Here is a 72,089-nt window from a genome sequence, read left to right as displayed (position 1 = left end):
GTCCATTTGTCAATGTCAGAGATCTGCAGAGGCTGGGAGCAGTCACGCAGCGATGGCTGCTATCTCTCCTTGGGAGCAGCAAGCTGTATTCAACACCTTCACACATATTGCAAACCTATTATAGACAAACTATAGGAAGTCTCAGATATTTAATATTGCATGTCTCTTGTCTCATACAGTAAGGTTTTCTTCTTATTTACCGGTTGTCATAAACATCATTTTTAGGTTTTAACAGTTTATAGAATTGGGAAGAGGGGTAGGAGGTTTGATTAATTTAGCCATTGCAGATTTGAACTGCACTCAATACAGCTTCTACTGCATGGAGCATGTGAAGTAATTGCAGCATCCACAGTTGGGTCACGTCAGTCTTTTCATTCTGGCCTTCCACGTAGTTTGAAAGTTGAAAGGAGCAGGAAGGAGGATAAACAAAAGAAAGGTTTCAAAGTGTGAAAACATAGATCAGGTTTCAAGTCAGTAAATGCAAAGAGAACCTGAGGTAAAAGGGCACTGGGCGCCCTTAAACTGATTCCAAGTTTTTCGTTTCCATTAAACCTGTGTTGTTTTTAATGCACTTAGGTTCACAGTTTGGCTCGGAGTTAATATCAATAAAGCAACCTCTAACAGTTGAGTAATTTTATCGCTGCAATGTTAATGTTTGTCACAGAGTCAGAACGCAAAACAAATTAACGTAGGGAGACGGGGATTTTCCCAGATCTGTTATTAGTCTAGGATTATGAAGGCAAATATGATGACAGATGGCTGAGGATTCACACAATTGCTTCTGGGGTTCAGAAATGTAGAGATTTTCATTCTTGTTCCCTGGCAGGTCAGATCGTATAAGCTGGAGGCAGAACATAGCAGCCCAAACTGCATCTAATCTGAGGGAAGTAGCTACCTCAGTAAGCTGGATCTGCTCTGGCTGCAAAGCTTACGTTCTTAAGCCATAGAGGGCGGAGCAACGAAGTTTCACTATATTGATTGTTGGGATGAAAAGGTTATGTAAACCGTGGAGCGGAGTCAACTCCCCCTTGGCCCATTTATTCCCTACACCCACTTGATCCTGACCGTCACGTGGGACTAAGTCCTCTTAATTCAGGCTCAGGCTGGGTGTTTGCGATATCGGGTTACAGGAGAGCCACCCTCCACTTAATCCACAGGCTACAGTTAATGGCTTAGTACAAAGAGGAGGAAACTCAGTCCTTTCTTTAACTATCAATTTACTTTATTCACGTTGCTGTACAATGTAAGAATAAGGCTTATACACTTAGTTAGACAAAAGCATGCAACTCAAACTGAGTTATACAGTTAATAACAAAGCTAGCTTGAATTGATAAGCACACCCACTAGGTTCCTCTGACCTTTCCCTGACCTAAAAACAGAAAACAAAGGATAATACCCGAAAAAGGGGAGAGTTGACGCTGGCCAGGTGTTCCATTCTCTCTCTCTTTTACGTCGTCGCCGCGTTGCTCACGCAGGGTCTTGCACTTCCACGATTAGAGATACAGCACTGAAACAGGCCCTTCGGCCCACCAAGTCTGTGTCGAACATCAACCACCCATTTATACTAATCCTACACTAATCCCATATTCCTACCAAACATCCCCACCTGTTCCTATATTTCCCTACCACCTACCTATACTAGTGACAATTTATAATGGCCAATTTACCTATCAACCTGCAAGTCTTTTGGCTTGTGGGAGGAAACCGGAGCACCCGGAGAAAACCCACGCAGACACAGGGAGAACTTGCAAACTCCACACAGGCAGTACCCAGAATCGAACCCGGGTCCCTGGAGCTGTGAGGCTGCGGTGCTAACCACTGTGCCACTGTGCCGCCCATCAATGGCCGATGGTTGACCTCCGGAGTTTATCACTGGCTCTATGCCCGAAAAGCTCTATTCTTATTCTCCTTCTCATCTCTCCAGAACTGAGCTGTCTCTTTCCGGTTGGTTTAGGCCTGCTCACCTCGTTCGTATCTTCTCCTAATTGGCCCAGGCCCAAAGACCCCGGTATCACACCGTGTCCAAATAAGGCTCTTTTCCTGTGATCGCTCCTTTGTCTTGTCACGTAAAGTAATTCATTCAAACTGGTTTTTACCAGCACAGGCCAGTGGCTGAGCTCCAGGTTACTACAGGTCGCAAACAATTCCAGCAGTTTGTAACTGATTCGGTATTTCTTGCAGTCCCTGGCCAACATCTCCCCCCTCATGATCCAAAGATACTTATCTTCTCTGTGAACCATTCCTGAGAATGTCATTGTCCCCCAATGGGTGTGCAATACTGTTACATATAAAAAGATACATTTATAAAACATAGTATATACAGTTGTTTTTTTTTACAGTTTTTGTTTACATTGATAACCATTCCTTCTGTTTCATTACAGCCCCATCATCCAATCGTCGCAAAATTTCATTTTTCCACCTTCTAAGCTGATATACATTGAATACAACAATTATTAGCGCACATAGAATCACTATGACAGCAATATGTGGTACAATTCTGACCCATGGATGTATTTGAACATTAGATCCCCAATTCCAAAACATACTCCAAAACCCTGGGTCACGCAACAGTTCATTTGCCTTGTCGGCATGAGTTCTAATTGTTTTAGTGTGTTTATTCCATTGATGAATTATCTCTTTTGCCTCTTCTGCTATTTGTGCCCAATCTGCTGTCAGGTGTGGGATGGGTGGTAATTCGGTGGCAATATATTCCCGTACCTCTTGATCTGTATCAGTACGTTGGACCGTGAGATTTTCCTTTATCACTATCCTCGTTACTGGCTGAGGCAGGACTTGTCCACCAACGACCAAGTCCGAGGTTACATTGTGAATGGCTACATTGTGTCCCCCCAGAGGGCATTGTTTCCATCCCTTGTTGAAATCCATAGCAGCCGTGGCTATGTAATACGTTTGCCCCACAAGGGCATATTGTAAAAAGGTCTGTTTATTAACAGGCAAAATAGACAATGAACAATTTTCATAGGTGCTGAGCCCGCAATTTGTAAGTTTCTGTCCCGTTATCTCTTCTGGACAGGCTCAGTGATTCCCCCCCCTTGATGACATTTTGACAAATCTACCCCTTTCTCAACACCGTCCATTACAATGGCATGAGATGGTGGGTTACTTAAAGATATCCAAATACCCTCCTGGTACTTGCCCACGTTATGGACTCTTTTTAAAGGGTAGGTCAAATTGCTCCCGTGTCGGGGAATATGAAACATTGCCCCAACATAATATCTTCCTCTATCCTCGTCACAGGTACCTAACACTCTGTTCGTTAAGGTCAAACTTCTGTTCCCTCTGGTATACCCAATGTTCTTCCCGCGCACGCCAACACATCCACTCCCGCATAATACAAATTTAAATCTTCTCGCTCTCCTTTGTTGGTTCGAACTATCTTGATCTGCGGAGCAAAGTTGTTTCTGGCCACGGGATAGTCTTCCCACGTCGACACTGCTTCAGGCACGTTCATTCGTCGTGATAGCTCCGATGCGGGTTCACCCATGGTCCCAAATATGGTCAATCCAATTACAATGAAATGTATCACCCTCTTCATTGTGGGCTGGACCTGTAATATACAAGTGTAATTTCTGCTCGTATTTACAGTTTCTTTCTTATCCTATTTTAAGTCCAGTCTCTCCGTACACTGAGCCAGACTGTCTATATCTTGTTCCCAATTTGTTTCTGATTCTAACCGTCCATTTCTTCTAGTCCACTTACTTCCCCTGTTTTCTTTATTTTTCTTGCGTTTTTTTTCCCTCGCTTTCTCTCTGTATGTGGACGGACAACATCAGGTTGTCTTTCAAACACTTCCGCTTGGATCCGCAGTTGATCCTGCTCTTGATGTCCCTGACCTTCAGTCGGAACATCGGTAGCATCAAGCATCACATGCCAACTGTGATTATCTTGTTTTTCTCCTACTAACTTTAACTGATTAATGTGATACCAGCCACTATTATCTGGTGCCGTCAATACTTTGTATACAGATGGACTAGCTTTATCTACTATCTCATAGGGACCGGTGAACTTTGGACTCAAGAATGAGTTGGGCTGGTATATTCTGATCATTACCCTTTGTCCGGGGCTCAACTCTATCGGGCTGGCTTTCGCATCGAAATAAGCCTTGCTTTGCTGTCTCTTCTTTCCTTGTTGGTGAGCTACCAACCACTCCATTCCTCTCACGTCCCTTCGTGTCATGAGTTTATAGGGAGTATAACCTGTTGATGAAGTTACGATATTCCTGATTACCATCAACACATAGGGCAGAACGACCTGCCAGGTTGTCTTGTGCTGCTGTACCATTTTAGCTATCATGTTTTTCAATGTCTGATTCATCCTTTCCACAATTCCACTAGACTGTGGTCTATAGGGTATGTGGAATTTCTGTTTAACCCCAAAGAGGGTCATTCCATTTTGCATTACTTGGGCTGTAAAATGTGTTCCCTGATTTGATTCTATGCTTTGGGGTAAACCCCACCGAGTGAATACCCTTTGTAACAGAATTTTTGCGGTGATTTGGCTGTATTTGTTCTGGTTGGGGAAGCTTCCACCCATTTGGTAAACGTATCTACTATTACTAGAATGTATTTAAACCCTCCTGGAGTGGGGGGTAAGGGTCCTACATAGTCTATCTGTAAATTAGTCCAAGGCCCTTCTACTGGTCTAGTATGTCGGAGGGCCCCTTTCTTGACATTCCTATCGGAGTTGTGTTGTGCACAGATCAACCAATTCTTGACGTAGTGTTCCACGTCACCTTTCATTCCAGGCCACCAGCACATCTCCTTTATCCTTTCCGGGGTACACTCTGTCCCTTTATGTCCCCATAAGTCATGGTACCAGTGGATCATTTGGTTTCGTCCCCACTCTGGCACTACGAATTTTCCTTCACATAAAACCACTCCATCCTGAATATAGACCCCCTTGTACTCTTTGTATGTGTCTGACTCTACTCCTTCTATCAGTTTTTTCAATTCTCCATCTTTCTTCTGCTCCTCTGTTAAATCCATTACCTTAACCAGTTTCCCTTTCTGTTCCCCAATGTCCTCTATCGGTGGCTGCCATTCCTGCCCACTAACAGCACCTTGTTTGGCTAGCTCATCCGCTTTCCTGTTCCCTTCCAGAGTAAGTTTTGAATGAGCGTTTACCGTCGTGATCCCATATCCTTTCTCCTGTGCTCCTTCAAAGATGTATCTTAATAATGGGGCCGATGGAAGGGGCTTCCCATCCGCTGAGACAAAACCTCTCGCCTCCCATAAGGGCAAATGTTCCGTGAGGCTATTACAGACATACATGCTATCAGAATATATAATTGATCCGGGCGGGAAGTATTCCGGGTGGCCAACCACATATGCGACGGCTGCTAATTCTGCCGCCTGCGCGCTCATGGTGTCAGGCAATTTTAAGGCTGCGCTAAACTTTTCCTGACCGTGTTCGTCTTCTGCATATATCCCGCACCCAGTCCTCCTCTCGCCATCCTGAACTGATGAGGAACCATCCACAAAAATATTTAAGTGGGGCTCTTCTTTTCCCTTTGCATCTTTACTTTCTGTCTCCGTTGCTTTCTCTAATCCACTCCTACCCCCTCCTTTTTGTTTTGATACAAATGGTCCCTCGGGATCATTTGCTATCATGACTTGACACTCATGTTTCTCTCCTTGATACACTAGGTTGTCTGCCAACATAGTGGTAGTTTTTACCCCTTTTACGCTTATGTTTCTTCCTTGCAATAATAGTGTCCACCTAGCAATTTGGTTCTGACTTGCTGACCTGTCTTTGATCCTACCGTCTAATAGTAACTGTACGGGGGTATGTTCTATCAGTATTGTAAGTGGGTTCAGTCCCACTATGTAAGTAAAATACTGTACTGCCCAAAAAACTGCTAACAAATGTTTCTCGCACATTGTAGACCCCTGCTCTACCGGTGAAAGCATACGCGTGGCATACTGGTCTCAATTTCCCGTGTGTCTCCTGTAACAGAACTGCCGAGAGGGTGGTGTCTGTGGTAGCTACCTCCAATGAAAATGGCTCAGTTGGATTTGGGGTTTTCAGAGCAGGCGCAGCAGCTAGTGCCTGCTTTAAATCTGAAATGGCCTGTGTGTGTTCAGTTTTCCACTCCCAGGCCACATTCTTTTTCAATAGCTCCATTAATGGGGCTGCTTTCGTAGCGAATCCATCAATGTGGTCCCTGCAATATCCCAACAAACCCAGGAAGGATCTCAACCCTTTTACATCCCTTGGGACAGGGAGTCTGCCAACCGCTACTACCCTTCGTTGGTCAATTTCTCTTTCCTGGTGTCAAGATCGTTCCCAAGTAAGTAACCTTCTGTTTCATAACCTGCGCTTTTTTAGGGTTTACTTTTAGTCCCAATTTGTGTAACAATTGTAGTAATTCACTTAGTAGCTGATAATGTTCCTGTTCCATTTCAGTTTGTAGCAGTAAGTTGTCTACATACTGCACCAGCCATTCAGGCTTTGAGAACCCTTTTAACCCTTCCCTTAGACGTTGGTGAAATATAGACGGGGAATTATGAAATCCCTGTGGCAGGGCGGTCCATGTATATTGTTGTCCTTGAAAGGTAGACGCAAATTTATACTGGCATTCTTTCTCCAGTGGAATAGACCAAAAACCGTTACTTATGTCTAAAACCGTGAACCACTGTGCGTCCTCATTTTGTTTAACTACCGTCTCTGGGCTAGTTGCTACGGTGGGGGTCGTTAACGGGGTTACCTTATTTAATTCTCGATAGTCTATTGTTAGTCGCCAGCTACCATCCGGTTTCCTCACCGGCCAAATAGGCGAGTTGTTAGTGGAGGCTACCGGTCTTAGTATCCCTTGTAGCAGCAAACTCTGTATCATGTTTCCTACCTCCTCTTCTGCCTGTTTTGGAAAACCATACTGCTTCTGTGGTTTGGGGTCTGGACCCTGTATACACACACTCCCGGTCATTTTCCCACAATCATGTTTATGTCGAGCAAATATTACTGAATTCCGTGTGATAATTTGTTGTACTTCACTATCGCTACTCATTTCTTCTGGTCTTGTCCACATTTCCCCAAACGTGCATATCCTATCCTGGTATTCCCCGACCGGGACGGATATATGATCTATACTACCCATGCCCAAGGGCATTTGCCAAATCGTACAATTAACAGGGTCAAAGCAGAGTCCCGCTTTAGCCATGTAATCACACCCTAATATATGTTCTTGTTCTCTGGGTAACTGAATGAGAACCACTGAGTGCTCTATTGCTATGTCCCCCACACTGACTTCCAACAGTACGCTCACATATCCCACATGGGAATGTCCTGTGAATCCGCTTAAAACAAGTTTACTTTGAATTTTCCAATCTACTTTACTAACATTGGTGGTGTTTACGGTGGTTCGGGATCCTCCAGTGTCCCAAAGGAACGTAACAGGGCGGCCTCCAACCCTACCATTCACTAGGGGTCTCCCTGTGTTATCCCACCGCGTGTCACACACCCATAACGGAGAGGCCTGCGACCGTCATTGTGGTTCGGGGTACGACCCCGAAGATGGTGCTATCTCTGGTACATCACATTGAGGATTTGACCTATTCGGTCCTTCCACGGGTAGGCTCTGGCGTTTATTCTGGCCTCCTCCCCGACCTACAATATCTCGTCTCGGGTTTGGGCATTCTCATTTGAAATGTCCCTCCTGGCCACAATTATAGCAGTGGGTCGACCCGCCCGGAGTTCTCCCTATTCCCGGGACGGATACTCTCCCAATGCCTCTACCCCTTCCTCCTGTCTGAAAGGCTGGGTGGGGTGCCCCTTGTGCAGTTCCCCTCCCTTCATTTCTCCAGATTATTGTCTGATCTTTTACAGGCATTGCCTTTCCCCCGGGGGCCTTGGAGAATTTTGTTGTTTCCTTCCCCCATGCTCTAACCAGCCTCCTGAGTACCCAAGCCTCGGTGTGCGTGTCATCAGAGGGATCAAATTGATCTAGTGTCCTTCTTGACTCCTCAGTGCCATGCGACACCAGCGTTCTCAGCCATCGGTTTCTAATCTCTGGCATTGGATTGGCTCTATCTAGGTTCGTGCCATATACCCCTTGAAACACCACCCAGATGCGGGCTGCGAACGCGACAGGGTGTTCACCTGGAGTAGGGGGTAAGGGTCCTACATAGTTTATCTGTAAATTAGTCCAAGGCCCTTCTACGGGTCTAGTATGTCGGAGGGCCCCTTTCTTGACATTCCTATCGGAGTTGTGTTGTGCACAGATCAACCAATTCTTGACGTAGTGTTCCATGTCACCTTTCATTCCAGGCCACCAGCACACCTCCTTTATCCTTTCCAGGGTACTCTCTGTCCCTTTATGTCCCCATAAGTCATGGTACCAGTGGATTATTTGGTTTCGTCCCCCCTCTGGCACTACGAATTTTCCTTCACATAAAACCACTCCATCCTCATTTGTGCCTCCACCGAGTTTTTACTCCTCCAGTAGGGCGGAGTGTATGTGTGGGTGTAGGCACATTATAATTAATTTTCTTTCTTCAGCATCATCTAAGCCGTGAATTCCTCTCTGTTGACTGACCGCTTGGAACAGCTCCCTAGGATCATCCCCGGGTGCGCACGTCCCAATATCTTTCGCAATATCCCTCAATTGCTGCACCCCCTTTGGAGTGGAATATGTCATACGCGGGCCAGCTGCCACCTGGCCATCTGCCCCTATCGCTGCCCTAGTGATGACAAGGGGGGCCATGGGGGCCGATGGCTCCTTTGGCTCTGGCTCATATGCTGGCGGAGGATCCTCGGGTAGAGGGTCTCCGTCATCATGGCCGTATCTAGCCGCTTCGTCTGCTAACTCATTCCAATCTATGCCCCCTTCACCGTTCTCCTCACTTCCTTCAGGTGCATAAGCACAGATTATACCTCTCTGCGTGGCTAACTGCTCTTGCAGTCTTGCTCTGTATATTTGACACTTTGTGTGATCACCTGAATTACTTCTCTTTTCCTGAGCTGCTCTCTGAATCACATTCATGGTAGTTTTTAAATCACTACATTGCTGTTTCCATCCTTCCACCTCAGCTTTAGCTGCTTGGGCTTCTCCCTCTCGCCTACTTTTTTCCATAACTAGTTTTTCACACTGTAACTGATATTGGTTCATATGCATCAAATCCGCACTTCTCTGTCCCTGCAAATCAGTTACTTTTTCACTAAGGCGGGCTGCCTCCTCACGGAGTTTTTTATTCTCTTCCTCTAGTCTGTTCTGCTCATTTTTAGCCTGCTGTTGGCATTCTATCCATTCCTCAAGTAAACAGCCGATAGCTACTGACTTCTGTATTTTTTAAAATTTCCTAGCTGACATCTTTGCTTGTGTAATCTTCCAAAGGGCTTCCCCTACGGGTTTTCCCTTGTCGCTAGTGTGACCAGCATATTCTCCGTATTGCGGCCACTCCCCTATTACATATTTTTGGAGGAATCCCTTCCAATCAAAACAATCCAAGTCTCCAGGGTTTGGAGATTCCCTTTGTTTCATCATCTTATGTTAGTAGCTATAAATAAACCCCTAAGTTCCAGTTCTCTCTGCACTTTGCCAATTCGGTTCGGCTTGAGTCTCCCGCTGATTCAACGGAGAGATTTATCCTCGAGCCCACCCAGGGACGCCAATTATGTAAACCGTGGAGCTGAGTCCCCCTTGGCCCATTTATTCCCTACACCCACTTGATCCTGGCCGTCACGTGGGACTAAGTCCTCTTAATTCAGGCTCAGGCTGGGTGTTTGCGATATCGGGTTACAGGAGAACCACCCTCCACTTAATCCACAGGCTACAGTTAATGGCTTGGTACAAAGAAGAGGAAACTCAGTCCTTTCTTTAACTATCAATTTACTTTATTCACGTTATTGTACAATGTAAGATAAGGCTTATACACTTAGTTAGACAAAAGCATGCAACTCAAACTGAGTTATACAGTTAATAACAAAGCTAGCTTGAATTGATAAGCACACCCACTAGGTTCCTCTGACCTTTCCCTGACCTAGTCACAGAAAACAAAGGATAATACCCGAAAAAGGGGAGAGTTGACACTGGCCAGGTGTTCCGTTCTCTCTCTCTTTTACGTCGTCGCCGCGTTGCTCACGCAGGGTCTTCCACTTCCACAGTGGTTGATCTCCGGAGTTTATCGCTGGTTCTATGCCCGAAAAGCTCTATTCTTATTCTCCTTCTCATCTCTCCAAAACTGAGCTGTCTCTTTCCGGTTGGTTTATGCCTGCTCGTTCGTATCTTCTCCTAATTGGCCCAGGCTCAAAGACCCCGGTATCACACCATGTCCAAATAAGGCTCTTTTCCTGTGATCGCTCCTTTGTCTTGTCACATAAAGTAATTCATTCAAACTGGTTTTTACCAGCACAGGCCAGTGTCTGAGCTCCAGGTTACTACAGGTCACAAACAATTCCAGCAGTTTGTAACTGATTCTGTATTTCTTGCAGCCCCTGGCCAACAGTCGTCCTATGAATAGAATGGGCCGAGATTCTCTGGAAATTAGAAGAATGAGAGGTGATCTCACTGAAATGTATAAAATTCTTAGAGGGATTGACAAGATAGTCTCAGGATAAAGGGTCAGCTATTTAGAACTGAGATGAGGAGAGGATTCTTCACTCAGAGACTTGCAAATCTTTGGAATTTTCTGGCCAGAGAGTTGTGAATGCTCAGTTGATGAGTATATTCAAGATTGAGATTAATAAATCTTTGGGCACTAAGGGGATCAAGGGATATGGGGAAAGCGTGGGAAATTGGAGTTGAGGTAGAACATCAGGCGAGATCTTATTGAATTGTAAAGCAGACTCAAGGAGTTGTATGGCCTATTCCTGCTCCTTTCTTATGTTCTTGGATAAGGTATGTTGTTCCTTTATAGAACATAGAACATAGAACATTACAGCGCAGTACAGGCCCTTCAGCCCTCGATGTTGCGCCGACCTGTGAAACCATCTGACCTGCACTATTCCATTTTCATCCATATGTCTATCCAATGACCACTTAAATGCCCTTAAAGTTGGCGAGTCTACTACTGTTGCAGGCAGGGCGTTCCACGCCCCTACTACTCTCTGTGTAAAGAAACTACCTCTGACATCTGTCCTATATCTATCACCCCTCAACTTAAAGCTATGTCCCCTCGTGTTTGCCATCACCATCCGAGTAAAAAGGCTCTCACTATCCACCCTGTCCAACCCTCTGATTATCTTATATGTCTCTATTAAGTCACCTCTTCTCCTCCTTCTCTCTAACGAAAACAACCTCAAGTCCCTCAGCCTTTCCTCATAAGACCTTCCCTCCATACCAGGCAACATCCTAGTAAATCTCCTCTGCACCTTTTCCAAAGCTTCCACATCCTTCCTATAATGCGGTGACCAGAACTGCACGCAATACTCCAGGTGCGGCCGCACCAGAGTTCTGTACAGCTGCAGCATGACCTCGTGGCTCCTAAACTCGATCCCCCTACTAATAAAAGCTAACACACCATATGCCTTCTTAACAGCTCTATTAACCTGGGTGGCAACTTTCAGGGATTTATGTACCTGGACACCAAGATCTCTCTGCTCATCGACACTACCAAGAATCTTCCCATTAGCCCAGTATTCTGCAATCCTGTTACTCCTTCCGAAGTGAATCACCTCACACTTTTCCGCATTAAACTCCATTTGCCATCTCTCAGCCCAGCTCTGCAGCCTATCTATGTCCCTCTGTAACCTACAACATCCTTCGGCACTGTCCACAACTCCACCGACCTCCGTGTCATCCGCAAATTTACTAACCCACCCTTCTACACCCTCATCCAGGTCATTTATAAAAATGACAAACAGCAGTGGCCCCAAAACAGATCCTTGCGGTACACCACTAGTAACTATACTCCAGGATGAACATTTACCATCAACCACCACCCTCTGTCTTCTTTCAGCTAGCCAATTTCTGATCCAAAGCACTAATTCACCTTCAATCCCATACTTCTGTATTTTCTGCAATAGCCTACCGTGGGGAACTTTATCAAACGCCTTACTGAAATCCATATAGACCACATCCACGGCTTTACCCTCATCCACCTGTTTGGTCACCTTGTCAAAAAACTCAATAAGGTTTGTGAGGCAAATAGTTAGGACTACGGGTAATAAATGGACTGGTTGGGTAAGGGGACAATTGATATCTAAGACAGCATCAGCCTGTGCTTGGGAGCACCTCACTTGTCCTGGCTAATGCCCAGGGCACTGGTGGAGAGTATGAAGTGAAATACCTTTCAGATGGGATGCAGGAGGTAAGACGAAATATAAAGACAGGACGAAAAGTCCCGGATGCTGAGATAGGAAGAAACAACTTCAAGTGAGCCCTCTGCCCAGCAACATTGGGTAATATTGCTTCTGTTGTATTCATTGTTTCACTTGCTGAAGTGCTCTCATAGGCAAGAATGATGCCTTGCTAGTTTAGTCAGCTTGTACAACTCTGTGACTGATGTGCATTCCTTTAAATCTGGTACTTTTAAATATTCTCGCGACACACCAGACTGGATTAATCTTCTTCTGAATCCTAGGAGCATAGCAACATTGGAATAGGAGGAGGCCATTTAGCCCCTCGAGCCTGTTTTGCCATTCAATGACATCTGATATGCGACCGCACTCCATACACCTGCCTTTGCCCCATATCCCTTAATACCTTTGGTTAACAAAAATTTATCAATCTCAGCTTTAAAATTAACAATTAATCCAGCATCAATTGCCATTTGCAAGAGTTCCAAACTTCTACCACCTTTTGTGTGTAGAAATGTTTCCCAATTTCACTCCTGAAAGGTCTGGCATCTAATTTTTGGGCCACACTCCCTAGTCCTAGACTCCCCAGTTACCGGAAATAGTTTCTCCCAATCTACCCTAGCTGTTCCCCTTAATATCTTGTCTCTCTCTATCGCTAAGCTTATTAAGAAGGTGTGGAAATCCTGGGCCTGTTTTCCGTCATCACCTGTCTGCCTGAAATCTGCCCAGAATTAAAAGCAAGGCTAAATAACCATTTTGTTGATGAAATAGAAACAAAAAGTGCTGGATATACTCAGCAGGTCTGGCAGCATCTGTGGAGAGAGAAGCAGAGTTAACATTTTAGGTCTATGACCTTTCATCAAACACCTGAAACGTTAACTCTGCTTCTCTCGTCCACAGATGCTGCCGGACCTGCTAAGTATTTCCAGCACTTTTTCTTTCTATTTCAGATTTCCAGCATCTGCAGTATTTTGCTTTTACTCTGTTGATGAGCTTGGATGCACAATTCTATTTCCTAAGACAAGAAATCAAAGGTTACTTTACAATTCTCAATTTTCTGCTAAAATTAGATGCAGCCTGAATGAGATAACAAGCTTTACTTCAAACCCTTTGGGTAAAAATTGATATAATTGAGATATCTTGTATCCCTCAGTTTCATTATCCAAGTCCAATGATCCCTTTCAGTGTTCCTGAATCATATTTTGACAAAATTAATATGCTTTTCAAATCCCTTTTGTGGAAAAATGAGAAAAGACGGATTAATATTATAAGGCTTCTAAAGTTCCGTCCTCAAGCTCCTTGATCCTTCAAAATACTGATTAGCCTCTCAGATCAAGCATTGAGTTTGCTGGTTACATTCTCGACAACATTCTGAGGAAAAGCAAAGGGACTCGGTCTGTTTCCACTGTGGGGTAAAAAAGCAAAAGAGGGACGGTAAGGTCAGGGGTCAGCAAGATTAATAACAAGAAGAGCCTTTAGTCAAAAACACAATATCTTGAGAGCCACAATGCCGTCACTCAAAGGCCAATAATAATGAAAAAACAAGATAGAGACACATTTTAACATTTTAAATGTTTTTACAGAAAAGTTGTGAATTGAACGATACTTTCTCACAAGTGCAATGAAAATGAAAAAAAATTTAAAAATGAAGCAAGCCATTGAATTACCATCAAAATGGATTCGATCAATCAAGGTTGGGAGCTGCACATGAGTCCTTAATGAGTTGATTACAACTCCAGAGCCATAGGTTGCAGACCCCTGGGCTTGGTCTGAATTTTTGAGGTTAAGAAGATGATTTACATAAGAACATAAGAAATGGGAGCAGGAGTAGGCCATTCAGCTTCTTGAGCCTGCTCTGTCATTCAATAATATCACGGCTGATCTGATTGTGGCCTTAACTCCACTTTCCTGCCTGGCCTCCCTAACCCTTGACTCCCTTGTAGATCAAAAGTCTGTCTAACTCAACCTTGAATATATTCAATGACCCATTCTCCACTGCTCTCTGGGGAAGAGAATTCCAATGATTAATGACAGAAGAAATTCCTCCTCATCGCTGTCTTAAATGGGATACCCTTTATTTTGAAACTGTGCCCCCTAGTTCTTGATTCCCCTATGTGGGAAAACATCTTCTCAGCATCTACCCTGTCAAGCCCCCTTAGAATCTTACATTTCAATAAGATCACCCCTCATTCTTCTAAACACTGATGAGTATAGGCTCAATCTGCTCAACCTTTCCTCATAAGACGACCCTTTCATCTCAGAAATCAGCCTAGTGAACCTTCTCTGAACTGTTTCCAGTGCAAGTATAACTGTATGCAGTACTTTAGGTGTGGTCTCACCAATGCCATGTACAGTTGTAGAAAGACGTCCCTACTTATATACTCCAACCCCCTTGCAATAAATACCAACATTCCATTTGCCTTCCGAATTACGTGCTTTACCTGCATGCTAACTTTTTGTGATTCATGTGTGAGGATACCCAGATCCTGCAGCATTCAGTAGTCTCTCGCCATTTAAATAATACTCTGCTTTTCTATTCTTCCTGCCAAAGTGGACAACCTCACATTTTCCCACATTATACTCCATCTGCCAAATTTTTGTCTGCTCACTTATCTATATCGGTTTGCAGACCCTTTGTGGCCTCACAACTTGCTTTCTTACCTATTTTCGTATTGTCAGCAAATTTGACTACAATACACTTGGTCCCTTCATCCAAATCATTAATATAGATTAAAAATAGTTGAGGCTCCAGCACTGATCCCTGTGGCAGTCCATTTTTCATTTCAGTAGATGTGGTTAAAAGGGCATTATAACACAGTGCACGGCCAAGGTTACAATGACTATAAGACAGTGATAAGTTTGAGTTTTCAAACTTGTACGTTAAAGGTGGGTAGGAAGGCTACAGGTCAGAGTTATTTTAGAAATTTGTTTCCAGGACTTGGAAACACTAGCAAGGTCACAGTTATCACTTAGCCCCTGTGGCTCTCAGAAGCCTTGCCTCTTTGAAACAACTGGCAAAATACGCAGATGCTGGAAATCTGAAATATAAACAGAAAATGCCGGGAACATTCAGCCGATCAGATAGCATCTGTGGAGAGAGAAACACGGAATTAGCGTTTCAGGTCATCAAACTGCAAAGTTTTGCTCATTTTAGGCAAAGTGAACTTTCCAGAGTCATAGAACATAGCATCAAATGATAACACCTTGAAAATGTTCATCTGATCAGAGAGAGACGGCGAGGATTTGTAAAAGGTAGTTCATGCCTGACAGACCAAATAGACTTTTTTGAAGAGGTGATTGAAGTAATGGATAGGGGAATGTCTATGAATGTTATTTATATGATTTATATGATTTCCAGAAAGTGTTTGATAAGGTCGCTCACAAGAGACTGTTAGCTAAAGCTGAAACTCATGGAATTGAAAACAAATTGTTGACCTGGTTAGGAAACTGGCTGAGCAACAGGGGACAGAGATAATGGGCAGCTAGTCTAATTGGCAGGATGTGACTAGTTGGGGCCTCAAATATTCAGCATATTTATTAACAACTAACGATGATGGGATAGAAAGCCACATATTCAAGGGTAAATTGGAAGAAACTATTTCTGCCAGTTGGGGAGTCTAGGACTAGGGCGCATAGTCTAAAAATTAGAGTCAGACCTTTCAGGAGTGTAATTAGGAATCATTTCTACACACAAAGGGTGTTGGAAGTTTGGAACTCTCTTCCACGAATGGCCATTGATGCTAGATCAATTGTTTGTTTTAAATCTGACATCTATAGATTTTTGTTAACCAAAGGTATGAAGGACAGGCTTATGGAGTCAGTTTGTAGATCGGCCATGATCTCATTGAATGATGGAACAGGCTCAAGGTACATGACTTCCTCCTGTTTCTAAGTTCTCAAGAGTTAACTATTTGCCTGAAAATGTCAAACCGGCAACAATTCTGCAGGAACATCTGACGTCTAAGCTCTTACCCAACTGGAGCAAGAAACATGGAGATTAGTGGCTCAGCAAAAGTGATGAATATTGACGGTGAGGTTGCATATGGTGAATCCCTGCAGCACAATCAGATGGTGTTTCCAGGGATACCAGGATGTGGACTTCAAGAGTCTAGTCTTGAAAAGAAAAGTTCTTAAGGCGCACATGCAATTGTATGAGATATTAGAAGGGCTATCAAGGAGTTGCCAAATCATAGTATCATAAAGCACAGAAGGAGACTATTCGGCCCATCATAATCTGTGAAAGAGCTATCCAATTAGTCCCACTCCTACCACACTTCCCCATATCCCGGAAAATCTTTTCCCTTCCAGTGTTTATCCAATTCCCTTTTGAAACTGCTTCCATCACCCTCTTGGAGAGTGCATTCCAGATGATAACTACTCAATGTGTAAAAGGATGTCTCCTCATTGCTAAATGTATGGAGGAGGCCACTTCCCAGCTTGAGTGTTGTTATCGTGTGGTATTTCCACTCTACAGTCCGCCATGCAGCATGTGGCCATTCCAGGGTCACTGCAGTCGGACACACACAATAAGCATCAGTGCCACCAGCCTTCGCAGCTTTGCTGGAAGCTCAAAGCAGTTATCATTCAGTCTCTTCGCCTCCAGCTTGGAAAGATTGGTGGAACACATGGATAGGGGCTTCCAGGGCATCACAGAAATCGCCAGGTCTACTCTCCCAGCAGATCAATGCATTTACATAGCGCTTTTCCTAACCTCAGGCTGTCCCAAAGGGCTCTAAAGCCAACAAAGTATTTATGAACAGTAGTCACTGTTGTAATGTAGGAAACGCGACAGCCAATTTGTGCACAGAAGGATCCCATAAACCTCAATAATGAGCTGGCGAACCGCTCTGCTAGATTACTGAAAATGTGCTCCACTGAATCCACGGCTTGCCCTCTCTCTCTCTCTGCTCAAGAACGAAACACATTTTGAAGTTATAATGTCCTATATTTACAATTCAAACACCAACTAGATACAAATCAGCCATGATCTAATTGAATGGTGGACCCGAATTGACCCGAAAGGAGTTAGGTTAGGAGCTAGGAAGTAGCTATTTTTGCAGAGAGTTGTTGATCTCTGGAACAGATTACCAAAATATGTGATGAGTACAGATTCCATTCAATCCTTCCAAAAGGGAGCTGAACAAAATCCTGAAAAGCGGAGAACGTTTCAAGTCATGAAAAGTAAGCTGTATGATAGCTGGGAACAGGGAGATGCTTAAATTATTGTGACCTCCTGGAGCTTTCTTGTGGGGTCAGAGAGCAATAACCCTAAATGACTCAGACATTATCTCCTTTTTTGCATCTCCCAGGAGACTGAGTGACTAAGTGCAAGGTGTTTGAGGCTGGAGCATGTCTGGATGAAGCAGGTCTCGATGAACCGGAGAATCTTTGTTCATCCTATTTTTATATATTTTCAACTCATCGCCGCAGAGTACTGAACTCTGGCCTCAAGCATTTCCCTTTGCCAGAATTTATGCTGAAAATTGGGGTCGCGGGAAGCAGTTGGCACTTTCATGAAGTTAATTCAAGTCGCTCGCAACAGATTTTTCTCCACTTGTTGTGCTTAACGATGTTCAAAGCAAACAATTTGCTCACAACACTTGCCCCTACATTTCAACAGGTGAGCAATGAGTACAGTCCATCCATGTAACAAAGGGCATAGTTCTCCTTCGCCTCTCTGATGTTGCATGGATATTTCCACGTGGTTGGTGCCAGTGAGGTGATGCCACAGCTAGCAGATATGGTTGGTGGGTATCTTAGTGGGTGCAGTCCACGGCAGCCAATGATGGCACCATCTGCTTTCAACTGGTGTGGCTGAAAAAAAAAAGGAATATTATGACTTAGTGCATCTGAAAGCATCGCTTAGCTGTGCTGGAAAAGTGTTCCAGAAATGAAGCTGTTTAGAATGAAAGAAAGATAGATGATCAAAGGCTGTATCTACTAATCATCCAACGCACCTCCATTACTAATGTCAAACCTGATGAGCAATGAGTCCCTTGTTAAGAATTAGAATATTTATAGGTTTAAACCCTGAACATATGACTCCCAATCTGCCGTCAGGTTTAGGCTGCTCGTCTGTTCTAAGGGAATTGCTTCTCTAATGATGGCAGACCACTCTCTCAGAAAATTGATGACTAAAGTAAAAATACGTTTCATTCATGACCTACGCTAACAGATGATTGAATCTGTTTGCACACTGGTTCAGAATGAGTGAGCATTGGTCTCCTGAATTATTAGCAGGCTGCCTAATGAGTCAGTGCTGATCAAACACAAATTGATCACTGCACAATTAATGCGAGAGGACAAAACACATTGGGTACAAATGCACACTCGAGTGAGCAGCATTTTTCTGATTGGCTGCACAAATCCTTTTCTCGTCCCCGTGCAACAGTTACCAAATCTAAATTGTGATTTCCAGGATATTTAGGGCGCTATAGTGAACAGAGTTAACAATGGATATAAAAATCACATTTCAGTTATAGTAGGTATCGCAAAGTAGTAACAGGCCCTTCGGCCCAACAGATCCATACTGATGTTTATTTTTTTTTATTCATTCATGGGATGTGGGCGTCGCTGGCCAGGCCAGCATTTATTGCCCTTCCCTAATTGCCCTTGAGAAGGTGGCGGTGAGCTGCCTTCTGGAACCGCTGCAATCCATTTGGGGTAGGTACACCTATAGTGCTGTTAGGAAGGCAGTTCCAGGATTTTGACCCAGCGACAGTGAAGGAACGGCGATATAGTTCCAAGTCAGGATGGTGTGTGACTTGGAGGGAACCCATGCATTTGCTGCCCTTGTCCTTCTAGTTGATAGAGGTTGCGTTTTCGGAAGGTGCTGTCTAAGGAGCCTTGGTGCGTTGCTGCAGTGCATCTTGTAGATGGTACACACTGCTGCCACTGTGCATCGGTGGTGGAGGGAGTGAATATTTGTAGATGGGGTGCCAATCAAGCGGGCTGCTTTGTCCTGGATGGTGTCGAGCTTCTTGAGTGTTGTTGGAGCTGCACCCATCCAGGCAAGTGGAGAGTATTCCATCACACTCCTGACTTGTGCCTTGTAGATGGTGGACAAGCTTTGGGGAGTCAGGAGGTGAGTTACGCGCCTCAGGACTCCTAGCCTCTGACCTGCTCTTGTAGCCACGGTATTTATATGGCTACTCCAGTTCAGTTTCTGGTCGCTGGTAGCCCCTAGGATGTTGATAGTGGGGGATTCAGCGATGGTAATGCCATTGAATGTCAAGGGGAGATGGTTATATTCTCTCTTGTTGGAGCTGGTCATAGCCTGGCACTTGTGTTTGATTTAGATTTGATTTAGAGATACAGCATTGAAACAGGCCCTTCGGCCCACTGAGTCTGTGCCGACCATTAACCACCCATTTATACTAATCCTACACTAATCCCATATTCCTACCACATCCTCACCTGTCCCTATATTCCCCTACCACCTACCTATACTAGGGGCAATTTATAATGGCCAATTTACCTATCAACCTGCAAGTCTTTTGGCTGTGGGAGGAAACCGGAGCACCCGGAGGAAACCCACGCAGACACAGGGAGAACTTGCAAACTCCACACAGGCAGTACCCAGAATTGAACCCGGGTCGCTGGAGCTGTGAGGCTGCGGTGCTAACTACTGCGCCACTGTGAAAGTTACGTGCCACTTATCAGCCCAAGCCTGGATATTGTCCAGGTCTTGATGCATTTCTACACAGACTGCTTCAGTATCTGAGGAGTCGTGAATGGTGCTGCACATTGTGCAATCATCAGCGAACATCCCCACTTCTGACCTTATGATTGAAGGAAGGTCATTGATGAAGCAGCTGGGGCCCAGGACTCTACCCTGAGGAACTCCTGCAGTGATGTCCTGGAGATCAGATGATTGACCTCCAACAACCACAACCATCTTCCTTTGCGCTAGGTATGACTCTAGCCAGCGGAGGGTTTTCCCCCTGATTCCCATTGACCTCAGTTTTGCTAGGGTTCCTTGATGCCATACTCGGTCAAATGCTGCCTTGATGTCAAGGGCAGTCACTCTCACCTCACCTCTTGAGTTCAACTCTTTTGTCCATGTTTGAACCAAGGCTGTAATAAGGTCAGGAGCTGATTGGCCCTGGCGGAACCCAAACTGAGCGTCACTGAGCAGGTTATTGCTAAGCAAGCGCTGCTTGATGGCACTGTTGATGACACCTTCCATCACTTTACTGATGATTGAGAGTAGGCTGATGGGGCGGTAATTGGCCGGGTTGGACTTGTCCTGCTTTTTGTATACAGGACATACCTGGGCAATTTTCCACATTGCCAGTGTTGTAGCTGTACTGGAACAGCTTGGCTAGGGGCGCGGCAAGTTCTGGAGCACAGGTCTTCAGTACTATTGCCGGAATATTGTCAGGGCCCATCGCCTTTGCAGTATCCAGTGCCTTCAGTCGTTTCTTGATATCATGCAGAGTGAATCGAATTGGCTGAAGTCTGGCATCTGTGATGCTGGGGACTTCAGGAGGGGGTGAGATAGATCATCAATTCGGCACTTCTGGCTGAAGATTGTTGCAAATGCTTCAGCCTTACCTTTCGCACTGATGTGCTGGGCTCCCCCATCATTGAGGATGGGGATATTTGTGGAGCTACCTCCTCCAGTTAGTTGTTTAATTGTCCACCACCATTCACGGCTGCATGTGGCAGGACTGCAGAACTTAGATCTGATCTGTTGGTTATGGGATCGCTTAGCTCTATCGCATGCTGCTTACGCAGTTTGGCACGCAGAGAGTCCTGTGTTGTAGCTCCACAAGAGCCTCCTCCCACTCTTAGAAACATAGAAACACAGAAAATAGGAGCAGGAGTAGGCCATTCGGCCCTTTGGGCCTGTTCCATCATTCAAAAAAGATCATGACTGATTGTCTAATTCAGTACCCTGTTCCCGCTTTCTCCCCATATCCCTTGATCCCTTTGGCATTAAGAAATATATCTATCTCCTTCTTGAATATATTTAATGACTTGGCCTCCACTGCATTCTGCAGTAGAGAATTCCACAGGTTCACCACCCTCTGAGTGAAGAAATTTCGCCTCATCTCGGTTCTAAATGGCATACCCTGTATCCTGAGACTGTGACCCCTGGTTCTCGACTCCCCAGCCATCGGGAACATCATCCCTGCATCCAGTCTGTCTGGTCCTGTTAGAATTTTATAGGTTTCTATGAGATCCCCTCTCATTCTTCTAAACGCTAATGAATATAGGCCTAGTCAACCCAATCTCTCCTCATACTTCAATCCTGCCAACCCAGGCATCAGCCTGGTAAATCTTCTTTGCACTCCCTCTATGGCAAGAACAACCTTCCTCAGATAAGGAAACCAAAACTGCACACAATACTCCAGATGTGGTCTCACCAAAGCCCTGTATAACTGCAGTAAAACATCCTTACTCCTGTACTCGAATCCTCTTGCAATAAAGGCCAACATACCATTCACCTTCCTAACTGCTTGCTGCACCTGAATGCTTGCTTTCAGCAACTGGTGTACAAGGACACCCAGGTCTCGTTGCACCTCCCCCTTTCCCTATCTATCACTATTCAGATAATAATCTGCCTTTCTGTTTTTACAACCAAAGTGGATAATCTCACATTTATCCATTTATACTGCATCTGCCATGCATTTGCCACTCACCCAACTTGTCCAAATCACATTGGAGCCTCTTTGTATCCTCTTCACAGCTCACATTCTCCCCCAGCTTTGTGTCGTCTGCAAACTTGGAAATGTTACATTTAGTTCCCTCACCCAAGTCATTAATATATATCGTGAATAGCTCGGGCCCAAACACTGTTCCCTGCAGTACCCCACTAGTCACTGCCTGCCACCCTGAAAAAGACCGGTTTATTCCTATTCTGTTTCCTGCCTGTCAACCAATTCTCAATCCATGCCAGTATATTACCCCCAATCCCATGTGCTTTAATTTTGCACACTAACCTCTTATGTGGGACCTTATCAAAAGCCTTCTGAAAATCCAAATCTAACCCCATCAAGATATCTTTCTATTCCTTTCTCCCTCAGCTCTTTATCTAGCTATCACAACTACTCCTTTTGGTAGCAAGTTCACAAATGATGAACAAGTGTAGTCTCCGGAATATTCCAGGACCTGCAATGTGGATTTGCTAAAGATTGAAAAGAGTAGGAGAGAAAACGGTACAGGGACAGTTGGAAACAAGGACGATGGCAGTCCAAAAAATCGCTTATCTCCCTGTTGAGGAGCAGCAAGTTGGGGAATGACAGCTAGGGGCTCTGAAGAGACCATATACAAGGAGGCCTGCTCTATAGGATCTAGAGTATTCGCTGCTCACAATGCAGTCTCCTCCATAGTGGGCATGTTGGTTGATCGCTTTGTGGAACACCTCCGCTCAGTCTGCGAGCATGACCCCAAGCTTCCGCTTGCTTGCCATTTTAATTCACCACCCTGCTCTCGTGCCCACATTTCTGTCCTCGGCCTGCTGCAATGTTGCAGTGAAGCTCAACACAAGAACAAAGAACAAAGAACAGTACAGCACAGGAACAGTCCATTCGGCCCTCCAAGCCTGCGCCGATCTTGTTGCCTGCCTAAACTGCAAGCTCGAGGAACAGCACCTCATTTTCTGATTAGGCACTCTACAGCCCTCTGGACGTAACGTTTTCAACGACTTCAGACCATGACAGCCATTTTTATTTTTTATTTTTAATGGGTGCCAGACATAAACTTGTTTTTCATGTTTTGCTTTTGGACAGAGCTGTTCATTATTCTGCGATTAACACTCTGTGGACAAAAGCTTTGTCTTTTACTACAGCTATTACTACTCCCTTTGCCTTATGTGCCATGACATCTTTGTCATTTAATCTCTCCTGCCCTCCGCCCTATCACAAACCTTCCCATTTGTTCTTCTTCCCCCGCCCCCACCCTTCACTTGCTCAAAACCTATTACATTTCTAAACTTTGCCAGTTCTGATGAAAGGTCACAGACCTGAAACATTAACTCTGCGTCTCTCTCCACAGATGCTGCCTGACCGGCTGTGTATTCCACTGCCGTTTATTTTTATTTCAGACTTCGAGCATCTGCAGTATTTTGCTTTTATCTGGTTGCTGTTTGTGGCTGAGTACATTTCCTACAGTACAACAGAGAAGCTTGTTTTTCAAAGAAAGTTCTTCATTGGCTATGAGCCATTTGCTGGAAACAGCATTAGGCCCCGTCACTATGTTAATGAAGGGCTGGAAGCCCGTCGAAGGACCTCTTTTCAAATTTAGAAAGAATCTGCAGCTTTGGGAACTCTGCCAGAGGATGTCGACAAACAACAGCAATCCTTCTATAAATAAAGCCAATGCAAGCAAAATCTCTCCTTGCTGAACCTCTGGAGATTTGTGAGCCTCTCCTGGCTGTGCACACTGCCGACAATTAAAGCTGGAAAACTGGACTCCGGACCTGCCTGATTACAGCAATTGCCTTTGGAAAAACAAGTCTTTGAGAAAACTTTGCAAAGTTCATAGATATTTGCTCTTTCACCGAACGGCCGAAGTTGCCGAGAAGACTTTGAAAGTTGAGAATGGAAACCGTGAGGCTTTTGTCGGGAATGGCGTCTTTCGGCTGGCTCGATCTACGGACCTTCCTGATATTCCTGGCAGTGTTTTTACTGGTAACAATAGTAATCCAAGCACGAAAGTCCAGCCACCTTCCACCAGGGCCATCTGCCTGGTCACTCACTGGAAATATCTTCAATCCTCGCACAGTTTCTCCCCATGTTTCCACAACTGAGGTAATGGCTGCTCCAGGGCAAGGGAGAGGTAGGGGAGGGGGGGAGGGGGGAGATGTCTTTTTGATTGCTTGCAATTTAATTTCCATTAAATGGAAATAATACTGCCTGAAGCTCACCCAAAGGGCTGGATTTTACCAACCCCCCCGACGTCGGGTTTCATGGCGGGAAGTGGGGGCAATGCCTCCTGGGGAGGGCCATCATGCACCCCAACACCAGGAGGGCCCGAACCAATATTACCAGCAGCGGCAAGGCCTCGTGGCGGGCCCCCCCCACCCCGGCCGCTTGGCGACAGGACCCTCATTTGAATATTTAAATAAATTAAAATGATTGATTTAATTAAGCTTATGGCGCTGCCTGATGTCCCACTGCGATCTTCAGCCCGGCAGCCAGTACTCCCACGCCTTCAGACCTTTGTCCAGGGAAAGGAGGCTCCACACTGGAAAGTGGGGAGGAGGTTAAGTTTCTCAGTGCAAGCAGGTTTGGGGACAGGGTCAACTTAACGTCATGAATGTAGGGGATGGTGGGAAGGGCTGTAGTTGAAAGTTTGTGCAGTTTTGGGGGTGGGGGGCAAGCAGATGGACAAGGTAAGAGTTTGGGAGGGGAAAGTGCAAATAATTAATTTAATTGTTATAGGGGGGTGGGAGTGGGGCAAAAGAGATGTATTCATTTATTTCAATTCAATTTATTTTTAAATATTTAAATATACCGATAGGGCTAACAGCCCTTTAAAAATGGTGTCAGCACCTGCACACAGGCAGACTGTCAACCAGGCCTCTTGGCGGGGGAACCGATCAGCGATGACACTGACACATTGAACTATACAGCGTGTACGGGGGATCCCAAACTGCAGGTTCCCCACAACTTTCTGACTGACCCACACACTGTGGGCAGGTCAGTAAAAATTCCCCCCATCGTTGCTGATGGAACTCACCCTTTTCGTCCCTCCTGTTCCAAAATAGCTCTCCAAGAAGTATGGGAACATTTTCACCGTCCATATACTGTGGATACCTATTATCATTCTGAATGGGTTTCAGACCATCCAAGAGGCTTTGATCCAACATGGCAGAGAATTTGCTGGGCGACCATACGTGCATATGACTGACTTATTGTCAAAAGGTCAAGGTAATAAGCTCTTGGAATATCATTTATTCTCATGTAGTGAACTAGAGTTAGTTATAGTTTCCTCATAGAATAAAGAAAGGTATTACTGAAAGAAGAGACATGCAGTCGAAACTTTTCATCTTGCACTCGTCAGGATAGACGCTGAACTTCAAAGGGAGCAACAATTTATCCTGCATGAGAAAAGGGTGCTGATTGGTTGGCAAGTCAATTCTGATTGGTCGAGGCATTGCCATGGAGAATGCCTCAGGGAACTATTGTCCCACATGCTTTTATTTAATCCAAAAAAGGTGCAAAGCCTGGACATGTTCCTTTTGTCCATAGAGGATAGGTCCCTGCCTATGAATATATGTAGTTTCTAGCAGCATTAAGTTAGCCACATAGCAAGCCAACCTGATAATCTTAAATTAGCTGTGAGTGTAATTCTTAGCATGCTCCAGTGTTAGGGTCTGAAGTTCTGTTAATGGATGATAAATACCTGGTAGTTCAAGATGAACAGGTGTTGGGTGTTAATTAGTTAATTGTATTCAAGTGTATATATATATATAAAGGAGAGCCAACCAGCACTAGTTGGTGGTGTTGTTTGGAGAGAAGTAAGCTCTGTGACAAGCAATAAACAATCTACACCAAAGCATCCTAGTCTCAGTGTCTTCTTCACAAACAGGCTTGGAGATTTCCCTAATGTTGCTTGCAGAGGATGGTTGCCTGAAAGTGAAGATTGGAGACTAAGATTTGTTTTGAGACAGGAGATTAGAATTGGAGTTTTTTTTTGAAGAAAGATGACTGAAACCAAGTGTAAGGTGTCGGTATATGATTTTCCACCGCTGTTTCGTGAAGCTGACCCTTACGATCAATGCAAGAATGACGTTAGAACATAGAACATTTTTTTTTAGGAATTTTTTTAGGAAGGCAAATGGTGTGTTAGATTTATTACAAAGGAATTAGAGTATAAAAGTAAAGATGTCTTGCTACAATTATAAAGGGCATTTGTGAGGCCACAGGTGGAGAACTGTGTGCAGTTTTGGTCTCTACATAAGGAAGGATGTACTTAGAACATAGAACATTACAGCGCAGTACAGGCCCTTCGGCCCTCAATGTTGCGCCGACCTGTGAAACCATCTGACCTACACTATTCCATTTTCATCCATATGTCTATCCAATGACCACTTAAATGCCCTTAAAGTTGGCGAGTCTACTACTGTTGCAGGCAGGGCGTTCCACGCCCCTACTACTCTCTGAGTTAAGAAACTACCTCTGACATCTGTCCTATATCTATTACCCCTCAACTTAAAGCTATGTCCCCTCGTGTTTACCATCATCATCCGAGGAAAAAGACTCTCACTATCCACCCTATCTAACCCTCTGATTATCTTATATGTCTCTATTAAGTCACCTCTCCTCCTCCTTCTCTCTAATGAAAACAACCTCAAGTCCCTCAGCCTTTCCTCGTAAGACCTTCCCTCCATACCAGGCAACATCCTAGTAAATCTCCTCTGCACCCTTTCCAAAGCTTCCACATCCTTCCTATAATGCGGTGACCAGAACTGCACGCAATACTCCAGGTGCGGCCGCACCAGAGTTTTGTACAGCTGCAGCATGACCTCGTGGCTCCTAAACTCGATCCCCCTACTAATAAAAGCTAACACACAGGGCGGCACAGTGGCGCAGTGGTTAGCACCGCAGCCTCACAGCTCCAGCGACCCGGGTTCAATTCCGGGTACTGCCTGTATGGAGTTTGCAAGTTCTCCCTGTGTCTGCGTGGGTTTCCTCCGGGTGCTCCGGTTTCCTCCCACACGCCAAAGACTTGCAGGTTGATAGGTAAATTGGCCATTAGCAATTGCCCCTAGTATAGGTAGGTGGTAGGGAAATATAAGGACAGGTGGGGATGTGGTAGGAATATGGAATTAGTGTAGGATTAGTATAAATGGGTGGTTGATGGTCGGCACAGAATCGGTGGGCCGAAGGGCCTGTTTCAGTGCTGTATCTCTAAAACTAAAAACACCATATGCCTTCTTAACAGCCCTATTAACCTGGGTGGCAACTTTCAGGGATTTATGTACCTGGACACCAAGATCTCAAGATATTAACGAAGTATTAATGGCATCCAGGTGTAGGGATTTAAAGGAGAAAAGGCAAATTATTTCAAAACTACATCGACAGACATCCATCTTGTCATAGGTTGAAGATTCTGTTAAAAGATACAGGGGTTGAAGTGATTTATGACTTTAACCCCTTATAGGGACTAAATCAAATCAGGATTACATCCCTATGAATCTCCTTTAATTAAGTTCAAACCAGACAAACTCTTATAGACACTTATTTAGGTCCAAATATTTCCCTCAAAGAAAGAAAACTAACAGAGAATATTACCATCTTTCAGATAGCCTATTTTTAATAATTATGGCTAAGCCATAAATATCCCAGATATTATAAGGGTTTGGGAAACTCTCCTCAATTCTTATCTCTCCACTTTAAGAGACACAAAGAGGGGGTTCTTTTAGTTGTATACAGAATACTACATGTGACGATTTATTAACTTTTATATATTAAAGAATTTAACATGCAATACACTTCTTAAGTGGATAAGTATATCACCATATCAAATATTACTGAGAGATGTAACAGATATAATTATTTCTAACATAGAATCCAAAAGTTTAACCTTGCTAATGTTTCAGCAAAATATCTTAGAATAGCCATCAAAATTTATAGTTAACCTTTACCTTAAATCCCCCAAGTAAGGCATGGGGTGAGAAATATTGTCTGAGGAATTCAACACTTACTATTTTCACTTCAGAACCTCTCATGTTTATACTGTTTCTAAGGTGTCATGTGACCTCTTAGCATATAGGTGCTACCTTTCTGTGTGTGTTTTTCTTGTTTTCAAAATTAATTAACTCTTCACTGAATGTTTTACTGGAAATCCCCTGTTTTTGAAGTTGTGAGCATTTATCTGGTCTAAATGTTTATAATTGTGTTTACTTTACCTTTTGTTCCTGTAAGTCCATTTTCATTTATTGTTTTATTATCTATAATTTCCTTTTTTATGGTACCTTAAAGCAACCTTTTGAGCCAATTTGTCTGCATCAACAACCCCATAAACTAATTAGTGTATTGCTACCTCTTGCTGATGTCACACAGGATATTTCAATGTGTGTGTTTATCTTCCAATTCCCTGGCAACAGAAATTCTATTCTAACAGGGACCTTGAAATATTTAACTCTACCTTCTTAAAGGGGAATTTCAGTGAGTCCTGAAAACTGACCATTTAGTCCATCTTTAATTCTAAAATGTATAATATATTAACTATATCTAAATGCTACCTAATTAAGCCTATTATACCTATATTCCATCACAGGGTAATAGATGATGACTACACTAAACTTATCGAAGATATCAGTGGAAAATGTGATATCTGTAAAAAATACAGGAGGACGCCATCACAATCCATAGTGAGTCTCCCATTAGCAAGGGACTTTAATGAAACTGTAGCCATGGACTTGAAGTATGGGATAAAGAAAAAACATTTTTATTCTACACTTTTTAGACATGGTGAACAGATTCAGTCTGTCAACGGCAATTTATAGTAAAGAAAAAAAAGTAACAGTGGATATGATAATGGAAAGGTGGATTAGAACAGGACTAGGAGCACCGGCTAAGCTTCTAACTGACAATGGAGGAGAATTTGCCAATGATGAGGTCAGGAGTATGTGTGAAAATATGAATATTGTAGACAGCTGAAAGTCCATTTAGTAATGGGATTTGTGAGAGAAATCATGCCATGATTAACAAAATGCTCCGAAAAATTTTAGCAGACCAGCCAAATTGTAAATTGACTAATGCTCTGGTGTGAGCAGTACATGCGAAAAACACGCTTCAAATGGTTGGGAGCTACAGCCCCTATCAATTAGTTTACGGCAGGAATCCAAAAATACCTTCGATAATGTGGGATCATCCCTCGACTTTAGAGGGGACTACAATTAGTTCAGTTTTTGCGGAACATTTGAATGCCATGCATGCAGGGAGAAGAGCATTTATTAAGGCAGAGGTTTCAGAAAAAAATCAGGAGAGCTTTGGGGTATCGGATCAGGCCATCAGAACAGAATTTTGATACTGGGGATATGGTGTATTACAAAAGAGAAGGGCAGAAAGAATGGAGAGGCCCAGGAAAAGTTACAGGCACTGATGGCAAAACAGTGATTTTGCAACATGGCAACCAAACATTAGAGTATATTCCTCACGGCTGATTGGCACTGATTATACATTGATAAAATCTGAACAAATGATGGACACTGATGATACACCACGTACTTTGCATACACATACGGCGGACCTTTGCGAGTAGCAGATTGTGGCAGATAATGGGCTGACTGAGAATGGACCAAGTGATAGTGAAGATCCAGATAAGGCCATTTATCCCAAAGGTCAATTACCGAAAGTTGGGACTAGAGTGACATATATGCCAGAAGGGATTAGTGAATGGAGGGAAGCCACTATTATAGGAAAGGCCACCGGGAAATACAAACATTGGCTGAATGTACAAGATAAGGGACAGGATATCAGACCTATAGATTGGCAGAAGAAAGTGAAAATGTGGAAGGCCAGAAAACATAGTATAAGTTCAGACAGTGGGCCTGAAGATGATTATTGTCCGAGGAAAAGGTCGCAAACTTGTGAAAGGAAGTCTGGTTGTAGCAGGGACAGGTCAAGTAGTAGCAGTCCAGAAAGGTATAGGAACTCTAGTAGGGCATGTCACTAGAGCAAGGACCGGAGAGCAGGCGAGGAGCGCCACAAGAAGTAGGAGCCCTTACGATAGAGAAGCTCCAGTGGCTGCTAACAAGTTAGATGGTAAATTGATAAAGGATGTCAAGCAAAAAGAACTTGACAGTTGGAGAGAATTTGGCGTACACACGGAGGCGCCAAATAGAGGACAACCAGCATTGTCCCATAGATGGATCTGTACTGAGAAAGTACTTCCCGTTGGTACGTATAAAGCGAAGGCCAGACTTGTAGCTCGGGGCTTTAAGGAATGACTAGGCAACCCAGAAGATAGAGTAGACTCCCCAACAGCAGGAAAAGCAAGTTTGAGGATTTTTCTAGCCCTTTTAGCGACATTCTCATGGGAATGTAAGTCCATTGACATCAAAACAGCATTTCTGCAAGGGGAGAAATTTCAAAAGAAGTATTTTGAAAGCCACCAAAAGAAGCTGGAGATATAGGAGGGAAATTATGGAAGCTAAACAAGTTTGTTTATGGGCTAAATGATGCATCCAGGGTGTGGCATTTTTCAGTCAGGTCCGTCCTACTAAAAACTGGTTGTATTCAACTAAAGGTGGATCTGACAATGTTTTATTGGTACTATGAAGAAAAACTAGCAGGCATTTTCTTGATGCACATGGACGATTTTCTGTGGGGAGGATCTGAGGCATTTGAGCAATTTGTGATAGATAACGTTCTGCAGGAATTTAAAATTGAAAGTCGGGTGTCCGGAGCTTTTAAATATATAGGGTTGGACGTTAGGCAGACTGAGTTGGGGGTAACCCGAAATCAACAGTCTTACCTAGAGAATGTTAATTGGATCCCAGTAAATCGGGCCAGATCCTCACAAAAGGAAAACTCTGCAACCAAGGAAGAAGTCGATCAGTTAAGGAGCTTAATCAGGCAGTTGAATTGGTTTTCACACAAACTAGGCCGGATGCTTGCTATGATGTATTAGAATTGAGCACCATGCTGAAACATGCTACTATTGGAGAAGCGCTGAAAGCAAATAAGACATTGAAGAGATTGAGTTTTGATAAATGTACACTCAGGTTTCCAGCATTGGGTGACCCAGAGGAAAATAAATTAGTCATTTTTAGGGAAGCCTCACACACTAATCTTCCCGAGGGTTAGCCGTGTGCACCAGGGTTCATTATATTTTTGATGGGAAGAAATGATAAATGTTGTACATTAGCCTGGGAACTGAATAAAATAAAGAGGATAGTTAAAAGCACCTTAGCTGCTGAGACACTTGCACTGATAGAAGCGATAGATATGGGTATGTATTTATCAAGTATTTTAAAGGAACTCTTGTATAAGGGGCAATCGGAGAAGAGTTTTCCTATAGAATGCTACATAGATAACCATTCTCTGGGCCAATGTCCATTCAACAAAGAGTGTCACAGAAAAGAGGGTGAGGATTGATCTCGTGAGTACAAAAGAAATGTTGGAAAGAAATTTCCAAAACAAAATGGGCTGACGCAAGTTATCGGTTGTCGGATTGTTTTACTAAGAGAGGCGCTTGTTCGAAAAAATTGTTTGATGTCCTCGAAGAGGGCCATCTTGTGTTTTAAGTTATGAAAACACGGGCATTTTTTAATAAGATTGCTTTTTCTTTAAAGAAGTTTTTTTTTAAAGGGGGGAATATACAGCATGTTAATGGTTGGTGCTGTTGAAAGTTAATAAATAATGTAAAGAAAAATGTGTCATTATTTGTTTTTTATTTCTTTATATATATATGATATTTAATTTAAAGAAAAAAGGGGGAATTTGTTAGGGTCTGCAGTTCTGTTAATGGATGATAAATACCTGGTAGTTCCAAATAATAGGGTGAACAGGTATTGGGTGTTAATTAGTTAATTGTATTCAAGTGTATATATAAAGAAGAACCAGCCAACACTGGTTGGTGGGGTTGTTTGGAGAGCAGAAGTAAACTCTGTGACAAGCTATAAACAATCTACACCAAAGCATCCTAGTCTCAGTGTTTTCTTCAGAAACCAGGCTTGGAGATTGTTCAGCACTTGCTGAACATTCATGGAATCGGAATAGGCAGAGTACTGACCATACTCAACCAGCACGTGCTTGCAAACATCAGAACATAACATCAGATGAGATTCCATGATTGGATAGCACTTGCTGAATAATCCCGAGTGTGCAAATAATTACACGACCAACCAATTTAAGATTATCAGTCGGGCTTTCAATGTAGCTCATCCATGCTTGCTAGAAGCTACATATATTCATACACAGGGACCTGTTCTCTGCAGACAAAGGCAACAGGATTAGGATTATATTCGCTGGAGTTCAGAAGAGTGAGGGGGGATCTCATTGAAACCTATAAAATTCTAACAGGACCTGACAGGGTAGATGCAGGAAGGATGTTCCCGATGGTGGGGGAATCCAGAACCAGGGTTCATAATCTCAGGATACGGGGTAAACTTTTCAGGACTGAGATGAGGAGAAATGTCTTCACCCAGAGAGTGGTGAGCCTGTGGAATTCGCTATCACAGAAAGCAGTTGAGGCCAAAACATTGTATGTTTTCAAGAAGGAGTTAGATATAGCTCTTGGGTCTAAAGGGATCAAAGGATATGGGGTGAAAACAGGAACAGGCTACTGAGTTGGATGATCAGCCATGATCATAATGAATGGCAGAGCAGGCTCGAAGGGCCGAATGGCCTACTCCTGCTCCTATTTTCTATGTAACATGTCCAGGTTTTGTGCCTTTTCTTTAATTAAACAAAAGCGGGTGGGGGGGTGGGTGGCGGGGTGGGTAGACAATAGCTCCCTGATGCTTTCTGCATGGCAACGCCTTGACCAATCAGAATTGACTTGCCAACCAATCAGCCCCCCTTTCTCATGCACTATAAATTGTTGCTCCCTTTGAAATTTGGCATTCGTGCATCTGTCCTGATGAGTGCAAGATGGAAAACCTCAACAGCATCTCTCTTCTTTCAGCATTACTCAAGTTCTGCACTATGATGTGAATAAAGAAAGGCCTACATTGATATAGAACCTTTCATAACCTCAGGATGCCCCTGAATCCCTTTATAGCTAATAAAGAACTTTTGAAGTATAGTCAATATAGTCAACACAGGAGCCAATTTCCACACAGCAAGTTCCCACAAACAGCATTGTGATAGCAATCAGATAATCTGTTTTAATTATGTGGATTGAGGGATAAATATTGGCCAGGACACTGTGGAGAACTCCCCTGCTGTTCTTCGAAATAATGGCATGGGGCTGTTTTGTGGACTTCGGTTTAACGTCCCATCTGAAAAAGGGCACCTGCAACAGTGCAGCACTCCCTCAGTACTGGAGTGTAGATTATGTGCTCAAGTCTCTAGAGTGGGAACTTGAACTCTCAATCTTCAGACGCAAAGGTGAGATTGTTGTCATTTGAGTTATGGATCACACTTGACTGCTTCTGTGAGGGCTTATTTTTTTTTTATTTAGAGATACAGCACTGAAACAGGCCCTTCGGCCCACCAAGTCTGTGCTGACCAACAACCACCCATTTATACTAACCCTACAGTAATCCCATATTCCCTACCACCTACCGACACTAGGGGCAATTTACAATGGCCAATTTACTTATCACCTGCAAGTCTTTGGCAGTGGGAGGAAACCGGAGCACCCAGCGGAAACCCACACGGTCACAGGGAGAACTTGCAAACTCCGCACAGGCAGTACCCGGAATTGAACCCGGGTCCCTGGAGGTGTGAGGCTGCGGTGCTAACCACTGCGCCGCCTTGTGTGAGAACTTAAGCAAATCATTTGAATGTTTTAGTTGAGGAGAAGTCACCAGTGGATCACTTTCGTCGTGCACCTCAAAATGCCGAAAGCGCAAACTAGTTATTTTTGTTTAATCCATTGTTTTCCCCCTTTCTCTCAGGCATTATAGCTGCCCCCTATGGCAGGTCCTGGAAACAGCAGCGCAGGTTTACACTGACTGTTTTGAGAAACTTTGGTTTAGGACGGTTTGCCTTTGAGGAGAAAATTCTGGAAGAGGCCCAGTATTTGACTGAATCCTTCAGAGCATCAGCAGGTAAGAGTGTGTACACCGTCTTGTACCTCCTTTCTTTCCTTAGCTTTTCATGGCATGTATACAACATGTAGACATGTAGTGATGCATTGGATATTGGTCCAAGATCTGTTGACTTTGTTTGACTGCCAAGCCTTGCAACGAGCCCCATAGTTCCAATGAGATCTGATGAAAGATCACTGACCTGAAACGTTAACTCTGCTTCTCTCTCTACAGATGCTGCCAGACGTGCTGAGTATTTCCAGCATTTCTGTTTCCATCCCATAGTTCTAATGGTGCGCCTGAAGTTTTGACCTATCTTTTCCTTTTAAATGCTGATTGACCTGTTGTGCATTTCCAGTTTTTGTTTCTTCCCATTGTTACTTGATTCCCCATATTACAAAAAATAGGATGTAGAAGCTCTGGCAAAAGTGTCATAAAGATTTATAAGGATGACAACAGAACTGAAAGGTTAAAACTGTCAGAAAGATTGAACAGGCTGGGCCTCTCTCCTATAGAAAAGAGAATTCTGAAAGGTGACCTGATAGAGGTCTTTAGACTATGAAGGGGTTTGATAAGGCAGGCATAGAGAAGATATTTCCACTTGTGGAGTGGTCCAAAACGCGGGACCATAAATATAAGATAGTCACTAATCAATCCAATAAGGAATTCAAGAGAAACTGAAACTCACTATCACAAGGCGAAGAATATAAATGTATTTAAGAGGAAGCTAGATAAGTACAGGAGGGAGAAAGGAATGAAAGGATAAGCTGATAGGGTGAGATGAAGCGGGTTGGACAGTGGCTTAGTGGAGCATAAACACTGGCATATACTAGTAGGGCTGAATGGCCTATTTCTGTACTGTAGATTCAATGCTTTAACTGAAATGCTGTCTGGGGAATGGATCAAGGAGATAGTTGAGCTTTGCCAACGAAGCCTCAAACGCTCAGGATTTTTTTTCCCTTTCGGAGTCGGGAACACCTTCTGACACTCCTAGGCAGCGATCCCTCAAAAGTCATATTTAGTCTTTTAATGACCCCAAGCGTCAAGTCAACAGATAAGAATTTACAAAGTGTTGTACTCTCACGACTAATTTCAGGATCAAGGAAACAAATCCATAATCCGTTCACTGGACTGGGATTGCCAAATCAGCACACATCTGTAATTCAGCCATCAGTGAATACTTTGATTTATAATCCACAGATAAGTTCCCTTAACGCACAGGAATACGTAAGATTTTATTCCCATTGTTTTGCTGAGTATGCTAAACAATGAATGATTATAGAAAAATAAGGTTTTTCCAAACGATATCTCACTTGGCAAAAACGTTGGTAAATTGCTTAGTTACCAACCTTACTGACCTGCTGTCAAGGTCCATAATGGCAACTAACCATAATGGCTAACCTCAGGCATTTTGCAGCACGTTATAACATGGAGTGTGCCTGGCATTCTCCTCACTCACTAAGCATTTAACTTCACTCATGCCACTCTGAGCTGTTCCCCATGAATAAGAAAAATTAGAAGTTGTTTTAACAACACTTGCTGTAAGGAAACTAAGATATATCAGGGACATCTGGCAAACACAGTGTGGACTGACAGCAGTAAAACAGTTCTAACGTAGTTTGCACTTTTTAAGGTCCACCTGAATCTTGAGTGCTTCTCTAACCAGTGAAGTTGGAGAATTCTCCTATTCTCCAATCTCATTTGTATGATTATTGCAATTTACAGGCGCAAACCCAGATCACTCATGGGATGTTACCACTGGTAAAAGAGCAAAATTATATGTAAGTCTAATTTAAAGGGATGAGGACAATTAAAGGGGAGCTTCGCAAGGAGGGTTGGAAGAATATAGAAAGCTTCTTGAAGAACTAAAAGCCATCTCAACCGATCAGAGACCTTTGTTTGATAAAGGAAGCAGAGTTTTTGAATATTTTTAAGGCAGAGGTAGATAGATTCTCCTACTCCTGCTCCCAATTCATATGTTCGCAGGGTATTAAGAGTTACGGAACCAAGGCAGGTGGATGGAGTTAAGCTACGGGTCATCCATGATGTAATTGGATGGCTGAACAGGCTCAAGAGACTGAATGGCCTCTCTTGTTCCTATGTTCCTTTGCCCAAGGCCTATAGGGGCAGACCAGGATAAAGGGAAAGAGTAGCCTGAGGCATGGATCTCCTGAAAGGTAATTCTTCTGTGCAACACGAGTCTCCCCTTTTATAGCTACTGTATGAAATTCTAGTGAGGAGGGTTCTCCACTGCCCCAATCCATAGCAACATCTCACTGCCATATTTCAACTGAACTGCAGTAAATATACATATCCACCACAAAACATGAGCTTTGGCAAGCACCCAGTGCATCTGTAGTGGGGTGGAAGTTATTCCCTGTATCAATTTCCCACTCGTGACCAAGTTCATGGGGTCAAAGTAATGTGCCTACTTTTGGCATTCCCTCAGTTGGCTTCCAATCTCTGTCAGTAATCCCACCAGGGATTATACAGAAAATGCCTACGACAAGCCTTGAAAGCTAACTGCAGTGAAGTGTGGGCAATGGCCTCTATGTTCGGCCAACTAAGTTAGTGATCTGGTCCCGAGGAGAGGTCACTGACCTGAAACGTTAACTCTGTTTCCATCTCCACAGATGCTGCCAGACCTGCTGAGTATTTCCAGCATTTTCTGTTTTTGGGTCAGATTTCCAGCATCTGGATTATTTTGCTTTTGTAAAGCAGTGGTCATTTACATTGGCGAAGCTAGGCTAGATTTTCCCAGTGTCTGTCATGGCTAGGCCACAAATTACATAGAATTACATCGAATTTACCGCACAGGAATAGGCCATTTGGCCCAACTGGTTCATGCCAGTGTTTCCGCTCCACACAAGCCTCCTCCCACCCTGCCTGATCTCACACTATGAGCATATCCTTCTATTCCTTTCTCCCTTATGTGCTTATCCATCTTCCCCTTAAATGCAACCATTCCTTGAGGTAGTGAATTTCATATTCTCACCACTCTCTGGGTATAAAGGCTTCTCTTGAATTCCCAACTGGATTTATGAATGACTATCTTTCTGTTAATGATGGATTTCTGTTCTGGTCTGCTCCAGTTAGACAGCGGTCCAACAAAAAGCTCTGACGTCTCAGCTGAGGAGAACATTGGTTCTAAAGGAAGGATGACGAAATCTCAAAGGCCCACTTCATCCGGGCTGCTTCTTTTATAATAGCGGAGTTGTGATTTACTGCAACAAACTGATTCATCTTGTGTTCTTCTGTAGGTTATCCCTTCAATCCCCACGCTATGATCACCAGTGCTGTTTCCAACGTGACTTGCACAATAATCTTTGGCAAGCGTTTCCATTACGAAGACAAGAAATTCATACAGCTGGTCGAGTTATTTGATGAGGCACTGAAGCTTCTGGGAGGATTCTGGGGACTGGTAAAAAATGTTAATGTGTGTAAGGAATAGGAAAGTAGCTTCCTCAAAATGCAGGTACAAATGCCAACAGGCATCAAAGGAGTGATTTGTAGCCATTTTAAAGAGGGGAACCCGGGTGTGATGAGAGCTCACGAAGTGGGCAGTCAATTCGGAGAGTCCGGGGAGGTGAAGGCCCGTCGATCTTAACGGCCAGGCCTCATTTGAGTAAATGTTCCTGGAGCCCCTCACAAACATGGCCAGATCTGCTAATTGGCCAACAGGCAGAAGCAGGGAATTTGGCAGCAGGGGAAGACAACCAAGAACCCATCAGAACGGACTTCAGCCGTCAGTTAAGAGCTTACATTCCACACGAGCCTCCTCCCACCCTATTTCATCTAACACTATCAGCATAACCCACTATTCCTTCTCAAGCTAGTAGTGAGTTCCACATTCTAACCATTCTCTGGGTAAAGACGTTTCTCCTGAATTCCCTATTGGATTCATTACTGAACATCTTATATTTATAACCCCTAGTTCTGGTCTCGCCCACAAGTGGAAGCATTTCTCTACATCTACCCTATAAAATCCTTTCAAACCCTTAAAGACCACTATCAGGTCACCCTCAGTCATCTCTTTTTTCACCCAGAGGATGTTTGGGGTCTGGGACTCACTGCCAGAAAGGGTGGTAGAGGCAGAAAGCCTCATCATGTTGAAAAAGTACTTGGATATGCGATTGAATTGCCAGAACCTATAAGGCTACAAACCAAGAGCTGTAAAATGGAATTAGGCTTGATAGATATTTTCCAGGACAGACATGATGGGCTGAATGGCTTTCTTCTGTGCTGTAAATTTCTATGATTCTATAAAAGACGCAGCTTGTTCAGTCTTTCCTACTAGTTATAAACTCGCTGTTCTGGTATCATAATAGTCCTACTCTTGAGTTAACCCCAATCAACGTAGCTCTTTTTCAAAAATGTAGGTCTTTTCCCTGATTGCTGTCCTACATTTCTGGATCAGAGCCACTGTAGGGATTTATCTGTCTTCAAAAATGTTGCGGCTGACGCTGGAATATGGGACATTGATACTGGGCGTCCAAAAATGATGAGTTTTTTTATCTGAATGACTTAACCTGTCCTGCCATGGAGGGACTTGTCCACAGTTACAATCTGTGCTCATGCTATCATGTGATAGAATGCTGATTTGCTCCTCACTCTGCAAGTTCCCAATCTCTGGAGCATTTCCTAGAGAAGAGGATTGTCAGAAATACCATGATAGGCACCAGCAGCTCTCTCTTACAGCCTGTTGGCAGACGTATATCTTTCTAAGGGCCTGTTGTCAGTGTCCTTTTCCATGTGAGCTGGACAAAGGTTTGGCTCACCCTCCCACACACATCCCACCTTCCTCTGTGTTCCAACAAAACTCAGTGATGGCCCCAGGTTGCATTGGTCTCTTAAAATGACAAAATAAAATGACTTTGGCACTTGCCGTTGAAATAGAAAATAAATCAAGCTTGTGTTTTCTGCTTAGATGTGCACTGCAATTCCTATCATCCGTCATATTCCTGGGCCTGCTCGGAGAATATTTGAAAACCAGGCTTTAATTGAAGCCGTTGTTCAGGAATTCATCAACCAGCACAAAGACACTCTGAATGGTGAAGAAATCCGGGATTTTATTGATGTCTATTTACTGGAAATGGAAAAGGTGAGCACAGTGCTTAAACACTTCAGTTCGTGGTAATTGCTGTGGGTTAGAAGCTGGCCCTTTTAAGTCTTGGTTTGTGCCCGACTGAAGAAATGAAATTCTTCCCAATGGCTCAGTTTTTCGTTAGTGGGAGTCAAAGCCCTAAGCTGCTCATAATGTGTCAGTCGGACAAGCAATCTGATTCAGAGCCATGGTTAGTGTGGGAAACAGAAATGCCAAGGAAATGTTCCAAAGTAGTGGGCAAAAGTATGTTGTTGAGGCAGAGAACTGGGTGCGATAACTAACTTTAACACATTCATTAAGTTCTTCACTGATTGTGACAATAATCAATCTGATGAAAGTTGATCAACCTGAAACGTTAACTTGGTTTCTCTCTCCACTGATGCTGCCTGACCTGCTGAGTATTTCCAACAAATTTTGTTTTCATTTCAGCTTTCCAGCACCCACCATATTTTGCCTTTGTGATAACTAAGCTCTTGTTCTTTTCGCGATGATTTGGCTGACAGTCACCGCGCCCTGAACTCTGCAGAGCTAATACATTCCAGTCACTGTTACTTATCAACCCAAATTGTGACCGATTCAATCTAAAATATCTTCGCTTTAAGCCAAGGGTTAAATGGGTCCTCGAGTCAGTTTAGGTAGCAGAATTCAAGAGACACATTAAAAACTCTACGAAAAACCTAACTCTCAATCCATTTATTCTTACACCTCACGTCAACCATGGCTGTCGACCATCATTGAAGAGTACGAATAGTCAGCCCTCTGCAATGTATCCAGCTTATGCACGTAGGGTTAGATAAAGAGGGGTTGGAGGAGGCTCATATGAAGCATAAATGTCAGCATAGACCAATTGAGCTGAATGGCCTGTTGCTATGCTGCAGACGCTATGTAATTCTAAAGGCACAATCATGTTGCTGTTAACCCAATATGCCATGCCCTCAGCATATTAGCAGTCTAGTCCTGGAGTGGGACTCAGAGGTAAGAATGCTACCAACTAAGCCACAGCTGACACACAAACCTTAGCAGATACTTGAATAGAGAGACATTTCTTTTTCAGGAACGTAACTTCCCTGATTCTTGTTTGACGGACGGAAACCTGCTGTTTAATATTTGCGACCTCTTCCTTGCTGGGACTGAGTCCACAACGACTACTCTTCGCTGGGGGCTTCTGTACATGATGGCTTATCCGGATATACAAGGTAAAACCAAGCCTCCAATACAAAATAGAAAGGAGTTCAATGAAGAATCCTAAGTATGATAAAGTGCTATTATCGATGACATTCAGTTTTTTTGAAAAATAAAAGACTTGCATTTATATAATGCCTTTCACAACAGCCAAAAGCACTTTACCTCCAATGAAATATGTTTGAAGTGTGGTCACTGTGTAGGAAACGTGGCAGCTAATTTGTGCACAGCAAGCTCCCACAAACAACAATGTGATAGTGAGCAGATAATCTGTTTTTTTTTATATTGTGTGAGAGATAAATATTTGATTAGGACAGTGGGGGAAAGAGCTCTTCTTTGAAATAATGCCATGAGATCTTTTAAGTGCACCTGAGATGAGAGATGGGTCCTCAGTTTAATATCTCATCTGAGAGACAGTACCTTTGCCAATGTAGCACTCCCTCAGTATTGGCAATGGGACATCAGACTAGAGTGTCGTGCTCAAGCGTTTGAAGTCGGACGTGTACTCACAACTTTCTTATTCAGCAATGAGTGCTACCCACTGATCCACAACCGACACTGTTGTTTTAGTTGATGTTTTAAGGCAGCCTGAGAGCAGATATTTTGTGTACATTGTGAGGTGTCATGAATCAGAATACCGAATTATGGGTAGGTTTTCCTATTCATGAGCAATTTATTGATTCCGTGTTAGTTTTACAGGTGCTAAACAGATCCCAGGCATCCAAATATGGTGGGTGTTGGGTCCATGCACGTTCCACACCAGAACTATGCCACCCGCCATATTGGTAAGGCCATGAGGGTGTCCAAGGCTTGCGCCTCTGAAACTTGTTTGACACCCGTTCCTGAAATTGGTCTACCCTAGAGGCAGCCAGTGAATTACAATGTTTATGTGTGGCCTAACTGGGGTCCTCAAAGGGACTGCTGAAGCACAAAAAGATTAATTTTAAAAGAAATACTTAGAATTTGGAGCGTGGGGGTGGGGAGCAGGAGTGCTGGTGTACACCTTCAGTCTCCACTGCAATCCCAAAGGCTCATGGCTGGGCCTTCTCTCGATCAGATCCCCTTCATCCTGTTCACCCCTTCTATCACCTACCCTTGACCTGATCTCCTCCCCCGCATCTCGCCATCCCACTCTGCCCACACAGGACCAACATGCGGGCCACTGCTGGCAACGCAGCGGCACAGGAGTTTAATTCATGTCTGCAGCCCGCCAGTCCAGTTTAAATAAGGGCCAATATCAAGTGTTCCCGAGGCCTACCCGTTCAGGCTCAGGGATCGATCCCCATGTCTGTTTTATGCCAGGAGGCTGAAGTTAATCCAATTTCAATCCCATGATGTCAGTGGCGAGAAGTTTAGGGAGTCGCCTACATATGTGAGAACATAAGACATAGGAGCAGGAGTAGGCCATTCGGCCCCTCGAGCCTGCTCCACCATTCAATAAGATCATGGCTGATCTTCCACTTCAGCTCCACTCTCTCCCCCATCCCTATAATCCCTTGATTCCCTTAGAGTCCAAAAATTTCTTCATCTCATGACTGCTTACAAATAAATGCATGAGTGATTCTGCAGCTTCCCGTGGTGTTGCCTGTGAATAGTCAGAACAAATTGACTTTTCCTCAGACTGCATTCGTGAAGCTGACGACCAACATATGGCGATCAGTAGCTTGTCGAGCTCAGGAAGCTCCAAGGAGTGCTGGAAGTGTCAAGTTCCAGGTGTCACTGACTTAGCAGGTAGCTTTATAATGGGGAAAAACCTATGAAGATGTCAACTAGAAACATGAGAGAATGGGAATGCCAACTTAGGAATACTCAATCTACATTGCAGACTTAATTTATTATATAGACCTTATAAAATACTGAAAATAAAATTAGAATAGTCTGCTTTTATGCTAACATTGAACCTCACAGCACTGAAGGTGGTCCATTCAGATCATCGTGCCTGTGCCAGCTCATTGAAAGAGACATCCAATTAGTCCCACTCCCAAGCTCTTCCCGCATCGCCCCGAAAATGTTTCCACCTCAACTATTTATCCAATTCCCTTTCAAAAGTGACGACTGAATCTGCTTCCACTGCCCTTTCAAGCAGTGCATGGCCTTGACATCCTTCCTGAAGTGTGATGCCTGGAAGAGGCGACAATAGCTCTGGTCTGATTGACCACACCATAACCACCACCTAATTTTCCCTGGATCGGCCTATTTACATAATTGTCAGCGGGTTCCTGCAGTAATTGTGGAAAATTCTGAAAGTGATGGCATCTCCACTGCCTCAGAGGGATGTTGGGCATCTCCTGGCAGGACAGAGTGCTAAATACGGAAGGACACCAGCGCGCAGGGATCCCCAGGAGGTTCACCCTCTTATCTCAATGGCGACTCCGCTGGCTCGGTCATGTGAGCCAAATGGATGACAGCCGCATCCCCAAAGACATGCTCTATGGCGAACTTGCTATTGGCATGGGACCAGAAGGTTTCCCACATCTGTGATGGATTTCTGCAAGCAAGACCTCAAGTTGGCTGGGATCAGTGTCGATGCATGGGAAGTCCTTGCTGTTGACCAGAGTTCCTGGATAAAGGCAGTCAGGAAGAGCGTGGAGAAAGCAGAGGTCAAAGGCAACAATCAGATGGCAGAAAGGAGAGCCCAACGGAAGGAAAAAACATCAGTTGACCTCGGGCCCACGGTGTTCACCCTGTGGAAGGGATTGCCACTCACGAGTCAGCCTCTACAGTCACAACAGGCTCAGAAGTGACATACCCCAGGTGTAGTCCATCGTCTTCTAAGACGGATGGATGCCTACTACTACGGGTGGCAGGAATCCAAGGGAACAGATTCTCCTCCCTGGCCAAATTCCAAACCCACGCTCCACCCCCACCCCACCCCCCAACAACTCTCCAGGTCTGACCAAAAATCAAGTGAACTGACCCGGAAAATTGGCAACCCAAGTTATTTTGTCTTGATTTTTCCCTTCTGCTTTACAGAAAAGTGTCGCAAGGAGATCGACGAGGTGATTGGCTCATCCCGTGCCCCATCCATGGCTGATAGACCCAACATGCCGTATGTCAACGCTGTTATTCATGAGATCCAAAGATTTGGGAACATCTTTCCATTCTCAGTTGCCCATTCGACAATACAAGAGACTAAATTTATGGGATACACTTTCAAAAAGGTAACTCATTCTTTCCTATAGTGTGTTTTTCCCTGATCATCCTTTTTATTGGTTACTTAGATTTACATAATAAATACAACATAGAAACAGGCCATTCGGCCCAACTGGTCTATGCTAGCATTTATGTTCCAAATGAGCCTCCTCCCACCCCTCTTCATCTCACCCTCTCAGCATATCCTTCTATTCCTTTCTCCCTCATGTGTTTATCTAGCTTCCCCTTAAATGCATCTATGTTATTTGACTCAACTACTCCTTGCTGTAACAAATCCCACATTCTCACCACTCTCTGGGTAAAGAGGTTTCTCCCGAATTCCTTATTTGATTTATTATTTATTATTTTTATTTATTATTATCATGTATTGATGACACCAGTTTTTGACTCTCCTACAAGTGGCAAGGTCGTCTCTACGTCTAATTAGTCTCAACTCAAAAGAGTCCAGGCATAAGACAAATACAAGAATCACTCTGAAATTAAAGCTAAATACTGCAGATGCTGGAAAGCCAAAATAAAAACAGAAAATGCTGGAAACACTCGGCGGATTTGGCAGCATCTGTGGAGAGAGAAACAAAAGGGAAGGATTTTATTCTGCCCTTGCCCCTTGGAGAGGGAAATGGAGCGATGTTGGGGGGTGGGCAAACAAAATGGCGAGGCACACCATACCTGACGTTGCCCAGGCCCCCTGCCATTTTGTCCTGGGTGGAGACTGCCGAGGACAGCCTTCCCGCCCAGGCCAATTGGGGCCCTTAAGTGGCCAACTAAAGACCCCTTCTTGCCTACACTTCAGTTTTATTGAAGACGGCCTCCATGCAAGGTCGGAGTGGGAGTCCCTCCTTTCGGGGTAATCCAGAGTCCCCAGAGGACCTCCACCAGAGGCGATGGCCACCTCTGCTGGGAAAACCACCCCACCCCCCACACTCACCAAGTCCCCATGCACCCCGTCACTGGGGCATGCCTGAATGGCCTCGGTGACCCCGACCCCACTTACCTATCCCAGGGTCTCCTCCTTCAGTACTGCAGAGCCTCCTGTAGTACCAGCAGTGGCCACCACGACCAGTGGCACTGCCGGTACTGCAGAGCTGCCGGCCTTCCGATTGGCCGATAGCTCTGGAGGCGGGAAATCGCCCCTTAAAGAACGGTGTCCCCAAAGGCAGGCAGTTAATTGGCTGCCTGCTGTGAGATAGCAAAGGAGGTCCGACAGAGGACCGAGGCGGGGTCTTCCCCTCCCTTCCGGCCCGCCACCGGGACCCCCATCACCAGAATAAAATCTGGCCCAGAGTTAACGTTTCCGGTCAATGACCTATCATCACTCATATTGAAAACCTGGCTCATCCGCCAATGATGTAACAGAATGGGAACGGGTTACAAATTGGACGTTAGGATAAGCAAACTTATGACCCTCACATGAGGCCCTATTCTGTTCAGAATCCTATTTCTTTCTTGTTATATAAACCTCCACTCAATGCAGACTTAGATTGCAACAGTGTTCTCTGGGGAGTAGATGTTTAAGAGAGAATGAATTTAGTTTTTCATTATATGCTTGATTAGAAAATCCAGGTGATGGAGTTAATAGCATGTACAAGAAATGAATGTAGTATCTCTATTTAACCATACACCTCAGGATTATTTTGTGCTCTCGTTCCAGGGCACCCTTTTTCTAATAAACCTGACATCAGCCTTGTTTGAGGAGACCCAATGGAAGCATCCGAACCAGTTCAACCCCGAAAACTTTCTGAATGAAAATGGCGAATTCTTTAAGCCAGATGCATTCATTCCATTTTCAATGGGTGAGTAGAGTACTGTTGCTGGCCTAAAATCTTATTTCAGCTCAGCGCGGATTTATTTGATGTTTCACCTTACCTCGCTCCCATTGGGCCTCCAATTGGGCCATTAGGAATGGGCCGTGCGCTGTAAAGGTGAGATGCTGAAGGTGGCACTCAAAAGGTTTCGGCCTCTCCACTCTTCCAGCATGTCTGATTTGGAGTGTTGTAGGTGTGTCACGACCTGCGAGCAAGAGAATTTGAAATATAGTGTGAGAACGTTAGTAGCTCCCGAGCTTTGCTAAGCAAACCGTCTTCCATCTTGAATCACCAATAGGTCTACGAGCGTGCCTTGGAGAAAAACTGGCCAAAATGGAGCTCTTTCTGTTCTTCACCTCGCTCCTTCAGAACTTCGAGTTTTGCTGGCCGGACAAAACCTCTTCTCCAGACCTGAAAGCCGTCTATAAAATCATCCTAGCGCCACGGCCATTTAAGATGCAAATAAGATGCAGAAAGGCACTGAGCGATGACCTGTGACCTCCGAGTTAACGATGAGGTGGGGTCAGCTTCAGATAAGGCTGGAGATGATGGGATAGGGATGGGAATGGGGATCATTGTGTGTTTATCTCATGATAGGCAAAGCAAGGAATGATTTATGTACATTGGAATGGGAGTAGGCCATTTAGCCCTATGAGATGGTCCTACCATTCCATCAGACCATGGCTGGTCTGTACCTAATTCCATTTTCTTTCCTTTGTTCCATATACCTTGATGCCTCTACCTAACACAAATTTAATGTTCTCAGTCTTGAAAACTTCATATACCCACCAGCAACCACAGACTTTTGGGATAGCGAGTTCTAGATTTCCAGAACACTTTGTGGGAAAGAAGGCTTCCAGATCACAAATAGGGCCATCAAGATAAGATAGTCACTGATCAATCCAGTGGGAAATTCAGGAGAAACTTCATTACACAGTGGTGACAATGTGGAACTCACTACCACAAGGAGTGGTTGAAGTGAATTGGATGGATAGATGGATGGACGCATGGACGGACGGAGGGAGGGAGGGACAGACGGAGGGACGGACGGACTTTACAGCACTGCTTGTGGGTCAGGAGAAGCAAGCGTGTTCCTTGGGGCCCAACAAGCTTCTGTCTCCACAATTGCCGACTGCCCCTGCTCCAATCTTCCCCACCTCACCCACTTCCAATCTCTCCCCCCTTAGTGTAATCTCTCCTCCCCCACCCTCCAGCATGAGCTGCCCCCCACCTCCCACCACCACAACCCCGACCGTGATCTCTCACCACATTAACCGTTCCTCTTTCGCCCTCTACCTTCATCTTAGATTGGGGCTTTTGCCACAGGCGTTTCCACCAGACAGCAGTCAATCCGGCTGGCTGTCAGGAGGGAAATCTGAAATACATCCTGCCATTCATTTTGCCAGGATATACAGGAAACCCTTATTCTTGGGTTTCACATCTGGTACACCACCTCCCACGTTCTCTCCCTGCCTCCCCACAAATATCAGGACCACTGTGTTTTGTCAACACTCATTAATCCCCATTCTACAATGCTTCAGATAATTCATACTGTGATGGAATATAGGTATAATAGGCTTAATTGGGTAGAATTTAGATTTAGTTAATATGTTATACCTTTTAGACCTAAAGATTTAATAAATGGTCAGTTTTCAAGATTCACTGCCATTCTCCTTTAAGAACGTAGAGTTAAAAAAAATCAAGGTCCCTGTTAGAATAGAATTTCTGTTGTCAGGGACTTGGAAGATAAACACACACATTGAAATACTTGTGTGACATCAGTAAGAGGTAGCAATAAATTTAATTAGTTTATGGGGTTGGTGATGCAGACAGATCGGCTCAAAAGGTTGCTTTAAGGCACCATAAAAAAGGCAATTATAGACAATAAAACAATAAATGGAATGGACTTACAGGAACAAGAGGTCAAGTAAACACAATTATAAATATTTTGACCAGATAAATGCTCACAACTTCAAGAACAAGAGAATTCCAGTAAAACATTAAATGGAGATGATAGTTAAAGATATGGATTTTAAAAAGCAAGAAAAACACATACAGGAAGGTAACACCAATATGCTAAAAGTCAGGTGACACCTTAGAAACTGTATAAACATGAGAGGTTTTGAAGCAAATATTAGAAGTGTTGAATCCTCAACAATACTTCTCAACTACGGGGAATTTATAGTAAAAAGTTTACTTTAAATTTTGATGGATATTCTAAGATATTTTGTTGTAACATTAGCAGGGTTAAACTTTTGGATTCTATGTTAGAAACAGGATTATGTGTTACATCTCTCAATATATTTGTTATTGTGACATACTTATCCATTTAAGAAGTCTATCGCACGTTAAATTCTTTAATAAATATATAAAAGTAAAAAAATCGTCTCATCTAGTATTCTGTATACAACTACAAGAACCCCCTCTCTGTGTCTCTTTAAATGGAGAGACGTATTGAAGAGGGTTTCTCAGACCCTTATAATAGCTGGAATATTTATGACTTAAGCCATAATTATTAAAAATAGGCTATCGAAAAGATGGTAATATTCTCTGTTAGTTTTCTTTCTTTGAGGGAAAGCCAGTTCAATTCTTTGGGCTCAAATAAGTGTCCATTCCGAGAAGGCCGGCGTCCAATTTTCATAATTAAAGACCCTATTAAGAGTCATTTGATGGGGCTACCGGCATTTTGCCCATGGTGGGGCAACCCTCCCCCATTCCCCCGCTGCATGGGGAGGCTGTCAGCTTCCTGGAGGTGCCTCCCTGCAGCTGGCCAACAGAGCCGTAGGCCCAAAGCGGGGTCCACAGGCAGGGAAGGCAACCTCCATGGCCCCGAGGATCTCTCTGGAGGGGATTCCCCTCCAATCCTCAGCCTCCTGATTTTTCAAGTTTTTTGCACTTGCCTGTTCGAGCTCCTGAGGTCTCCTGCCTGCCTCAGCAGTGACCCCCTCTCCCAATCAGAGGGCTGGCAGCATCAGGAGCCTGCCTGCTCTCCAGTTAAGCACAGTGGGCCCACAGGCAACCAATTAGGAGGCCAGCTGTGGTAAATTTGCCAAGCCGTTCCCCGCTGCCAGCAAGTGCGGGTTCAGGTCCCGCTTTCCACCCCGATGTCGTAGTCCCGATGCTTGTGGTAAAATTCAAGCTGCTGTTTCTCTGCTGGCATCAACAGAGAAATGTTATGCCAAGGTCAATCGGATGTAAATGGACCAAGGAACAATTTAAAGGAGAACAGAGAGTTCACGTAATCGAGATACAATGAGAACTTTGTTTGTCCCAAGGTGCACTCGGAGGGAAGATTGTGCAGTGTGGTGAATGAAGATTAAAGTAACAGAGTCTGGAGGAGGTCAGTGGGGGGTTAAAATTGGACTTTCTACTATTGTCTGTCCAGCAAAAGATATTTGACCCCAATCGCCGTGCCATCTTGCCGTATTATCACATAACAACCTTCTCAAATCTCGCCCCCACATGCCCAGCCATATCCTTCAATCCCTTCTCCTTCCAGAAATGCATCTTAGTTTTTTTTAAATTCTTTCATGGGATGTGGGCAACGCTGGCCAGGCCAGCATTTATTGCCCATCCCTAATTGCCCTTGAGAAGGGGGTGGTGAGTCTTCTCTTGAACCCTTTTATATTGCTAACTTCAAACGCTAACTTCAACAGTAACGTATTCCAGCACCTATTGCACTTTTGGCGAAGAGTTTTATGCACAAGTTGTCATTTTATTCCCAACATTCTCATTTTTAATTTGTGTCTCATGGTATCGGAATCTTTCACCAAATTGGGCCGTTTTCTTCAATCGATTTTCTTCATAGTCATAAAAATTTCAACTAAGGGGTCTTTTAGAGATCGTAAATTCTCTTCTTTCCAAAGGAAAACATGCCCATCTCCCTTAGTCTTTCCTCGTAACTTTGGCTCAACAGTCTGTACCTGTGTGACTTGTCCCTGTGTCCTTCAACAGTAATAACATCCTGTGATTCAGTGACCAGGTCAGTGCATAATACTCCAGATGGGATCTGAGCAGCACATTCATAGTGGCTATGAGTCCATTTTCATGACAGTCATTGCTAAGTGTTCATTTTCTGTAGTGATTTAGTAGCCAAGAGCCTGTTTCCATGGTGATTTTTGGTAATGTCTCCTTTCTCTGTGGTTATCTAGTGTCAATATTCTGTTCTTAAAGGTGATTGATGTATAATCTCGGTTATAAGTCCCTCCATGCATGTTGGTCTTTGCTGTACACCCTCTTCCTGCACTTGTTTAACCACTGTTTGCCCAATTTCCATTGAACCCTTTGCTGTGCGATTGCTTTCTATGGATATTTATTAGTTGCGTGGCTATGTTCAGCCCAGGCTGTGGGGAAAATTGAGTGGTTAATTAGTTCAATCCAATTGCTCCATAATCTCGAACACCCTTTACAAGGGCGAGCGCTAACCTTCAGGACTAAACCTCCCAAAGTGATGGCACACCAAACAACAACATGACCACTCTCAATCAGGATTGTTCTGGGTTCAAAATTCTCTCAGAATCTCCGTTCCATTAGTAAAGGGGGAAGTGGGTGGGAGGGGGGACGTTGGGGTGCAGTCAGTACATTGTAGATGTACCATAGAGAGGCGAGTCCCCAGCCAAGGTTCAATTTAGCAAGATTGATCTCCTGGCCAAAAGCCCATGAGAAAACAGGAGGCTAAGTAAAGAGGTATAGAGAAAGAAAGACTTGAATTTATATGACGCCTTTTGAGCCCTCAGTACATTCATAGCCAACACAATACTTTTGAGGGTGGCGTCGTGGTAATGTTACTGAATCATTAATCTAATGCCCAGGTGACACAGGCTCAATTCCCACCATAGTAGCTGGTGGAATTTAAATTCAATTCATTCATTAATTAGTAAAAATCTGGAATTGGAAGCTTTCACTGACTGTTGTAAAAACCTATCTGGTTCACTAATGTCCTTTAGGGAAGGAAATCTGCCATCCTTACCTGGTCTGGCCTACATGTGACTCCAGACTCACAGCAATGTGGTTGACTCTTGACTGCCCTCTGAAATGGCCTAGCAAGCCACTCAGTTGTAAAGGGCAATGAGGGATGGCCAACTAATGCTGGCCTTGCCAGTGACACCCACATCCCATGAAAGAATATTGAAAGAAAAGTTGCTGTAAAGTAGGAAACATTGTCGCCATTTTATGCACAGCAAGCTCCCACGAACAGCAAATAACTAGGCGATCTGTTTTGATGATGTTCATTGACAGATAAACATTAAACTGGACAGGGAGAACTCCCTGCTCCTCTTCAAGATCACACTAGGGTACCTTTTATATCCATCTGAGATAGCAGACAGAGCCTTGGTATAGCCTCTGACAGTGTAGCCCTCCCTCAAACTGCAATGGGATTTCAGCCTCCAATTCTGTGGTTGAAATCTCTGAAGTAGGACTTGAACCTACAACCTCCCTCACTCACAGGCCACATCACTAACCACTGAGCAGCAATAGATGGGATATAAAAGTCCCCAATACTAATTTTCCTCTGTTTAACTCATCTCCCTCCATGGGGGGCTGCGGGGGTGAACAGGAAAACAAATCTCCCTCAATCCATCACAACACAGAAAACCTCTGGAGAAAAGAGGGGTGAGGATGGGGTAATTTAATTGAAACTGTGCTATTCTTAGCTCATGTCAGGCATGACCAGACACATCAAAACCAGCTTGTCGAAAGCTTTGTGCCTGAATTTGAAGCATTTTCTTGCTTTCACCGAGCATAAACAAATTCCAGCTCGGTTTTGCTATCCCCGACACCTCCCTGTGCTGCATCCCGATATCCTAGGCCACATCTCCCTCTGCTGGCTGAGGCCAAGTTTAACGCAGACACCCATTCCCATGGAACAAGGCAGAGTTTTCCCTCTGGCCTTTTGTTACCAAACATGAGGGGTTCATTTTTAATTAAAAGTATTGAAAGACTGGCTTTGGATACATTTCTGAGTGCAGTTACTTTTCCAAATCTGCTCTGCTCACAATGGGCCGAAGGGCCTGTTTCTGTGCTGTATAACTCTATGACTCTAAGACTCCTCCTCAGTTAAAGAAGCATTATTGTGGTTTATTGGACGTTTGGAGTCCTCCAACCAAGTGAATGCTATGGACCAATCTGTACCCATGAAGAGCAAAGATGCCAAATTTAAAAGCATTCCTGCCTGGTTATATGGGGACAGCAAGCAATTCCTATTTTTAAGAAAGGGAGTTTAAAATGACTCAGGGAGCATCCATTGTAGGTACAGTTATGTAAACCCTTAGTAAAGATAAGATCGTAAAGCATCGGGACAAAAATAAAAATCATGCAGAAATGCCAATATGGGTTCCTGAAGGGGAGATCTTGCCCATCTAGGATATGGTGTACATGGATTTCAGGAAAGCTTTTGATAGTTCTTGTCCTGGCCGCACAAAAATATTTTTTAAACATCAAAAAACATTTGGGCGAGGCCTCCAATGTTTCCTTTGCTTTTTCTCAAATCCCTCCATGGCCTCGCTCCTCCCTCCAGGGCCTCCAGCCCTACAACCCTCCACAATATCTGCGCTCCTCTAATTAGAACCACAGAGACCATAGAAGAATTACAGCACAGAAGGAGGTCATTCAGCCCATCGTGTCCATGCCGGACAAAAAAAATAGCTCCCAATATAATCCCACCTTCCAGCACCTGGTCCATAGCCTCACAGGTTACAGAATTTCAGGTACATGTGCAGGTACCTTTTAAAAGAATTGAGGGTTTCTGCCTTCACCTCCATTCCTGGCAGTTAATTTCAGACACACACCACCCTCTGGGTGAAAACGTTTTTCCTCATATCCCCTCTAATCCTTCTACCAATCACCTTAAATCTGTGCCCCCTGGTAATTGACCTCTCCCAAGAGGGCAAACAGGTCCTTCCTGTCTACTCTATCTAGGCCCCTCATAATTTTGTAGACCTCAATTAAGTCACTCCCTCAGCCTCCTCTGTTCTAAGAAAAAAACCCTAGCCGATCCAATCTTTCCTCATAGCTGCAACTTTCAAGCCCTGGCAACATTCTTGTAAATCTTCTCTGTATTCTCTCCAAAGTTTCCTGTAATGTGGTGACCAGAATTGTACGCAATACTCCAGCTGTGGCCTAAGCAATGTTTTACACAGTTCCAGATTATATCCCTGCTTTAGTATTCTATACCTCGGCCTTCTTCATCACTCTATCTACCTGTTCTGCCACCTTCAGGGACCTGTGGACATACACTCCAAGGTCTCTCACTTCTTCTACCCCTCTCAATATCCTCCCATTTACTGTGTATTCCCTCACTTTGTTTGCCCTCCCCAAATGCATTACCTCACACTTCTTTGGATTGAATTCCATTTGCCACTTTTCCACGTACTCAACCAAACCATTGATATCATTCTGGAGTCTACAGATATCCTCTTCACTATCAACTACAATTTTTGTGTCATCAGCAAATTTCTCAATCATGCCTCCCTCATTTAAGTCCAAATCATTAATATATACCATAAACAGCAAGGGACCCAACACTCAGCCCTGTGGAACGCCACTGGAAACCGCTTACCATTCGTAAAAACTACTACCCTTTGTTTCCTGTCCCTGAGCCAATTTTGGATCCAACCTGCCACATTCCCCTGTATCCCATGGGATTTCACTTTGTTGACCTGTCTGCCATGCGGGACGTTGTCAAATGCCTTACTAAGATCCACGTAGACCACATCCACTGCACTACCCTCATCAATCCTTCTTGTACTTCCTCAAAACACTCAATCGAGTTAGTAAGCCATGACCTTCCCTTAACAAATACATGCTGACTATCCCTGATTAATCCATGCCTTTCTAAGTGGCGGTTTGTCTTGTCCCTCAGAATTGATTCTAATAATTTACCCACCCCCAAGGTCAGACAGACCTATAATTATTTGACCTATCCCTCGCACCCTTTTTAAACAATGGTATAACAGTCACAGGCCAATTCTAATTCTGGCCTCTTGTGCAGTCCTGTTACTCATCGCCCCGCCATTGACAGCCATGCCTTCATCTGCCAAGGCCCTAAGCTCCGGAATCCCCTCCCTAGACCTCTCTGGCTTCTCTAGCTCTCTCTCCTACTTTAATATGCCCCTCAAAATCTATGTCTTCAACCAAGCTTTTGGTCACCTGTCCTAATATCTTCTTATGTTACTCAGTATCAAATTGTTATTTGCTGACACTCTCGTGAAATCCCTTCGAACATTTTGCTACGTTAAAGGCACCATGTAAATGAAGTTGTTGTTGTTTCCACATAACCCCATCAAAACCTATTGAAACCATCTCATTAGTAATGCTAACCATTCTGATCAAATACTGCCCTGTTCACAAGAACTGGTTAGAAAAATACGTCCAGTGGTTTTATTACTCAGGCTCGTTAATAAATTGGTAAATGGAATCAGTTAACAATGACAACTCCCTGAAGACGCGATTATATTATGGATGACTGTAGAACAATCACTGGCAAATGTTCTCCTCTATTGGCAATGCTGACCTAGATAAGTACATAAGGGAAAAAGGAATAGAAAGATATTTAAATAGGGTGAGATGACGTCGGGCGGGAGATGGGAGATGGTTTATGTGAAGCATAAACACCAGCATGGCCCAGTTGGGCCAAAATGGCCTGTTTCTGTGTTGTATTCTGTGTAATTCTATGATCTGGAATCTAACTGCTGCTAACTCCCTGGATAGGGTACCAATCCTCGAGGATTGCCCTGCAGTCTCCAAGAATTCAAGATTAATATCCAGAATAGTGCTGGGAGCAACACCCAGAAGGGGAGGGGAAATCAATGGGGCATTAAAAAATTGCGTTTTATTTTTAAATTTTGTTGGAACACTTTTGTTTATTAGTTGTAAACATATCAGACAAAGGGGGACAAAAGGATGTTGGGCTGGCAGTCAATAATCATCTAATCAGTTCATGTAAACTCCAATCACATTCTGATTGGTGGGGAAAGGCAGTGCCCTGTGAGGATGGAGATGTAGAGTGACCAATGGCAGAAGTGTGTGTGGAGGGGGGGGCGGGGCATTGGGAGGATAGAGGTCATGTGGTGGTACTTCCAGGAATACCTCCAAGCAGAGCTGACAACCCGAATCATGGTTGGTATAATGGAAGCTGGCTGCTGGAACGGCCAGGCACTGTACCTCGCACAGAAACATACTGCAAGAGCTTCGACTCTCGATTAGGAACAGAAAAATCTACTGGTGGACAATGAGTCGGTCGACATCAGACTGAAGCTGTGGAGAAGCACAGTCACATTCCAGTGGACCCCACGAGATGAAGAAGAATCTCTGACTTGAGTATCTTTGCCCCCGCCCCCTCATTCCTCCTGAAATGGGTTTGTGTCTCTTTGGCTTTATTTTATTCTATTTAGAGATACAGCACTGAAACAGGCCCTTCGGCCCACCAAGTCTGTGCCGACCAACAACCACCCATTTATACTAACCCCACAGTAATACCATATTCCCTACCACCTACCTACACTAGGGGCAATTTACAATGGCCAATTTACCTATCACCTGCAAGTCTTTGGCTGTGGGAGGAAACCGGAGCACCCGGCGAAAACCCACGCGGTCACAGGGAGAACTTACAAACACTGCACAGGCAGTACCTGGAATTGAACCGGGGACCCTGGAGCTGTGAGGCTGCGGTGCTAACCACTGCACCACTCCTTAGATAGGGGCATCCTCAGGTTCGACGTCTATGCCAGTTGCTTGAGCTAATAGTCTAAAGCATTTTCCAAAATAACCTGAGGGGCTATATTGGCCTTGGAGGGGGTGCAGTGTAGACTCGCCAGAGTGATAGCTGGCTAAAAGGGTTAAATTATGGCGCTAGGCTGTACAGACTAGGCTTGAATTCCCTTGAGTATAGAAGATTAAGGGTTGATCTAATTGATGTGTTTAAGACGATTACAGGATCTGACAGGTAGATAAAGGGCAAGTATTTCCCCCGGTGGGGGGGAATCCAGAACAAGGGGGCATAACCTTAAAATTAGAGCTGAGCTGTTCAGGGGTGATGTCAGGAAGTACTTCTTCACACAAAGGCTAGTGGAAATCTGGAACGTTCTCTCCCCCAAACAGTTACTGATGTTAACGGTCAATTGAAAATTTCAAAACTGAAATTGATAGATTTTGGTTAGGAATGAGTATTAAGGGTTGAGGAACCTAGGTGGATGAATGGATTTAAGATACAGATCAGCCATGATCAAACTGAATAGCAGAGCAGGGTTGGGGGCTGAATAGCACCTCCCCCCACTCCCCCCCCCCCCGCCCTCTTCCTAAGTTCCGATGCTACATTGTCACACGAGGGAAACTATTGAATTCTTAGAACCTATCTGTTCAGGTGGACATTAAAGTTTGAGTGATATTACCCAAACAAAAATAGAAAACTGACAGTTCTCCCCAGTGTCTTGGCCAACATTGATCCCAAACTATTGCCAAAAACTGGTCATTCATTTCGCCTGTTCAAAATGGCTGCCGTGATACCCATAAAGCAACACTCATCTGCAAAAGAAAATATGCTTCTTATTTGAGGAAATGGCATCAGTAACTTCATGGAGATTTGCCACATTGAAGAAAACCCTGATAGGGGTGAGTGAGGAGGGGGTTTAGGAGGAGGCACAGACCAGATGGGCTGATTGGCCTGTTGCTGTGCTGCAGACTCAATATAATTTTATATAAACATGACCAGAATGTACAACGGGTCCATACTCAGGCAGCTAGCTCGGAATGAGTGGGAATCCTTCCTGCTCCTCAATGACAATCCCAAGGCTCAAGCTTAAGTTGCGAGCAAACACACTGAACGCAAATTTTCTTGTTTGCAGATCATTTTCATTCCAAATTGAGTTTGTCCCCGTTCTGTCTGTGCCGCCAAGAGCGCAGATGGATGGCCCACTTCTGCGTCTCGGCCAATCGCCCTTTGTTAGTTACTCTCCAGGCTTGACTGCCCTCCTGCCCTCTCACCAGGTGAAGGTGCCACAGCCTCCTCTTGGTGTTTGTCTATAGTGGAGGCACAAAGCTGAGAATTATCAGTAAACCCAGTAGCACCAGTGTGGGCCTCATGCGATGTCAAAACGGCTTTTTTTAAATTAGTTTATGGGATGTTGGCCAGCATTTATTACCCTTCCCTAATTGCCCTTGAGAAGGTGGTGGTGAGCTGCCTTCTTAAATGACTGCAGTCCATAAGAACATAGAAATAGGAGCAGGAGTAGGCCATTCGGCCCCTCAAGCCTGCCCCGCCATTCAATAAGATCATGGCTGATCTGCCCCAGACCTCAACTCCTCTTTCGTGCCAGCTCCTCATAGCCTTCAATTCTCCGATATTTCAAAAATCTATCTACCTCCTCTTTAAATACTTTCAGTGATCTAGCCTCCACAACTCTCTGGAGTAGAGAATTCCAGACATTCACCACTCTCTGAGAGAAGAAATTCCTTCGCATCTCAGTTTTAAATGTGTGTCCCCTTATTCTGTAACTGTGTCCCTAGTTCGAGATTCCCCCACTAGTGGAAACATCTTCTCAACATCTACCCTGTCAAGCCCCCTCAGAATCTTGTAGTTTCAATACGATCACCCCTCATTCTTCTAAACTCTAATGAATAAAGGCCTAACCTGTTTAGCCGTTCTTGATAAGTCAACCCCTTCATCCCAGGAATCAGCCTAGTGAATCTCTTTTGAACTGCCTGCAGTGCCAGTGCATCCTTTCTTAAATACGGGGACCAAAACTGTACACAGTACTCCAGGTGCGGCCTCACCAACACTCTGTACAGTTGTAACAAGACTTCCTTATTTTTAAACTCCAACCCGTAGCAATAAAGGCCAAAATTCCATTTACCTTCTTAATTACTTGTTGCACCTGCATGCTGCGTTTTTGTGTTTCATGCACAAGAACACCCAGAACCCTCTGTGCTGCTGTTTTTTGGAGTCTCTCTCTATTTAAATAATAGTCTGCCTTTTGATTCTTCCTACTAAAGTGCATGACCTCACACTTTGCTACATTAAACTCCATCTGCCAAGTTTTTGCCCACTCACTCAACCTGTCTATCTCCCCTTGTAGATTCCTTATGTGCTCATCACAACATGCCCTCCCATCTATTTTTGTATCGTCAGCAAATTTGGATATATTACACTCTGCCCCTCCTCCAAGTCATTAATATAGATAGTAAATAATTGAGGCCCTAGGACTGATCCTTGTGGCACTCCACTAGTTAAGTCTTTCTAACCTGAAAATGACCCATTAATCCCAACTCTCTGTCTTCTGTGAGTTAACCAATCCTCAATCCGTGCTAATACGTTACCCCCAATACCGTGAGCTCCTATCTTGTGCAATAATCTTTCATGTGGCACCTTATCAAATGCCTTCTGGAAATCTAAATACACTACATCTACCAGTTCCCCTTTATCCACTCTGCTTGTTATATCCTCAAAGAACTCTAGCAAATTTGTCAAACATGATTTCCCTTTCACAGAACCATGTTGACTCTGTTTGATTGCGTTAAGCTTTTCTAAACGTCCTGCTATTTCTTCCTTAATAATGGACTCGAGCATTTTCCCAATGACCGATGTTAGGCTGACTGGCCTGTAGTTTCCTGCTTTTTGTCTCCCTCCCTTCTTGAACGGGGTGTCACATTAGCAGATTTCCAACCCGCAGGGACCCTCCTGGAATCCAGTGAGTTCTGGGATATTTCGATCAATGCCTCCACTATCTCTGCAGCCACTTCCTTTAAAACCCTTGGATGTAGGCCATCAGGTTCTGGCGACTTGTCTGCCTTTAGTCCCATTAGTTTGTCAAATACTTCATCCCTCGTGATAGAGATTGTTACAAGATCTTTCCTCCCATTAGTTCCTTGCTTATCTGATATTTGTGGGCTGTTTATAGTGTCCTCCACTGTGAAGACCGATGCAAAATATTGGTTTAAATTATCTGCCATTCCCCTGTTCCCCATTAGCAATTCTCCAGTCCTATCCTCCAAGGGCCTCACGCTCACTTTAGCTACTCTCTTTCTTTTTATGTGGTGCAGGTACACCCACAGTGCTGTTAGGAAAGGAATTCCAGGATTTTTACCCAGTGACAGTGAAGGAACGGCGATACAGTTCCAAGTCAGGATGGTGTGTGACTTGGAGGGGAACTTGCAGGTGGTGGTGTTCTCATGCATCTGTTGCCCTTGTCCTTCCAGGTGGCGGAGGTTGCGGGTTTGGAAGGTGCTGTCGCAGGAGCCTTGGTGAGTTGAAATAGCTCTCAGCAGTTAGCGTTGCATTGGGATTTTGCCTGTCACAAAACATGACGAGTTGCAGAGATGCACACAAACGACCTAAAATTCTGCAAGAAAGACCTGCATTTATATAGCGCCTTCCACAATCTCAGGACATCCCAAAGTGCTCTACCTCAGTGAATAACTTTTGAAAACACGGTGGCCAATTTGTGCACAGCAAGCTCCCACAAACAGCAATGTGATAATGATCAGATATCCTTTTTTCGAAGTGATGTTGGTTGAGGGATACATGTTGGCCAAGGCACTGGGGAGAACTCCCCTGCTCTTCTTCGAAAAGTGCCATGGGATCATTTACATTCACTCGAGAGGACAGACAAGGTCCTCGGTTTTACATCTCATTAGAAAGACAGCACAGCACTACCTCAGTACTGCACTGGACTTTCAGTTTGGTTTCATTACTCACATCCCATGGAGTGGAGCTATGAACCTACGAGTTTATGACTCACTGGTGAGAGTGTGACCCACTGAACCACAACTGGCACATGCAAGCACGATAGGAACTGTAATGCAAAAGTGATTTTCAACCTTCACGCATTTAAATGGCGCTTATTTGATTGAATAACTTGCTTAATGGCCCACGACGCTCTGCTCTGCCACTGTGCAATTACATCCACGTCAGCGGGGATTAATAAAGAAAACATGTCAACTTTGACACAGTTTCAAGCAAAGAGGATTCCAAACTCCATTTGATGTCACCTTTCCTGAATACAACCCACTGTCTTCGCATTACAGCTTATCATTGTTAAAAGCTAGATGTTTCTTTATTTGATAGACTAATTACGAAGAAAGCATTTCCAGTGGTGGGAGAATCTGACAAAGATGCAATGTTCCTCCAAGTAAACGGTGTTGCTATGGGTACCCGCATGGGTCCCAGTTATGCCTGTCTTTTTGTGTGATATGTCGAACATTCCTTGTTCCAGTCCTACTCAGGCCCCCTCCCCCAACTTTTTTGCCAGTGCATTAATGACTGTATCGCTGCCATTTCCTGCTCCTGCCCCGAACTGGAAAACTTTATCAACTTTGCTTCCAATTTCCACCCTTCTCTCAACTTTACATGGTCCATCTCCAACACTTCCCTTCCCTTCCTCGACTTCTTTGTCTCCATCTCTGGGGATAGGCTGTCTACTAATATTCATTACAAGCCCACCGACTCCCACAGCTACCTGAACTACACTTCTTCACACCCTGTCTCCTGTAAGGACTCCATTCCATTCTTCCAGTTTCTCCATCTCCGATGCATCGGCTCTGATGACGCTACCTTCCGCAACAGTGCTTCTGATATGTCTTCCTTTTTCCTCAACCGAGGATTCTCCCCCACTGTGGTCGACAGGGCCCTCAACCATGTCTGGTCCATTTCCTGCACGTCTACCCTCACCCCTTCCCCTTCCTCCCAGAACCGCAACAGGGTTCCCTTTGTCCTCACTTTCCACCGCACCAGCCTCCACATGCAGAAAATCATCCTCCACCATTTCTGCCACCTCCAGCATGATGCCACCACCAAACACATCTTCGACTCCCATCCCCTGTCAACATTCCGAAGGGATTGTTTCCTCCGCAACACCCTGGTCCACTCCTCCATTACCTCCGACACCTCGTCCCCTTCCCATGGCACCTTCCCTGTCCTTTTACATCCTCTCTCCTCACTATCCAAGGCTCCAAACACTCCTTTCAGGTGAAGCAGCGATTTACTTGTACTTCTTTCAATGTACTATACTGTATTTGCTGCTCACCATGTGGTCTCCTCTACATTGGGGAGACCAAACGCGGATTGGGTGACCGCTTTGCTGAACACCTCCGCTCAGTCCAAAAGCATGAGCTTCCAGTTGCTTGCCATTTCAACACTCCCCCCTGCTCTCATGCCAACATTGCTGTCTTTGGCCTGCTCCAGTGTTCCAATGAACATCAACGCAAGCTCGAGGAGCAGCACCTGATCTTTCAATTAGGCACTCTACAGCCTTGTGGACTGAATATTGAGTTCAATAACTTCAGAGCATGACTGGCCTTTTTAAAATATTTTTTAACCGTGTGCCTGCTTTTGATGTAGACAGAGATGCTCATTATTCCACTATTAGCAATCTCTCTGGGGTAATGCTTTGTCTTTCACCACAAGCATTAACACACACTTTGCCTTTGTCTCAGGACAGCTGTGTTATTTAATCACCCTCTGCCCTATCAAACACCTTCCCCTTTGTTCTCTCCCCCAGCCACCTCCCCTTCACTTGCTTAAAACCTAATTCTTTTCTGACCTTTGCCAGTTCTGATGAAAGGTCACAGACCTGAGACGATAACTCTGCTTCTCTCTCCACAGATGCTGCCAGACCTGCTGAGTTTTTCCGGCACTTATTGTTTTTGTTTCAGATTTCCAGCATCGGCAGTATTTTGCTTTTATTTTATTACGATCCAACATAATTGGCAAAAGAACCATAGGCAGCATGAGGTCAAAAGATTTGACGCAGTGAGTTATGATGATCTGGAACGTGCTCCCTGAAAGAGCAGTGGAAGCAGATTCATCTAACATCTAAAAGGGAACCTGATAAATACTTGAAAGGGGAAAAATTAGCAGGGCTATGGGGAAAGAACAGGGGAGTGGGACTAATTGGACAGCTCTTTCAAGGAGCCTGCACAGGCACGATGGGCCAAATGGCCTCCGTCTGTGTTATATCATTCTATGATTCTGTAATTATGTACCATCTTGTCCTGTACGTGCTGTAATATTGTGTTGCCCATGAAAGAGAATGAAACAAACAAGATTTTACAAGCTACATGACTGCTAAGTGCGGGTGAGCAGGTCAAGAGTAACAGGCTGTGAGAACATATTTTGCAACATGCACATTTGCAGAGATGCTTGCTCTAGGTTATACCGGGTAGCACTATCCTGGAACCTTTCCTCAGAGCTGCCATATTTTTGTCAGCTTTGCCTCTCAGTCAGAGGGCTGTGTGTTCAAGGCCCACCCCAGAGACTAGAGCACGTAATCAAGACTGACACTTCTGTGCAGCACTGATGCACTGTTAGAGTTGCTGTATTTCAACTGGATGTAAAGGATCCCGATGAAGAGCAGGAAGATGGGCTGGCCAACATTAGTCCCTCAACTAATATCAGTGGATTAACTGATCATTTATCTGATTGTCGCTTGTGGGACCTTTATGCAATAGTGATTGCATTTTCGTTCATGGGATGTGGGTGTCGCTGGCTCGGCCAGCATTTATTGCCCATCGCTAATTGCCCTTGAACTGAGTGGCTTGCTGGGCCACTTCAGAGGGCATGTAAAAAGTCAGCCACATTGCTGTGGGTCTGGAGTCACATGTAAGCCAGACTTCCTTCCCTGAAGGACATTAGTGAACCAGGTGGGTTTTTACAACAATCGACAAAGGTTTCATGGTCACAATTAGACTCGATTTTAATTCCAGATGTATTAATTAAATTCAAATTTCACCATCTGCCGTGGTGGGATTCGAACCCACGTTCCCAGAGCAATAGCCTGGGGCTCTGGGTCACTAGTCTAGTGACATTACTACTACGCCACCACCTCCCACTAAAAGTAGCTTCAAAACTGCTTCACTGATTGTGAAGTGGTTTGGAACATCCTGAGGTCACGGAAGGCAAATTCCCTCTCAGCTGTTTCCAAGTACTTTGGAAGTGCATCTGTACTGCTGCACCCGTGAATCTGCCAGCTCGTCTACTTGATGAAAGAAATAAGGAACTTGGATTGATATAGCACCTCCAGGCTCTCAGGAGGTCCCAAAGCATTTTACAGTCAATGAAATACTTTTAAAGTGTATTCACTGCTGTAATGTAGGAAGCTCCATCATATAGACCTCCATTGCCATTTGAGTTAGGTTCCGAAATCATTTTCGCACTCTCAGTTCTGCTCCCTGTTTAACAGCTGCTGCAACCCTTTAAATAGTCATGCTCACAAGTTTGAATAGCGTGCATGCAAACTCTCGGATTCAGCTCCCTGAGAGTACAAGAGCTCATTAACATACCTCATAAACTGCTGAAGGAAGGTTCATTTGGGAACAGTTGCATGCAACAGGTAGGGTCAGGATGTTCCACTGTGCACTGACCACACCTCTGAATTGCACCAATCAGAATTTATATACTCTAAAGCCACCTTTAAGTCCCAGGCCATATTTGGTAATATGCTTGGAGAGGCTAAAAGATCTGTGCGTTGCTAAGTTGAACAAATTCAACTTTTTAAAGTCAGAATAATATTAAAGCCATTCTTTTGGAACACCTAAGACTGTTTCCTAAACTGATGATAACATAATTGGCAAATTCAGGGTTAGGTTCCTTCTGAGGTTTTGAAAGATGGATTGTGATATAATCTGTCTTTTCAATAAAGTATATAAGGCTCCCACACCACTTAAAATGCCATTACAAGGAGTATGTGAAAGATTAGAGTGGTTTTCGAAAGAATAATAGATTTTCAAGGGTGTTGTTCTTTCAAAGCATCTATTTATCTTTCTCTTTTTTCGATCATATTATGAATTTTGAGTCTGTGAACCATATTGTCTTCTACTGATCTCCAAGCATGTCAGAATATTCAGCTTTTTCCTGGATGTTGGATCACTCCAAATACACATGTAAATCTAACTTTTGATTATTAGAGGCACAGGCTTTTGGATGAGGTTAGATTGAGGTCCCGTCTATCTGTTATGATGCAATTGGGGTGTTCCTTTAAGTTTATTGCTACATCTCTACCCACCAGGCGAATCCCAAACTCTACCTAAGAAGTACTTGGTGTTGATGCTGGATATGAGAAATTGATATAATGTTCCATTCCTCAGCAGTTGTCTACATCATGGAAATATACATAAAGGGGGGGAACTCTGTGCTCCATGGGTTGTTCCCAGGGTCACACACCGAGATAAACATCAACTGCTGCTGGAGGATCTTCAGCTCGGTGAAAGACGCTCTTTGGTCTGCCCGAAACATGATGGTCTTCCAGTGCAAGGAGCTGTCAATGACCGAGTGTTGCAGACTGGCACGTTCCAAGGTCCAGGACTACGTGCTGAGGGACGCAGTAAAGCTTGGGGCAGCCGCCCGCAAAGGCTCAAAGGGGGAAATGCCACTGTATAAGGCCGTGCTGCCATAGTATACCCGAGGGGCAGGAAACTGTGTAAAACTCCTTGGGTTGTAGGCACCAGAGAATATTCGATATGAAATGCAAACGTTCATTGTAAATACAAACTGAAATGGCAAGAGTAGTCAAGCACCTCATTTTGAAAGAAAATGGTCTGTATAGCACTTTATAAAATGTCAAATTTGAACTGATGTAATGTATTTTTTACAAATTTTATGAATAATGTATATTTTTGGGAAAAAAATTGAATCACTTCACAAAAGGCAAGAATAATAAATAAAAGTAAATGTCTTGATCAGATGAGTGTCATTTCCTCAGGGAGACTGATATGTCCTGAACCTCCAGTAGGATGAAGGACACAGTTGACGTATTATAACAGTACTGGCAATTACTCTCAGTCTTTGCTTTAACCCAATTATAGTCAGTTGTAATCTTGTCTTTCAACCCAGTCAGATAGCAATGCCTTTTATATAAGAGAACAAACTCTTCACAGAATCGGAGTCGTTTCCATTTTACTTAGCTGAACAGGATTGTAAGAGTTTTAAAATTTACTTCCTGCCACATTTAATTTGTCCCACCAGATGTTTAGCGGGGCCTCAGGAGAGCAACATCTGGTGTAGCGCACGCCTTTGTGAAAATATTCATCAAATTCAGTCCTTTATTTCTCCAGCCCCGTCCACTACCATCAAACTTCTTGCCTATTCATTAAAAAACCTCCTCTCTCATGGCTCTCTCTGTATCAATGAAGCCGTATATTCAGAGAAATAGCCTTTTAGTTTAAGGTGAAAAGATATCAGGGTTTGACAGCAAGCACTGCCAGTTACCTAACTGTTGTCCTGATAAGTTGTTCCAGTTTAAGGACTAAAATTACGCACACTCTGCTATCCCAAAGAGTTATTAATAAATAATGAGTTAACAATATTGTTGTCACCATGGACAGCGGAATTTCACATGAATGTGTTAACCCAGTTTTCATTCACATCTACAGTTCCTTTTAAAAATTATTTTTAAATGAATTAATTGCATGAGAAGAATGCTTTTGGATCAATAGGGACAGGTTTGAATTGTTTTCTTACATGTGCATCATGGATGAGCAAGGCCAGTCAGTCCATCTAAGTTCATCTGTCCAGACAGAACCTAAAGTCTCTCTTCCATTTCACCATCTGATTGCTTCTTCAAAGCGCCAAAGGTTTTCACCTCCACTATTCTGTCTGGGAGCCTATTATCATAGGATCTTGGAAACCTACAGCACAGACGGAGGTCATTTGGCCCATCATGCCTGTACTGGCTCTTTGACACAGCTTTTCAATTAGTTCCACTCCCCTGCTCCTTCCTGGAGCCCTACATGCATTGACCACTCTGCATGTGAAGAGCTTCCAGATTTCTGCCTTTAATTAGTTTGAACCTGTTCCCCCTCATCCTACTCTTGTCATTTAAATTAACTTTGGGGATTTACCGTTTTTCAATCCCTTACCTACCTTGCATACCTCTGTATGACCATCTCTCAGAACCTTCCATAGTCAGTGAAAAGTCACAGCCATTACCTTTCAAATTAGGGATCAGCCTTGTGCGTTTCTCCGCGCTACCTTCAGCATCCGAATGTAAAAGAAAGTTTTGCATCAGAGGGGAGATGGTGGTAATGTCACTGGGCTAGTAACCCTGAGGCCCAGACTCAAATCCCACTACGGCAGCCGCTGGAATTCAAATTCAAAGAGCTAGTCTCAGTTATGGTGCCGTGACACCATCATTGATTATTGTAAAAACCCATCTGGTTCACCAATGTCCAGGGAAGGAAATCTGCTGTCCTTACCTGCTTTGGCCTACGTGTGACCCCAGAGCCACAGCAAGGTTGGTTGACCCTTACCTGCCGTCTGAAATGGTCTAGCAAGCCACTCAGTCGTCAAGAGCAATGAGGGATGGGCAACAAATGCTGGCCTTGCCCGCGACACCCATCCCACGAAAGAATTAAAAACATTTATATGGTGTCTTTCACAACTGCAGGACATCCCAAAGATCTCTACAGCCAATTAAATACTTTTTGAAGTTTGTTTGGTCAATTTGCACACAGCAAGCTCCCACAAACAGCAATGTGATAATGACCGGTTCATCTGTTTTTGTGATGTTGATTGAGGGATAAATATTGACCAGGACACGAGGGAGAACTCCCCTGCTCCTCTTTGATATTATGCCATGGAATCTGTTGCATCCACATGAGAGGCCTGTTTTTAAGATCCTATTTAAAAGATGGTAACAGTGCCACGCTACCTCTGTCCGGCACTGGGAGTGTCAGCCTGGATTACATACTCACGTCTCTGCAGTGGGACTTAACTTACAATCCTCTGATTCAGAGGCAAAAACACTACTAACTGAGCCCCAGTGAACATTTCCAAATGGCTCGGTCAATATTTTTTATGAAAATGCTTCTATGGGACACTTATTGACATTAAAGGCACTATATCAATGCAAGTTGGTATTGTTGTTTTTAGACAGAAATTTATGCAGATTTAGCAGTCAGTACCCTATGGCAAGATTTCCTGAGAAGCAAATTAGCCTACGCAGGAATGTTGAGCCTGGCGTAACACAAGCGGAAATCAATGAGAATAATCGAGACCCGAGGACAGTGAAAGACCTCCGCCTTATTCGTTCTTTAACCCTCAACTTATGCCAAGTAATTGATTAACGATTACCTCATTGCTGTTTGTGGGAGCTTGCTGTGTGCAGGTTTCCTACATTACGACAGCAACTACACTTCAAAAGTATTTCACATCGGCTGCAAAGTGCTTTGGAACATCATGAGGGTCATGAAAGGCGCTATAGAAACGCAAGTGCTTTAAGTCTCTATTTATGTATAAAAATTTAAGTATGACGACATCTTGCACATTAGGCAGAGCATACTAGAGAAAATGTAATCGTAGAAACGTCTCAATTTTTAAAGTATGGAATCATAAAATTGTTACAGCACAGAAGAAGGCCACTCGACCTATCATATCCATGCTGGCCCTCCTAAGGAGCAATTCACGTACTGCCACCACCCCCCACCCTCTCCCCACATCCCTGCACATTCCTCCTCTTGAGATATTTAGAATATTTAGAAAATGTAGAAATATTTACGCGCAGAAAGAGGCCGCTCTGCCCATCATATCCGCACCTACCGAGAAACGAACCATCCAGCCTCATCCCACTTTCCAGCACTTGGTCCACATCCCTGGAAATTACAGAACTTCGAGTGCACATCCAGACACCTTTTAAATGAGTTGAGGCTTTCAGCCTCTGTCACCCTTTCAGGCAGTGAGTTCCAGACCCCCACCGCCCTCTGGGTGAAAAGATTTTTCCTCATCTCCCCTCTATTCCTTCTACCAATCACTTTAAATCTATGCCCCTTGGTCACTGACTCCTCTGCTAAGGTGAATAGGTCCTTCCCATCCACTCTATCCAGGCACCTCACAACCTTGCACACCTCAACCAAATCTCCCCTCAGCTTCCTCTGTTCCAAGGAGAACAACCCCAGCCTATCCAATCTTTCCTCATTGCTGCAATTTTCCAGTCCCGGCAACATCCTCTGTAAATCTCCTCTGTACCCTCTCCTTTCAGTAATGAGGTGACCAGAACTGCACACAGTACTCAAGTTGTGGCTTAACTTGTGTTTTATATAGTTCCAATATAACTTCCCTGCTCTTGTACTCAATGCCTGAGCTAATGAAAGAAAGGATTCCATATGCCTTGTTAACCACCTTATCAACCTGCCCTGCTACCTTCAGGGATCTGTGGATATGCACTCCAAGGTCCCTCACTTCCTCTACTCCTCTTAGTATCCTCCCATTTAATGTGTATTCCTTTGTCTTGTTTGACCTCCCCAAATGCATCACCCCACACTTCTCTGGGTTGAATTCCATTTGCCACTTTGCTGTCCACCTGACCAGTCCTTTGATATCTTCCTGCAGTCCACAGCTTCCCTCCTCATTATCAACCACACGGCCAATTTTTACGTTGTCTGTAAACTTCCTGATCATGCCTCTTACATTTTAAGTCCAAATCATTAACTGATACCGATGCCATAAAACTACATTTAAAGATATAGAAAATACAGTGAAGAGAAACCTAAAAAAAAACCTCAAGTACACCAGAAATGTAGTTTTGAATCCTGCTGCATCTAAAAGTTTAGGTGTACATTTACAGTCCATTCGGAATTGGATTAAATGCGTTCTCGTACACATTCACGTACTGCCACTCCCCCGCCCTCTCCCCACATGCCTGCACATTCCTCCTCTTCAGATATTTGAAGAGTTGTGTTCTCCAGGTTTCTAATGCATTGGGGTGGAGCTATGTTAATGAGCGGCAAAGGGCATCACCAGAGGTTTTGCTGAAGTGGTATGAAGGAATGAGGAAACTCAGGACTGGCGTAAAAATGGGCAAAAGACACTTGTGGAATTTCCTGCATTATGCTATACTTGCACCATTTGTTGTGCCAAAAAATGTGGAACTTTGTAGCCTTGCTGTCTAGGGTCATGCACTGAGCATGAGCACCTGGGTGTGAGGTACCACATGGCAGTGATGCCTGTGCAAATGAAGCTCAACACTGAGTCAGAAACCTCAGCAGAGTAGAGGAGAAAATGTGCATTGCCAACTCTGGTTGGACATATTCCTAGAGGTATCATCACATGACCACCCTCCCCTCACTCCCATATTTGGCCGGCCATCATGTCCATCCCCGCGATGTCCCTCCCGCCTTCCCATCGTTAATTGGAAACTGAGTGGACTTTCCATTAACCGATTGGATGATTCTTGACTGTCAGTCTAACAGCCTTTTATTCCCACGTCCGCCATTTTTATGACTGATAAACAAAAGCATTCAAAGAATTTTTTTTTTTAAAACAAGATCTTTTTAATGCCTCCCTCAGACCTTTCTCTTGGGTATTGCTCACAGCAAGTGTCCCAGAGATCAATTGTTAATTCCTGGAGGTTCCAAGAAGGGGATGGAGTAAAAAAGAAATTCACAAGTAATGCGATATCCCTCGCACCCAAGTCATAAGAGAATGTGAGGGGAACTCTGTCAGTCCTCCTGATTTAACTTTTCACTCTGCTTGCAATAATATGGCAATAAAAAACAGCGTCACCATATGACATCGACAGTCATGATTAAGCACTAGTAATGCTTAGATGTTAAGCTAATTCTAAACAGTTAACTAACTAGCATGTTCTTGAACTGTATGGATTGTATGGACTGCGTACTTCTGCCCAGTTATATCCTAATGTTCCCATTCTGTCCAAGTGGTGCTGTGCGATACTGACTCTCCCGTCATTGTGAATTCCTCCGTGGTTACAGAATCACCGAATTCTTACTGCGCAGAAGGAGGCCATTCAGCCCATCGTGTCTGCACTGGCTCTCCTAATGATCGTGGAGCAAGTCCTGCATCGCCAGCGGGTCTAGACAAGCAACAGAGGAGCAGCAAACTTACACAGGAGCAGTTGTTCGAAAGTCATGAACAAGGGCCTTGCTTCTGGCTGTTGGAGTTGCAAGAAGGGCTGAGAAAGATTAGCATATGTCTATCAGAATGATACCAGGGATAGAAGGGTTAAATTATGAGGACAGGTTGCGTAAACTAGGCTTGTATTCCCTTGAGTAGAAAGGATTAAGAGGTGATCTAATTGAGGTATTTAAGACAATTAAAGAATTTGATAGGATAGATAGAGAGAAACTGCAAAGAAGGCTCGAGAAGGCCTGTAGCCTCCGCCTGCTCCTATTTCTTTATGTCCTCTGATAGGGAGGCTCCAGAACAAGGTGGGGGATACTCAGGAAGCACTTCTTTGCACAAAAGATAGAGGAAATCTGGAACTCTCTCCACAACAAGCTGTTGAATGATATATTGACAGAGCTACCTTCCCCTGTCATAGTGTCATAGAGTTATACAGCACAGGAACAGGCCCTTCGGCCCATCATGTCTGTGCTGGCCATCAAGCACTTAACTATTCTAATCCCAAAGATCTCTGAGGGAGATCTTAAATCGAGGTCCCCATCTACCTGTTGTACAGGTGAGTGTTAAACTAATCAACGAGCAGGCAGTTCCACCAGTGCCTTGGCCAATATTCTTCCCTCAGACAGGACCAAACCAAACTGTGGAAGTGGCCTTTCATTGCTGTTAGTGGGATCTTTCTGTGCTCCACATGGCTTCCACATTTGCCCACATAGCAACACTTGCTGTCTTTCAAAGTGGCTCTTTATGAAACATTAGGAGGTGATTCAGACAGCTAAGTAGCTGTGATAGATAGTCCAAGGCTTTAGCATTTTGTAAACAATTCTTTGTCTTGGTGAAAAATAAGAAAGCACAATTCAGGGAAAGGTTAGATTAAGTTCCAATGCAGACATTACCAAAAACGTACCATAAATTAAATTTCCCAACCTGATTGGTTTAATTTTAACTTGCACGAAAGCACTGTCGCTTCTGACAAGGTAAAATAATAATTAAATAATTATCTCCCTGTAGTCCATAACAAATTGCAATTATGCTAACGACTATGTAAATTAGCAAACCCAATGATATGTTTTCGCATTCTCTGAAAAATGCCGTTCAATTACATGCTGATTCAATTCTTGAATCCAATTGCCCAGGATTCTCTTTCACAGATCAATCTTTTGACTTGATAATTTGAATGCCATTCCCCTGTCTTTTCAGTCTTTTTTATTGAGAGCATCAAAAGGGGCTGTTGGCTTCATAATTGGTGCTCGTAGCTATTCGGATAAGGAGCAAAGGCTGTTTGGCTCACTCAGCGTGCTCCAGTTGCTGTGACGATACTACGGCCTACCATGGTCTCAGCCGCGGCTCAGTTTGTACCTCTTTTTGCCTCTTCATGAGGAAGTTGTGGATTCAAGTCCCATTGTTAAGTGCATGATCAAGCGCATGACACCGCGGTACAGTACTGAGAGAGTGCTGCACTGTTGGAGGTGCCGTTTTCCAGATGAGACCTTAAACCAAGGCCCCATCTGCCCTCTCAGGTGGAAGGAAAAGATGCTGTGGTACTATTTCAAATGGGGACGTTCTTCCCTGATGTCTGGGACAGTATTTATCCCTCAACCACTAGCACTAAAACTGATTATCTGGCCGTTTGTGGGAACTTTCCACACTGCATTCTGTGTTTAAGTGTGCAATCAATATTTAGGGTCGTTTATTGAGCTGTTAAATGCTTCAGTTATCTGTCCATGCTTTCCGCAAGCAAAACTCATGCCCGCTATGATCCAGAAACTGTGATCCCTCAGATTCCTGCCCCTCCAGAACTCAGTTGCCCAGGACGCCCTGCACTCTCCCTTCACTCCAAGTTGCTTCGCTAGCTAAAAATGTCAACTTGCCACACTCGAGTTCATTTCAGGTTCCAAACTGAGCTACAACTTTAATTTGCAACAAATAAAACCGGGTACAGGACATCACAATCTCACCCAACGTCTGGCTGCTTAACTCACAGACCATTGAAGGTGCGGTCTGTCCCTTCAAACATAGGTAATGCATGTCTGTCCTGAAAACTGCCTCTCACTCCAGTACAAACAGCTCCCAGACACTCCCAGCATGAAATTAGTCTATGTCATAGGCTAAAAATGCCTTATAATATTTATTGTTTACGTTGACTTCATCAGAAAAGAAAATCAGGCCTGGTATAAGATGGACTGCAGATTTATCATCAACAGTTTTGCACTACGCCTGCAAGACCAACCTCACCTCCTCTGTGCTACATCCCTCTTCCTTACGTTTCCTTTTTTGAGGCAGTTCCCAAGGCTGGGGTTTAACTGCCTTGTTATATCTTTGATCTATCTGAGAGACCGCGTATGTGGAGGTTGTAAGAATGAAATCTTCTCTCAAAGTGACTCTCTTACAGAGGGCATGTTGTTTACACCAGGACTCACTGGCTTGATTAGAAAATAACATGCCTTCATATAGCGCCTTTCATAACCTCGTGCGTCCCAAAGCGCTTTACTTTTGAAGCGTAGTCACTGTTGTGAAATAGGAAGTGCAGCAGCCAATTTGTGCACAGCAAGATCCCATGTGATGATGACCAGATATCTGTTTTAGTGATGCTGGTCGATGAGATAAATATTGGTCAGGACATTGTGGGGGGGGGATCTCTTCTTCAAATAGCGCCATGGGATCTTTTGCGTCCGCCTACAAGAGCAGGCCGGGCCTCAGTTTAATGCCCCATCTGGAAGACGGCACCTCTGACAGTGCAGCACTCCTGCAGTACCGGCACAAGAGCATCAGCCTAGATTTGTGTGCTCAAGTCTCTGGAGTGGGTTTTCGAACTCGCAGCTTTCTGGCGAGGGTGCTACCCACCGATACAGCTGATACTCCAGGTTGCCAAACCAGCCTGAAGGTTCAGAACAAAAAGCAATGAAGCAGTGATGACACACGGGAGATTCCAAGCAGCTCAGAGGCCTGAGCATAAGAACAAAGACTCTCAATTTACACAGACAATATACAATACATACAAAAGTTGGACTAATTCCGATGGAAATTTAAACAATGGCATGAACACTAACCCTGTCTCATAGCTCTTGGAAGAAAGTTACAGAACAAAAG

At 44.1% G+C, this 72,089-nt stretch overlaps 1 protein-coding gene across 4 annotated transcripts; it reads left to right on the top strand.

Annotated features, from left to right (window-relative positions):
- The first annotated feature begins 23,356 nt into the window (after positions 1-23,356).
- Positions 23,357-63,723, top strand: LOC137353367 (cytochrome P450 2D6-like). 4 transcript variants are annotated; one of them, XM_068019551.1, is made up of 10 exons: positions 23,357-24,011; positions 24,971-25,133; positions 33,782-33,934; positions 37,174-37,334; positions 38,841-39,014; positions 40,072-40,213; positions 43,173-43,360; positions 45,004-45,145; positions 58,349-58,393; positions 63,236-63,723. In XM_068019551.1, the coding sequence occupies exons 1-10, from the start codon at positions 23,802-23,804 to the stop codon at positions 63,538-63,540; spliced, it is 1,683 nt and encodes a 560-aa protein (XP_067875652.1). In that variant the 5' UTR covers positions 23,357-23,801; the 3' UTR covers positions 63,541-63,723. The 4 variants fall into 4 exon arrangements, with proteins under 4 accessions (XP_067875652.1, XP_067875651.1, XP_067875654.1 ...); XM_068019550.1 differs by having other exon boundaries at positions 63,233-63,723; XM_068019553.1 differs by lacking the exons at positions 58,349-58,393; positions 63,236-63,723 and adding an exon at positions 48,433-48,485 and having other exon boundaries at positions 23,360-24,011.
- The last annotated feature ends 8,366 nt before the right edge of the window (positions 63,724-72,089 follow it).

The sequence above is a fragment of the Heterodontus francisci genome, chromosome 41, assembly GCF_036365525.1.
Source record: "Heterodontus francisci isolate sHetFra1 chromosome 41, sHetFra1.hap1, whole genome shotgun sequence".
NCBI lineage: Eukaryota > Metazoa > Chordata > Chondrichthyes > Heterodontiformes > Heterodontidae > Heterodontus > Heterodontus francisci.
The sequence above is the reverse complement of the archived record's forward strand: the minus strand, read 5'-3'. Positions and strand labels throughout refer to the sequence as shown.

Coding starts and splice junctions, on each gene's coding strand:
- LOC137353367 (XM_068019550.1), top strand. CDS start 23,802: ATGGAAACCGTGAGGCTTTTGTCGGGAATGGCGTCTTTCGGCTGGCTC. Junction 39,015..40,071: donor ATTTACTGGAAATGGAAAAG/GTGAGCACAGTG, acceptor TTTCTTTTTCAG/GAACGTAACTTCCCTGATTC. Junction 43,361..45,003: donor TGGGATACACTTTCAAAAAG/GTAACTCATTCT, acceptor CTCTCGTTCCAG/GGCACCCTTTTTCTAATAAA.